Genomic DNA, 62661 nt, shown 5'->3' with positions numbered 1-62661 from the left:
TTTAAATGAGGAACAAAGATACTATTTATTGCTTTGGGAGCATTCACACACTGGACATCGCTTTCTAAAAGAGTAAGATACAGCACAATAGATTGAAACATAATGCAGGGGTTTAAGTTACTATATGACAAAAAGGAGGCATGTTTGTGTTTAAAAGAATGACTTAAAAATGACATAAACCAATGATTGAGGTACATTTGAATTGTATACTGTATGTTTGTTAAGGGTTAACTTTGACAACCTTTAGGACTGCACTAATATAGATATAAGCCAGCCTGATCTCACAGGAATTCTTGACTATTTTACGAAATGGTTAATTTGCATGAATTCGCATTATGTAAATCATACAAAAATGTACAATATTAGAAAAAAGCTAAACTGAAGCCCTTCCCCTTAACCCCACCCATAAACCTATCGTCACTGGCACGAAAGCAAATCGTACAAGCAAATAGTTTCAAATTATCATGACATTGGGCCCTATTTTAACAATCTAAGCACATGGTCTCAAGCGGAAAAGTGTGAATCCCTTTTTACTAGTTTAAGGATGTGAAAAATGGTTGCCACGCCAGGTGCATGGTCTAAAAGGGTTGTCCCTATTCTCTTAATGAGTCATGGGTGAGACATGGGTTTTGTGCAAAACGTGCAATAAACCAATCCGTCTCATCTTACTTTCCCTTCAAGAGCAAGCTCACGCCATGGCGGATTTGCTATTTACACGGCAAGCGCAAAGACTTCTCCAGAGAGAAAATCAGACCATCTAATGACAAGCCGTATTTTTTTATTTTAATAGTAATCTTTTACATTGTAATCCAATTAATTTTTTTTAAATTATTTTGGCATGTGTGTGTGCTGCTGCGTGTACCCTCTGTGTGTAATAAGCAGAATGTACGCACGCTGTGCACCCACCTACTGTATATGCGCATATTACTAACGCGCTCTTTGAATAACAAAAAAATATTGTGCCATTGACTTTAATGCATCAGTGGTGCAGTCTATTTCAGTTGTCTCAAAATAGCAACACGTCAATAATGCGGCTGAACACAAATGGGCGAAAAAGCATTTGCTATTTAAACAATGTGGCGCAGGACGTGAAAATGATAACTGCGTCAGGCTAAAACTAGGCCTGCCACCGCATTGAGCCAAGTGTATGAAATGGCACATAGTGTTGTATAAGACAAGTGAAAAAGAGCCTCTAAAATCCTAATTAACTCATTTAAAAATGCAGAAAAGCAAGTATGCATCCCTTATAGCCCCTTGCAATGAATGTGTCAGTAAATGCAAGTCATGTAGGGCTTGTCACACACTAGCAGCAGAGTGAGATAATAAAGCAAAAGGATTCATTTGTGGGTACCAATGATATTTGAGACATTCTGATATGTAGCAGGAACTCTTCATAGTCAAAGACAGTTCAGGTATGAAATATTCATCCTGTGGAAACTTCCTGTTCTTGCAGAAAGCTTAACCTTATGCTGTTCATGTTAAAAAAGCCATTCATAATGTGTGTCCATGTGTATGAGGCAAATGTGGCATTCTGTGGGCATTAGGTGAACTTGGCATTAGAAAATGAGTTTTTTCGAAGGCAGTGTGTGTCATTGCTCATTAATGTAAGAATAATAAGGCTTTATGATATTTACAATATAAACTGTCCTTTTCAAATATAATATATATATTGAAAAGGCAGAGTAAGCGGTTAACACCTGTGTGTTTTGGCCCATCCTGCATGAATACAAATTATCCACAGAGGAGGGAATTCACTATGAATGAATTGTGCGCTGATAGTATGTGCTGTCTGTCTAGAACACTCTTCTCCATCATGAATTAATGTGGGCAGCAAAATGGTAATTGTGTCAAGCAAAGAGTGCTGACTAAGGTGAATAACGTGCATACTAAAATATATCTAATTTGCAGATGAAGAAGGCACATTTGCACCATTAAGAATCGCATAATTTAAATACAATGATGCATGCACGACACAAAATTCAACTGGATTATTGGCAGATAGTAAATAAAACTTGGCATTAAGAAAATCACACAAAGGAGTGACAACTGTTTAGTCGGGGTGTTGCAATATATTAAGAATAATGGTGATAATAATCTCTATTATTGATATACACAGTAAACATTTTCAGTAAAAATTTTAAATAATTTGACTTAGTTTTATGCAGTAATACGTTAAAGATATACACATGTACACGTAAACAACATGAAAAACATATAAAAAAACATTTAGTACCACACTAAGGGGCGGATACGGTCAAAGGTCAAAGCAAGTGGGCGGTCCCTCGCAACGTGGGTGGTCCGGAAGTAATTCACCCCTCCCCCCCTCTGCAAAGGTCAATGACCCCATCAATCATACCTGTCAATCATTTTGACACTATGACCCCCATATATACTACTAATAATGTTTTTTCACTTTAAAATTATATAAAGTACATACTGCACTTTGAAATACAGAGTCATACAGAGTATATTTAAAGTTTTCATTTGTAGTTTACACTGGTGTTTCTTTTTTGGAGGGGATTTTGTCAATGCACTTTGTCACTGTTATTTGTTTCTTTTCTTTAAACTTTTTTATAAAGGCAACAATAGCACATCCGTAGTAGGTACGTTTCATTTTCATAGCTCTATAATATACAGTAGCCAAGTGCACAGGACTGTATGAAGATATGTTAATAATAGTAGTTTTGCTGAATTACAGCGTATTATAAATGTTCCTCAAGTTCCCACCCTCACTAAACTAAGGATTTTTTATTGACAGACTTTGGGTTACTGTATTGTGAGGCACAATATCCACATATCCATTCAGAGATTCATTTCAAATCAGCCTTTGATGGGTTGTTTACACAGCTGTGATGTCATTAAAAACATATTTACCAACCACCTGTTGACAATCTTTCACTAAAACTTGTCTCAAGAAATGTGTCTTTTCATCAATAATAGCTAATATTCTAACATTCTAACACGTCTTTTTAGGAATATATATCACATCACATCAGATTGTCTTACCACAGTATGTTAAAATGTTTAATGGTTAACACATTCTAAAATTTTAAGCAGTTATAAATCTCCCTCTTCTGCAAATTTGTTTTCACTTACCAAAATGTTTAATAATAGATCATTTTTGAGTAAGTAATGCTACATGTTCTTCACTGCCATTTTTGATAACTAATGTAGTAGGCCAAGGAATTATCCATGTTTTCCCTACTATACAGGTGGTTCTATTACCTGCTTTATGAAACAGCAGCCACTATTAAAAGCAGCAAATATTCTGTTTAGATCGTCTGAATCAGATCTGTGCGATGTCTTTGACAACAAAAACGCAGTTATCTCAGCTTTTTGTTCAAAATGCTTTATTTTTTAAGAAGCCTACGCACATTTGATAGGTGAAGGTAGAATACAATTCTTTAGTTTCAAAGCCGAGGCTCTGATCTTTCGTCCGATATATTGTATGTTCATGTATTTGTAGAAAAAAAGGTTAATATGTATCATTTGAATACAACCTCCAGAGTACACACGTGTTCAACAATGAAACATGAATTCAAATAGTCAAGACAAGAGCAAAACAAATATGAGATCAAATCCAACCCACTTGTTTGCCTGGTTTCTTTTTTCCATATTTTCTCACTTTTGTCTGTCTCTTTCTCTTGTTGATCAGCCTTTTTAGCCTACTGGTGGCTTTCCACTTGTCTTTTTGTCTCTATTTCATTTTCCATTATCTGTTCTTATTTGATTAACATTTTTGTGTTTGTACTTTCCAAAAGGATAGTTAATCCAAAAATGAAAATGATTTCCTTTTTTTCTTCCTCATGTCATTCCAACCTTCCTTTGAACACAAAAGAAGATGTTGTGAAGAATGCTGCAAACCAAACAACATTAATCCCCATTGACTTCCATTGCATATACACAAAAAATATGTATTTCTCAAAATATCTTTTGTATTCCATTGAGGAGTTCCAACATATATAAAACTGAAGGCAAACTACCATTATGTCCCGATAGCTCTTCTCTGTTTTTTTTAATTAGGTTATGTTGTGTCTAGTTCTTCTCTCTGCATCTCTTTGTCATATTTCCTTAATTCCTGGTCTTTTACACCGATATTTTTCTCCTCACTATTTTAGGCAGAACTTCAAAGCGTAACTGTGAATATTATAAACCTGGTCAAATAGCTGTCCAATGGCCATTTGTTTGTTGACAATAGCCCCACCTGCTGGCCACACAGGTAGTCTACTGTTTAATATGCCGTTTGATTGCCTCATAACAAGAAAACATCATTAAGTTTGGAACAATCAACTGATATGTTTTAAATCACTATTCCTTCTTTTGTGTCCAGAAGTTTCATGCAGTGTGTCCTATATATATATTGCATATATTGCTTTGTGTTTGTTCCCTCACCCACCGCATTTCTTGAACGCTAAAAGCAACAGATAGCCTACGGTCTGTTCCCTCTGTGTTCAATAGGAAAGAAAAGTCAAACATGTCGAATTCATACTGGTGACTTTCCCCATAACAGGTAAATCTTGATTTTTAGCATGCTAACCCTAAAATTTGTCTATTATAGAAAGTTGCAGTCAGATACTGTTCCCTCTGTGTTTTAAACAAACGCAGTTACCGAGTTTCGGCGCAGAAAATTACAGATTTATTAACTAAAGAAACAGCATTGCTTTTGTTTTTTATGCATAACATTTTATGTAAAAGCTTGAGTTGTGCTGGAGGTTTACCTTTGCAATATGAGCAACCCCTATTACATTTAAAGTGTTAGATCACCCCCCCAAAAAAATTCTGTCATCATTTATCTACCCTCAGATTGTTCCAAACCTTTGTAAATTTCTTTGTTCTGCTAAACACAGAGGAAGATATTTAGAAGAATGTCAGTAACTGAGCAGATCTCGTCCCCCATTGACTCCTATAGTATTTATTTTCCCTACTATGGCAGGAAATGGGGGGAGAGATCTGCTCGGTTACTGTGTTTAGCATGGGCGTGCTGGTCTAAAAAATAGGTGTGTTCAGGCAAGCGCGTTAGTAAATGCGCCTATAGGCGGGTACATAACATGCGTACATTCTGCTTATTACTCACAGAGGGACGCGCAGCAGCACACAAACATGCCCAAATATTAAAAATAAATGGATTACAATGTAAAAGATTATCATTGCGTACCTAAAAACAAAAAAATTCGGCTTGTCCTGTAGATGGTCTGCTCGCGCGCTTTAACCTCACGCAAGAGTCTTTGCTCTTGCAAATTCCGCCGTGTAAATAGCGAATCCACCCATGACTCATTAAGAGAATAGGGGCAACCCGTTTAGACCATGCGCCTGGCGCACTGACCGTTTTCCCCGTCCTTAAACTAGCAAAAGTGGATTCGGACACGCCCTGAGTGCACGTGCGCCCTGCGCTTTAGACCATGCGCTTAGATCGTTAAAATAGAGCCCCATATGTTTTACAATTCAATATATATCATTTAATGCAAACATACAGGCATATACAGTATATATCTAATACATAGAAACATTGATTTGTTTCCAGTGGATGTAATAATATTTTTTTTCATATATATGCTTTGACTTTTAAAGGGGTCCCTAAACGTTGGGACCATTGAAATGCCACGAAGGCTGAGTATGCAGACACGTTTCTATTTGTTGCATCTCTTCAGATGACTTTTAAATAGGCACTTTTCTCATAAACTCTTTCAACTTTTTTAATTATTAAAAATTATTTGGCTTCATTGAATGAGGCATAAAGATAGTTTCTGTACGAATACATAAATACAACACCTAGACCTCAGGTATGATGTCTCTCACGCCTATGTTCTTTTACAGAGACCAACCTTCTCTTTTCATATAATACAGTAGATAATTTATGTGTAGGTGCGGGTGCGTCATATTTATAAAAGGCGGGTACCATGTCTGACATTATCGACAGCAGTTGCATTTTGTGAAAATAACATATTAGTTACTTTCCATCAGATACTTTTTAGGGGCAGTCGTGGCCTAATGGGGCAGTCCTGGCCTAATGGGGCAGTCCTGGCCTAATGGTTAGAGAGTTGGACTTGTGACCAGAAGGTTGCCGTTTCGATTTCCAGGGCCGGCGGGTAACAACTGAGGTGCCCTTGAGCAAGGCACCTTACCCCTACTTGCTCCCCGGGTGCTGCAGTGATAGCTGCCCACTGCTCCGGGTGTACGTGTGTTCACAACTTGCTGTGTGTGTGCTCACTACTCTCTCGATGGGTTAAATGCAGAGGTCACATTTTGGGTATGGGTCACCATATCTGACTAATAGGTCACTTTCACTTTTTTTCTCAAACAATTACTGGCACCTCTTAAAAATTACTTTTTAGAAATGACGGAATGTTTTCAGTTTTTTACACTTTATGTTACTCTACCCGAAACAAACCAGTCTGTTGTGTTTCTATAGCCTACCATACAGCATTGCATGACTAAAGGTACACAGGATTTTGTTAAATAAAAGGTGGGCATGACCACATTCCATGTGTATGCTCTATGAATATGAATAGAGTCATATTGAGTCAATAATAAAAATATTTTCCTGCCATTCATGTGCATGGGTTATTCCATCATCAATTGAAATAGTCTACTGCACCACACCCAAACTTTAATTAAAAACAATGCACCCGGTTTCCGGCATATAAAGATATATATAAGCTGATTAGTAGTCATCTGGTAGTTTTTCTTTTGGCTCTTACCAGTGAGGATACATCTACAGAATCTCTTGTATTTTAATAACAAGTATGTAAGTTTTATTGATTTTATCATTTTATAGCTCTACATTCATTAAAGTTTATACTGTATGTTTATATCTATATGTTTTACATTAATACAGTTCTATTTGATTTAATTTTATTAGAAATATTACAATAATAATGAGCCTTAGAACATGAACATTTCTTTCTCCTTACAGAATGAGAAGATTGCGTCTTCAGCGCATGCTGAAAAAGGTTATACGCTCCTTTTTAACCCTGATGCTTCTTTTATATATCTTTACAATACTTTTTTCAAGAGTCAATGAAGGCAGTTTCTTTCCTAATACCTTGGGATCAAGAAGACAGCGACTGACAGTAAAATATGACATTAATTGCTCAGGAATATACGACATGGAACCTGTTGAAGTGGGAAAATCTTTAGTTGTTCGAAACAAAAAAGATGCGGCGCCTTCTGACATGAAGATTGTGAAGGCCACCTCTGACTGTGATCGGTTTGTTGTATCACAGGGTTTTGATGCGATACAAGGCTCTGAGTTTGAGCGTGAGTTTCCTCTTGCTTACTCTTTGGTTGTTCACAAGAATGCTGATCTAGTGGAGAGGTTACTGAGGGCCATTTATATGCCACATAATGTTTATTGCATACATTATGACCAGAAGTCTTCAGATGACTTTAAATCAGCGATGCAAGGACTGACCCGCTGCCTCCCTAACGTCTTCATCGCCTCAAAGCTGGAGAGGGTGCAGTATGCAGGCATCTCACGCCTCAAAGCGGATCTCAATTGCCTGTCTGATCTCATGGAGACTGAGGTCAAGTGGAAGTATGTCATCAACCTGTGTGGTCAGGACTTTCCACTGCGGACGAACGCTGAGCTGGTGTCAGATCTAAAGATGCTTAAAGGCAAGAACATGGTGGAGAGCAAGAAACCTGGAGGAAAGGAATGGCGCTGGAGATTTCACCATGTCTTAAAAACCGACTTAACTGAATATTATGAGTCACCTGTCACCACCTTTGAGGAGAAACCTCCTCCACCTCATAACCTAGAAATGTTTGTGGGCAGTGCGTACTTCACAATCTCACGAGAATTTGCACTTTTTGTTCAGCGGAGTTCTCTCGCCAGAGATTTCTTGGCTTGGTCTGAGGACACATACTCACCCGATGAACATTTTTGGGCAACTCTAGTTCGTGTGTCAGGAGTACCAGGAGAGGTGCGGAGATATAAACCTGACATCTCAGAACTAGAGAGTAAAACTCGTCTGGTGAAGTGGTGGTATTTAGAAGAAGAGAATCTTTACCCACCCTGCACTGGTGAGCATGTACGGTCTGTGTGTGTTTATGGTGTTGGTGAGCTCAGATGGCTTCTAAACTATGGTCACTGGTTTGCTAATAAAGTGGACCCGAATGTAGATCCTATTCTTATTGAATGTTTAGAGGAGAAGCTTTTAGAAAAAAGGCTGATATCAAATCGACAGTAAAATCTTTTTTTAGTCACTATAAAAGGGGACTAAAAGGGTTGTCCTCAAACTGTGAAACAAACTACTTCTTGGACTTCATAATATCTCATCCAGGTCTCATCTTAAATGTATCTTTTAACTTATGCATTTTATACAGTCTTAACCTGGGTGGTATTTTGAATTATTTAAATGGTCCATTGGTGTTCATTGTGTACATTTTGTGGTGTTCCCTTTCATTGAACGAAAGTCAAATTAAAATGCATGCAGCAATTTAAATGAGCAACCCTTGTTGCAAAATAAATGGTGGTTTGCAAACATTTATGATATATTATGGTTTACAGGGATTAAATTATAAAAACTGTGACATTATTGTAATAAAATTACTTAGTTAGGCCAAGTAATAAAAACATTTGGGTTCAAGCCACAGAGGCCCAGCTGCCTTATCATCCCCATGCATGGGTGTAAAAATCCATTTATAAATATGTATTTTTATTCATTTTTTGTTATTGCTATATGCACAATATTTGGATCATTTTTATATGTGATTATGCATATTAGCCTTCACTGATGACTTCACTGTTTTATGCAGTGAATCTATGAGAAAAGTTAAACTGCTTTGTAAATTTGGTTCATATGGTCCCTACAAGCACAAAAATATGCTTAACTACTTTTGTTTACATATGTAGTAGCACATATTTATCATGTTGGTTACCAAATTATTTACTTGTCTTTTTTACAGTGTTTTTAGATAACATGATAATAGCACACACAAAAATGTTTTTTTTTAATTCAGCAATTTGTTGGAAACAAAATAAATTGTAAGTAAATTTATAACAACATTTGCACTGTAATGCATTAGTGCTTTAGGGAATGTTTGGTAAAATTAATTGCTAAAAGTCCTGGCAGGATTTTTTTCTTTTTTTACAGTTCTTAAAAACGGTTTTGGTGGTAACTTGTGATACCCCGTTTGAGTGTTGATTTGACATTTTCATTTTGGGGAAACAAAGCAAAAGAAGATAAGTGTTCTAAATAATGTATTATAAGTGACTTACTTGTCACTCTTTTTGAGCTTCTGCATGCATTGTGTGTCATGTTGGCTGTTAAACAAGCTTATTTTGTTTATTCTGCCCTACCTTTAGTTACAAAGAGGCTGGCTTTTGACACTTCTTTGATGGGCGTGGTTACATTCCACGAGTATGAAGCTCCCTGACTGCACTGTGAACAAAGGTGAGCTGGATGTGGGTCAAAGACTTGCGTCAGTCGCTGAGCATTACCTCACATTGACAATCATGCGTGCAGTCACGTGTGTCCTCTATCAAATGTACATTTTCTTGTTTGGGTGTGTGGTGTCAGCACGGCAGGTAGACTAAGAAAGTGTACCGGAATAGTTTTGCAGACTTGCCTTGTAGTGCGGGCTTTCTCGGTCAACTCGTTATGGAGTGATCAAAATCTCTGTGCTCTCTGATGACCGTGATGTAAAACGTAAAGTAAGTTTTATAATTCTAATGTTATGATTTACTTTACTATAATATACTATTTTACTAAGATTAGAGTTTATATATTTGTTAATAGTGAACACCTGTAACTAGTTTCATATCAAGGAATTTTAGGATTACCCACATTGATGCAAATACAGTTTTAAAAGTCTTCCTGAAATGCAGATTTATTTGTTAGTTTTGTTCAGAACTGCAATGTCTTAAAAACTCAGAGGTATTTATCTCAATATGTCTTTTGATAGATTGTTGACAGACCAGTTAGGTTGATAAATTCATGGAGCACACAAAACTGCTCACAACTAGATGTTACGTTAAAAGGTATCTGATCAAGCTACAAAGAAACTATCTTGTTTTCTCTAATCTTCAATAGTCCAACATTCCATAACTTGTCAGGCAGTTCATGCATAAATCATCTTTTGTTTTTTTGCGAACACATTTTGAAAACAAGCAAGTGACATGAATTTTACTAGTTAACATGCGCTTCTATTTCTCCTCACAGAATGAGAAGATTGTGGCTTCGATGCAACCTGCAAAAGGTCATATTTTTCTTTTTTGCACTGATTCTCCTATGTGTTTTTATCTTTGTGCCAGCAGAAGTGTCTGAGAGGCCTCGGTTCATAGTAGAATTTGGCATTAATTGCTCGGCAATATATGACATGGAACCTGTTGAAGTAAACAAGTGTTTGGTCGCCCGGAAAAAACGATACGTGGGGCCAACTGACAAGAATGTTGTGAATGCCACTTTTGATTGCGATCAGTTTGTCGCATCAAAGGGTTATGATGCATTACAAGGCTCTGAGTTTGAGCGCGAGTTTCCTCTTGCTTACTCTTTGGTTGTTCACAAGAATGCTGATCTAGTGGAGAGGTTACTGAGGGCCATTTATATGCCACATAATGTTTATTGCATACATTATGACCAGAAGTCTTCAGATGACTTTAAATCAGCGATGCAAGGACTGACCCGCTGCCTCCCTAACGTCTTCATCGCCTCAAAGCTGGAGAGGGTGCAGTATGCAGCCATCTCACGCCTCAAAGCGGATCTCAATTGCCTGTCTGATCTCATGGAGTCTGAGGTCAAGTGGAAGTATGTCATCAACCTGTGTGGTCAGGACTTTCCACTGCGGACGAACGCTGAGCTGGTGTCAGATCTAAAGATGCTTAAAGGCAGGAACATGGTGGAGAGCAAGAGACCTGGGGGAAAGGAATGGCGCTGGAGATTTCACCATGTCTTAAAAAATGAGATATCTGACAATTATGAGTTGCCTATAACTACTAATGAGAAGAAAATTCCACCACCTCACAACATAGAAATGTTTGTGGGCAGTGCGTACTTTACACTCTCATGGGAATTTGTACTTTTTGCACAGAGTTCCCTAGCCAGAGATTTCTTGTCCTGGTCTGAGGACACATACTCACCCGATGAGCATTTTTGGGCAACTCTAGTTCGTGTGCCGGGAGTACCAGGAGAGGTGTTGAGATCTGACCCCGACATCACAGAACTGACAAGTAAAACTCGTCTGGTGAAGTGGAAGAATTTAGAAAAAAATCTTTACCCACCCTGCACTGGTGAGCATGTACGGTCTGTGTGTGTTTATGGTGTTGGTGAGCTCAGATGGCTTCTTAACTATGGTCACTGGTTTGCTAATAAAGTGGACCCGAACATAGATCCTATTCTTATTGAATGTTTAGAGGAGAAGCTTTTAGAAAAACAGATGGCTTCAAACAAAACAATGAAGTGATCTTGTTTTCTTTACTGTTTGTGGTGGTCATCTTCTGGTTTTCATCAAGAAAACATCTTCCTTCATTATTCTCATAAAAAAAGACTGAGTATGAATTTATTTTATAATAAACAGGGTGCAAAAGACTGATGGAATTTTCTTTTGGTAGACAAAATAATTAAATTCTTGTTCACTTTTTGTCTCATTGCTTTTATTTGCAATGTATTTTTACATTAAAAAGGAAAAGATTTATGATCCACATCCTTTTTTCTCATTCCTCTTTGGCTATAAATGGCTATAAATAACCTCACCTCCTACCATGACTAAACCTGTTTAGCACTCTCTCACCCTCACAGAGTAGTTTAATACCAGTTTAAAGAAGATTTATCTGCTTGCAGTTATGAAATCTGTTAATCTACATAACATTTGAGTGCATGAAAGCCCTTGAACGTACCCGATTTGTATCAAGTCAGTACACATTGTCAGTGTAATTTGTAATCAGTGTAATTTTTAATTTGCAATTCACCCAAATCTGTAATGAACAAAACAGGTAAGCACTAAATACTGAAGTCTGGCTGTACAAGTTATTCTCTGTCGCCCCCTGCTGTGTACAAAACTTTTAATCTGAGTCGATCTTTAAAAAACACTTAAATTACTTCGTGTAATGTCTAAAAGAAATTACAAATGTATGTTGTAATATAGTCCATATTTATATTTTTTTCAACACACATTTTATATATTTGCTTTACAATATATAACACAGAAGAGCTTGACATTGGAATCAGTACCATGTCTATAGCCGACACGACAGTATATACTATAACTACATTTGTTTACCCCACTTGTATAAGCATGTGAGATAGTAAAACTTGATAAGTGTCTAACCATAGGCCTATGTTACATATTTAACCTTTCATTTATATAAAAGCTATATGTTTATCTGCAGTTAGGCTTTCTTTTACATACTGTACATTGATGGTGGGCAAAGATCCTCTCAGTTGTTATAAGGCATTTCTTAATCCCTTTGTTAACACTATCTTATCTTGACTACACAATTATAATAAAATCAACAAACTAAACAAGCAAAATCGGATCCTGTCAGCATCCTAATTTTTATACGATTTTCATCTTTGAATGTTAAACCTATACCTTTAAGGTTTTGACTCCTCGACGGACAAAACATAAACTCTGCTACCCAAACATTACCTAATGCAAACTCTGTGCCTGACAGAAAATGCATGTAATGGCTCCACCAAAAGTTAGCTAAGCACAACCGTCAGACTCCACCCTACATTTGAATAAAGTATTCATTTTAAGAGTACCGAAACGCATTAAAGTTATGAACAACAAATTACAGTGTGTGAGACGTATTGACATTGTGAAGTGTATTTCAAGTTTCCGCTTGTATGCTGAGTTTCGTTTTTGAATTTCTGTCAACACTTTTTGTCAATTATTTGCTGAAGTTGTTGTTCTTTTCATTACATTCTTTGTTTTCTGACGGGAACAATGACACATTAATAATAGGTAAGTTGGATTTTTGTAGCTTTAAAGTAGGCTTGTTACTAGAAAACATAAATAACCCATTTTATTTTAAGATTTACTGAGTTTAAGGGTGAGATGGACCTACTTAAATATGTTTAATGGTTAGCACATCCTTTCAGGAAATGTCATGCAATCATGAATTTGTTTTTTGAACATGTTACCTACGGCCGCAGCTGACTTCCAAGGGGGCCTCAGAATGACTAATAATTTAAAACTATACACAATGAGCATTGAAATACATTTTAAAACAACTAAAAACCAAGATATTTCTTATTATTCGTCCATTTTTCTATTGGATTAACATTTACAGTTACAGTAATAAGAAGCTCTGAAATATTTTATTGGGTAGAAATTTTGATTTTTTGTGAGAAGGAGGGGGCCTTTGCATATCGTTGAATACAGTGGGGGGCCTTGGAGTCAAAAGTGTTAAGAACCTGGTATACATGTAGCACTTGGTTCCTCTAGAATTTATGGGCTCTGGGATCTTCCTCTCTTCTCTTTTTTCTTTAAGTTAACGTTCATTCATTGTCCGCACAAAATAAAACCCATATTTCTTTCGCTTTCCTCTTGAACCCCCGAACCCCAAGCCCCGCCCAGGAGAACATTCAGCCAATCCCTACTTTCAGCGTGAGGTAAGTATATAAATGAGCATTTTCGTTTACTGTATGTAAATAACATTTTACATAGTACAGTACATAATGAGTCATTCTACAATTAGGGGTACATGTCATGTCCATGGACTCTATTATCCATTTTACTTTAATCTGCTGTTTTTGTGCTGTCCGATTTGGTCAATGTGAGGTTTTGCTCTTCAGATCAGCTCTAGAATACATGTTTCTGTATATATTTCTTACAAGGTGTTTTAAAAAGTATTTTGCTCATGCATCTACATTCAATCATCCATTTACTTACTATATGTCCGAGAAATTAATGTCAACCCTGTTACTCCCCATATAACCCCCTATAAATCAGCAATGGTTTGTTACAAAGTCACATGTCAAACATCACATGATGTCATTTCCTTTTTTGGAGAAAATTTTGAAGACCGTGTGGTAAGTCATAACTTCTCCTCTTCAATATTTTATCCATATTATTGTCTGCACATAGAGTAGATTAATTGACCGTCAACTGTGTTATCAACATGTTCTGTTGAACTTGCGTCACATGTTATATTTATAAATATGTAGAGAAAGAATATAAAAACATAAGTTAATCAAGGTCATGTACTAACTAGTCCAAGGTCAGCAGTTTGCATAAGGCCCTAAAGTGGCTGAAATGTCAACTGTGTTACCTGTCAACTGTGTTACCTGTCAACCGTGTTACCATCAACGGTTGACAAAGTTGGCAATTCAGTGTTAATTTATTATAAAAAGATTAGAGCATAAGCTTGCTATATAATTTATTTTGCACATTAAGGGGATATATTATTCAACCACCTAGTTTATTTATAAAAAAAAAAGAATACTGATTTCCTGACTTTTTGGACCTGAAATGTACCCCTAAATATAGAATCACTCAATATATACAGTACGTGAAAAAAACAATACACATGCAAAATAAATGACAAATATAGGCCTATGTACATTTGTATGTAAATTATATTTATGTAAATATAATTACATATATTTTACACAGGGCTACAAACATATGACATGCATTTTTCGGGAATTTTTTTCTACAAAATGAGAAGATTGTGGCTTCATCATAAACCAAAAAACATCATATTTTTCTTTGTAACTCTGATTGCCCTTATATATGTTTTGGGAATCATATTTTCAGGAGTAAGTGAAGATGATGATCACAGAACAAAAGGGCTGTTTAAGAGACCAAGACTGACAGTAAAATATGGCATTAATTGCTCGGCAATATATAACATGGAACCCGTCGAACTGGGAAAATCTTTAATTGTCCGTAAAAACAAAAGCTACGTGGGGCCTTCTGACATGAACATTGCGAACGCCACCTCTGACTGTGATCGGTTTGTTGTATCAGAGGGTTTTGATGCGATACAAGGCTCTGAGTTTGAGCGTGAGTTTCCTCTTGCTTACTCTTTGGTTGTTCACAAGAATGCTGATCTAGTGGAGAGGTTACTGAGGGCCATTTATATGCCACATAATGTTTATTGCATACATTATGACCAGAAGTCTTCAGATGACTTTAAATCAGCGATGCAAGGACTGACCCGCTGCCTCCCTAACGTCTTCATCGCCTCAAAGCTGGAGAGGGTGCAGTATGCAGGCATCTCACGCCTCAAAGCGGATCTCAATTGCCTGTCTGATCTCCTGGAGTCTGAGGTCAAGTGGAAGTATGTCATCAACCTGTGTGGTCAGGACTTTCCACTGCGGACGAACGCTGAGCTGGTGTCAGATCTAAAGATGCTTAAAGGCAGGAACATGGTGGAAACCAAACAGCCTGGCATGAAGATACGGCGCTGGAGTTTTCATCATGCCCTTAAAAATAACATATCTGAATACTATAAGTCGCCTCACAAAACTTTTAAAAAGAAACCTCCTCCACCTCACAACATAGAAATGTTTGTGGGCAGTGCGTACTTTACACTCTCAAGGGAATTTGCACTTTTTGTTCAGCGGAGTCCTCTAGCAAGAGATTTCTTGGTTTGGTCTGAGGACACATACTCACCCGATGAACATTTTTGGGCAACTCTGGTTCGTGTGCCGGGAGTACCAGGAGAGGTGATGAGATCTGTCCCCGACATCACGGAACAGGCAAGTAAAACTCGCCTGGTGAAATGGTTGGCTTTTGAAGATATTCTTTACCCACCCTGCACTGGAAAGCACATACGGGCTTGTGTGTGTTTATGGTGTTGCTGAGCTCAGATGGCTCCTAAACTATGGTCACTGGTTTGCTAATAAAGTGGACTCAAACACAGATCCTATTCTTACTGAATGTTTAGAAGAGAGGCTTTTAGGAAAATGGGGAAGGTCAAAATTACATTAAAATTATATATATTTTTCATTGTGACTTTTGGAAATTCATTTGGACAGTTGTTAATTAAATTGTTAGTTCTGTTAATGTAATATTTAACACACAACAGTGTGGTAATGTGTAAAAATGCTTAACATTGCATGTAAACATTGTATCCCAAACATTACATGTTACATATGTTTCTGTATAGTCAAGCTGATTTTTATTTTTATACGTTTTTTCTGAAGTACAACCATATTAACAACTTTTAGTTCTTTTTTCAGTGAATGTTATGTTGTGTTCAACATTATAAAATGATAACATTTAATATAACACCGAATGTTTTGGGCCACAAAGGTGTAGTTTGGGATTATTTAATAATATGGGGTGCCAACTTCAGGGTGGATATAAACGCCTCTAAAAGAAATATTCTCATATCCCATTGCCCATGGCAGAGGGAAAAGCTAATTCCTATTTTACCCCTCCCCCAGCAAACTTCTCCTCATCTACTTATATGTCACAAGCCACACATGATACGAGGCAAGCCAATGTTTCCCAAAATACAATTATTATTACTTTTGCGCTGCTGCCATACCATATTTATATTTATTATTTTCAAAAGGATTTTTTAGGATAGGATGAGAATAATATAAATAGGCTAATAGTATTTTCCTATCATGGTGGAACAAAAAATAATACTAATTGTAATAGCTTCTATTACAAATACATATGATGAACATACGCTGTTTACCATTAAAGCCCACAATTTAGGTCCTTATTCCAGTATGGTTTTAATGGTGTTTTATTGGTTTCATCCACCCTGATAACATCCCACAAAATGAACTCAACATAGACCAGTTAGAGACCATTATAGCTACTATTTAAACAATCCCATTATTATTAGACTTATTAAACAATAAAATGTCTGTGATGGTTTCGATTCTTTTCTATTCTATTTAACTTGTAAACATATAAACACAGGACTTATAATTTCACAGGAGAATCATTTCTTCAAATCCTTCACGTGGACACGTTTGAGACCTCTCACATTCCGTAGATCCAGCAGCTCCACGGTGCGTGCGTGCGTAGCGCTGAGCGCGTCCTCGAGACCCCGACCTGACGTTATTAACAACAAGCGGGTGTTTCGCTCTAATAGGTGGTTTTGCTTAAACGAACCACGCAAAGGAGATACAAAGCACACAAAATAATTTCGAAAGCAGGGTGAAGGTGAGTCAGCTGTTTTCTTCCAATGACACGCATGCTCGAGGGTTTATTCTCGCTTGTAAGTGTTGTGAAAGCGAACCGGACTGGCACGGCCCAGCGCATTTATATCTGTTTTGATATCAGATATTAAATAACGATAACGATATTACAGCGTTCATCTGCTGTTAGGAACTGAAATATTGCATAATACAGACAATTTGTTAAATCAAGAAGCGGTTGAAATGTGCACAAAGATTGGGTGAGATATGAGCGTGCGCACTCAGTACAGCAGCTTCACGAAACTTTCTCATTTCTGGATCTAACGTTTCTGAAATTGAATTTACAACAACTCGTGCAATAAAGTGACCCGGTGCTCATGTCCGGACTCAAGGATCTTAACGTTACTTATTTAGACTGGTTATACTTTGAATTTGATCCCATAATAGGTGTCTTTAAATACTATGTAATGGCTTTTCTTGGTGACGTTTTCTGACACACCCCCTCGGTCTGAAACTCTCTGCACTCTTTAACGTTAAATCTACTACACAGACAGTACCAAAAACGTATTGTTTGTGACATTGCTCGTTTTCTACTTAGAAACATCTGGTTTTAATAACTTTTCATTAAAAGGAACCCAGTCAGTGTAGTTTGAGTTTAGAGCCTAAGGTGGTCAGAAGTGCTCCCCCATACAAGGAGAACATGTTGTCCCCATGAACAAAATGTGATTGAGAACAAAGAGAGGGAGAGGACGGGAGTCCCATAAAAGTTAGAGACTTTAGAGTTATCAGATTCAGAATTTGGATTTTACATGAAATGGGATGTTAAACTGGAAATGAATAACTTTTGTTGTCAAGTCAACCTTAGGTATACCAGCCATAGCATAGTTTATCAAAGCAGAAACATAATGACGCCATTTTATTTATTAGCTGGTGGTAGTCAGGTATGTTTAGATTCTCTGTATATAAAGATATTGTGATCCATGTGCAATAGTTTAAGATGAATGATTTGTGTGGTCACCACTAATAACAATTATTAAAATACGGGTTAGTTCAAATAAAAACTATGAGCTAAACATTTGAATAAACGTTTGAATGGTCAGATTGTGTCTCGTTGCCCAAACCAGTTCAATCCAGCACTAGAATTAAAAAAACTCCCACCTCCTTTCCAGAACATAATGTTTTTTTAAACACGCATCCTTCAATTTTGTAGTGAATGAACTGCCTGCAATATAGTAGTCCCAAGAACGATAACTTGTACTCTCCTTTGAATTGCAAAATTTCAGCTTACATTTTTAATTGGAATTTAATTGAATTTAAAGATTTGGACGGTTTTATAATACTGTTTTAATGCAGATCTGAGACAGGCATCATATACCTGTGTGAATTCAACCTTGAGAGAAATTCGGCTATACATTTAATGACAAGTTGAAATTGCATGCAAGTACTTGTGAAATATATGTTGCAGTGATGGCCTTTGATTAGTGTTGATTATCCTTGACAGAAGTTCAACTGTCATGTTTCAGGAGGATTGTCTTTGTGTGCTGGACTGCTAATTCTAGTAGACATAACTGGTTGTGTGTGTGAGAGCACAACATTGAATTGACTCACTGGTTATGTAAGGAGAGTTGTGGTACACACACACACACCAACATTACTGTCCACTTGTGTGTCACAATCAAGCTGTTCCCTATTCAGTGCAGATGACTGGGCCAGTGTCCTCATTTAGCCATTTGTTCCAGGATATTAATTGGAATAAAAAGGTACATCATTTACTCACCCTCTTGTCATCCCAAACCTGTATGACTTTCTTCTGTAGAACACAAAAAGGGTTGAATAACATTGGTAACCAAATATTGGTCCCCATTGACTTCCATTGTATGGACACGAAACAACTGAGACATTTCTCAAAATATCTTTTGTGTTCCACAGAAGAAAGAGTCATGTACAGGTTTTGAACGACATGAGGGTGAATAAATGATGACAGAATTTTTATTTTGGGGTGAATTATCTCTTTAAGGGAATAGTAAATAGAGCATAGGAATTGGTTATGTAATATAGATCTGAGATGTACAGCAGAAATAAATCATTTTAACAGAATCTTTTAATAAATCTTTGTTATTTGTTTTGCATATACAATTTATCCGAGACTCGGATCAACCTGACTTCACATTCACGTGCACTTAGAACACCGCCTCCAGATGCATGAGGATAATTGGCTTTCTTATCTGCTTTGCTTGTGTGGTTTTACACCGGTGACAAGAATAGATTCAAATGACCCCCGTGAACCATGACTAGCTGGAGAACCAGGATAGTAGTTAATCTTGGAGGGCTGGTTTTACTCCGAATGGGGGTTACATTTATTTTGGCCATAAGGAGAACACTGGTGTTTTGGAATGCTGGGCTCCATATGTTCATTCTTAGATAAAAAAATGTCCTGCGTGTGCATGTGTTCATGCATTTGTGTCTAACGGACAAAGACCTCTCTGTGTTTGCCTGAGAGTATTTCCTCATCTGCTGAGCATGTTCTATACGCTCTATAATGAGAGTAAAGAGCGTGTTCTCTGTGTCCAGGGCCATTTAGTTTTCCTGTTGACAGATGTTATGCAACATGTGCCACTAAACATCAATGCTTTTCTTGCCTTTAGCTAATTCCAAAGCTTCAGTTCATGTTTAATATTTTGACTCATGCGTTACTTGTTCTCATAGCGTTAAATGCGCTGTATGTAATATTTTGGAGGATCTGTTGACAGAAATGCAATATAATATGCATAACTATGTTTTCAGAGGTGTATAAAGATCTTACATAATGAGGCGTTATGTGTTTATTACCTTAGAATGAGCTATTTCTATCTACATACTAGGGCTGCTCGATTATGACAAAAATCATAATCACGATTATTTTGGCCAATATTGAGATCCTGATTATTTAACATGATTACTCACTAAGTTTTAAAACAACATAGAAAAATAAACTGTGAATTCAACTGAAAGATAAATGTAAAGAAATAGCACAGCTGAAGAACTGTTCAGGAAGGGGGTGCGCTGTGGATTTATACCACAAGAAAAGAGATGATCCTTGCAAAATGGAATGCGGCACAATAATCGTTTTACATCGATTATTTTGTTTTTGTAATTGTTGAAGGCCAAAATTGACGATTACAATTATTTTCTATTAATTGCACAAGCCTACTACATACACTGCGGGTCCCCTTGCATGGAATTCGCCATTTTGTTTCTACAGTAGCCCTAAACGGACAAACTGTTCTATAGAGCGCGTTTAGTAAATACTTTATCTCCTTCGGCAAAGAAGTGAAAACGTGACAACATCTTAGTCCTGTGTCAGCCACTGTAGTCAGTGTTGCCAGATTGGGTGGACAATTTCCAGGCCAAAGGCTCAATAAAACCCGCCCACTCCAACAAAAACCAGCCCAAATTTTAACTCCAAAATAACGCAATAGAAATGTATTGCAATGTCTATTAACGATGATAATGACAATTTTATCTCCTTAAAATGAACTATGACAAGTTGAAAAAATATAATTAAACCAGGAAAACAGGTCAAACGGATCAAACGTAGCATTAAAGAGAGTTAGAAAATATGACTAATATGTCCAGAAACCGCTCACAATCAAGAAATTAATCAATGACTTAACCCTCATAAGCACATTTTGTGCAAAAAGTGCCCACTATAATTAATCGCATTCGGAAAGCTGAGTAGGCATTTTCCACTCGTTCATGAACTTCATGCACACACCACGGCAGCCAAAAATGTGCAATTCATTGATACATACAACAGAACAAAAAAAGAACAGCAGCAACAATAATGCGCTTACCTTTGAGAGTTGCCTTAACATCTGACAGAACTACAGTACGTCTTTCGTGAAGTATATATTGCAGAACATATAATGCTAAATTTAGCAAGTCCAGCAGCTGTCAAGGACGAGTATGATGAACAGAAGTAACGTTATTAGAATCCCATATTCAGTNGCAGCCAAAAATGTGCAATTCATTGATACATACAACAGAACAAAAAAAGAACAGCAGCAACAATAATGCGCTTACCTTTGAGAGTTGCCTTAACATCTGACAGAACTACAGTACGTCTTTCGTGAAGTATATATTGCAGAACATATAATGCTAAATTTAGCAAGTCCAGCAGCTGTCAAGGACGAGTATGATGAACAGAAGTAACGTTATTAGAATCCCATATTCAGTTAGATTTTTATTAAATCATTCAACTGCTGTGAATTCAGTTATAGTTATATTTACAAAGTCTTCGAGTCGTCTGTCACCACATGTGTAATCCACGTTGTGAGATTTGAGTTACTTCCCCTACCGTGCAACATATATTTGGGTCACTTTGGCATTGCGATCGCTTCAATATACAAAATCTGGTCCTTTATCGCACCAAAACCCCATCACTCATAAGCCATCACATGATCTCAACTGTAGATTGATTGAGGTGAGGTCTCCCTATCCCAGACCTGATTGGTTAAACTGAACCAATAAGGGCTGTGTTAAGGAATAATGTGTTTATGACTGCGCTACACATTATTTTCGAACGTTTTGAAATAACTTGACTAATCAAAAGCAAAGAAAAGGCAAGCTGCTTGTGCGGGTTTTTAATTTCATAAGCAGCCCAAATTTTGTCCAGCCGCCCAATGCATTTTTCTCCGGTCTAACCCGTTCAAAAGAAGCCCAATTGGGCAGGAACCCGCCCAATCTGGCTGGAACCCGCCCAATCTGGCAACACTGATTTAGGGCTGGGCGATATATCGATTTTTAAGATATATCGATATATTTTTCAACGCGATGCGGGATTAGACAATATCGTTAATATCGATATGGGGTGTGTTCAACTTGAAGCGGCTCTGTGGCGTCTGACATGCGCAGTACCCATGCGCAGAGTGAGCAGGGCACTCTCGCTCTGCGCGCGAACTGGACGGCCCCCTCAATTTACATGTTTTAAACAAGTGGTGTGCAGCTGTATGCAGGGTTTTTCCTGCATAGAGAAATTGTCGTGTCAAATGTCGTGCCGCCTCAGGCTCTCGCCAAAATTATGTTGTGAGTCTTCACAAGAAATGCTGCGTGCATTTACAGACTGTCATTTGTAACTGCAGTTGCGACATTACGCCACAGTGGAGGCGCTGTTTCGTTATCAGCACACTGAGGCGCTAAAAAGAGATGCAGAACAAGAGCCAGCCTGTGTTTCACGGATGTTTGTTTCGCATCCAAGTACGTTTAATTTCTTGAAATTTCTTAAATCAACATGACGTACATCATTGTAATGTCTTTAGCTGTGCAGTTGGATCGTTGAATCAGCGTATACTGAACACAGAGAGTTCGCCAGTATGAACGCACGTTGTGTTCAGAACGACTCGCACATGAATGACTCATTTGAACCGATTCATTTAAACTATTGAACTTTTCAGTCACTAGCGAATATAAGAGATCATTGAATCATTTAAAGTGAACCACAGAGAATGCAAGATGTGAATGAGCTTTGATCATTTAGTAAGACTGGTTAATTCAGTTGGCTATTGTGGGCTGAAAAGTTAGTTGAAAATGATAAAAATGCGTTATTTGATAAAAAAAACATTTCTGTTTGGTTGAATAAAAGTAATGTTTTATATAACTTAATAATTGTCATTTTCATCTAATTCTATTAGAACTTTTAATAGGTCAAAGTCACTTTGGTTAAGCCACTTAAAGGTACGGTAGGCCTACGTGTGTGTGTGTACAAGATCAGGATGGCACCACCTCCGCCTCATTTTGAGCCAGGAAAAACCTTGTGTATGTTTTCAAATAGGGAAAAAACCCTGTCATTGAATTTCTTTTCACAAGCCATTTTAATATAGGTTATTGTGACATCTCACATGAGGCTTTGACTTGCTAGTAAACATTTATTCCACTTTATAGAAAATATCGATATACATATCGGATATCGCCTTTCATCAAAAAAATACAGAGATATGAATTTTGGTCAATATCGCCCAGCCCTACACTGACTGTAGTACTTCGAAAGGGAGGGGTGGAGTGAGCCGTTGGTTGTATTTCGCTACTTCACTGCTAGATGGCGCTAAAATCTTCACATTTTAATTTAAAGGGTGAAATTGTGTAAGGGGAATTTTGAGTTCATTTGAGAGGTGTTTTTCTCAGTAGATTGTCAATGTCGAGCATTTTAATTCCACTAGATGCCGCTATATTTTATTCAGAGGACCTTTAAATCAAAGTAGTAAAGGCATTTCATAATGTTGGACCTAGTTATAAACCTACACTACTCCCTTCCTGTTAGGAAAACACATAGTGTAACCTTAAAATCAAATCGCTGGTTAAGCAAGAAGTTGACGTGTCATACCCGGTCGGAGTTAAAGAACAATCACGGCAATGTTTGGAAAATCACTACCCCATCAGGCACGGCTGGAAGCCGCTCTGGATACATGCAGTCCACTGAAGGAATCCTGAACGTGATGGGGGATGGTTGGGTTGTGAGGACCAAGACTGTTGTGTGTGACTGTGAATTCAGTTTGTATGGAAAAACGAACAATATATAAAATAATTGTGGCAGTCTAGGTTTAATGGTAATTTTGTACTTTTTTGTTTCTTTAAATGAAATGGTTTTTAATGTTTTTATCTGACTTGTGTACCTTTTAAGACTGAACAGAACAAATAGTTTTTTTAACAGTGAGCAGCATGTATGTGTATGTGCACGTTATTGTTCGGTCTGATTGTCAGCATGACACAGATAGGGGTTGACTGTAGTGGATTCATTGAGGCCAGCTAATGTTGGACAGCAGCCAGATGTCTCTGACAGTCAGAATAGTGTCTGCACTGTTGAACAGTGAATGTGAATTTATATATGTCTTGGTTTTAATAAAATGCATCTGTATATTGTTATATTTCTTTAACTCATTCATTAAAGGTGCTTTGTGTGATATCTATGGACAAAAAAGCAATATATTATACATAACTATTAGGGCTGGGTTTTGCGACCAAATTGGCGATTCGATTCTTATTTATATGGTTTCGATTTGATTCGATTTCGATTCGATTCAATATCGATTAGTTATCAGTGCTTAGATTAAAATGCTAGTTTTGCAGGCATGGAATCCACATTTAAGTATATATGCTGGTAACTGAAACTCTCCTTGCGTGTCACCATTGCGTATCTCGGCTCCAAAACATTGATAAGATTGTGAAAGCCCTCGTTCTCAACTATCGCGTATGGGCGTAAATCCTTGCAAATCAGCATTACTATAGCGTCAGGTATTTTCTTAGCACGAGGAGAATCTGACTGTATTTTGCAGGCAAAAGCAGCGTCTAGCCGTTGCTGTCCAGAATCGCATGAACCAGATATTGCGTCAGGGTGACATCTCGACAGGTGGTTTCGTAGGTTTGTTGTGTTGTTGCAAAATCGTAGCTCTTGCGGGCACAACTTTCAAACGACAGTTGTTTTGTCGACCTCACCTTTGCCGTCATTGCCTTTAAACATAAAGTGCTTCCACACATCAGACTTTAATTTAGTCGGCGCTGGGGTCCATTGGCTACCTTGAGCTTCCGCCATGATCCGTCCCCCTCTCCCACTTTTTATTTGAATTTTTTTTTTTTTAAAGGTATCAGCACGAGTGATTGCGACATCTTCAGGAAGATAGGCGAAATACAGATATCCTTGAACTAAAGCACACACATTAAGAATCGATTTGGGATTTCCCTAATCTATATTGTTTCATTAAATTGAAGATCGATTAAAATCGAAGAATCGATATGTTTTACCCAGCACTAATAACTATATCTTCAGAGGTGTATAAAGACCTTACATAATGAAGCGCTATGTTTTTATTACCTTAGAATAAGCTGTTTATATCTACATACACCACGGGTCCCCTTACATGGAATTCACCATGTTGTTTCTACAGTAGCCCTGAATGGACAAACTGCTCTACAGAGTGCGTTTTGTAAATACGTTATCTCCTTTGGCAAAGAAGCGAAAACTTCACGACATCTTAGTCCTGTGTCAGCCACCGTAGTGCTTCGAAAGTGAGGAGGAGGGGTGGAGTGAGCCGGCAATTCACAACCTCACCACTAGATGCCTCTAATATCTCAACATTGCACAATTAAAGGGTCAAATTTGCATGTGTAAGGGGAATTTTGAGTACATGTGAGAGGTGTTTATTCTCAGAAAATTGTCAGTGTCGAGCGTTTTAATAAAACAAAACCTTGACTTCAAAATAACACTTAGTAGAAACATGAAGCCATGAACACATACAGACCCCACGTAAACAGCTCATAACCTGTTGACTTTTTGTCTTTAACACAGATTTTTCATTTATACTAAACAAAGCCTAATCATAACCTTGAATTCTACCTCTGTGATGTGTTACCACAGTGTGCTGTTTCCTTCTTTTGTTCAATGTTACGGCAGAGCCAGTCTGATCTCACAGGAATTCGTAACTATCTTTCTAGGTGGCTAATTCGTATAAAGATGACATGTTGTGAAGTGTACCAAAAATCGCCAAACTGAGGCCCCTCCCCTAAACCTATCATCACTGGTGCAAAAGCAAATCATGTTTACGAACGAGATCGTATGAATTTATACAAATTCTCCACCTAGTCAAATATTTACGAGATTGTGTTGGCAGAGCATTTGAACCCTGCCGTGTCCCCCCAGCACTGGCTCTGATCAAACACACCCAATACAGGTTTTATAGTTCCTGCTAAAGGTGTTGCGCTGATAGGGCTGCAAGACAGGGCTGAGAAATACAGAGTCAATTCCTTATCTTAAAACCCCTTTTTGTTGTATGACAAATTGTGACATTATACGTTGATTATCTTGAGAAATATTTACATTTATTAATTTAGCAGATGCTTGTCACCAAAGCCATAAGGCAATTTCTTACTTTCGTCTCTTTTACAGTCTTTATGCTTGATGCTTCATTTTTCGAACCTTGAGGGCACTGATATGGCTTGACATTGTAATCGGGCACTATGAAAGGTCGTCTGTGACCGCAATGTTGCAAATCAGCAGTAGCCCTCACAAAAGTATTTATTTTGTAAAACAGCATACTGTAAATACTGATAATGACCAGGGTTTTTCCTGCATAGAGAAATTGGAGGCGGCCGCCTCTGTCAAATGTTGTGCCGCCTCAGGCTCTCGCCAAAATTATGTTGCGAGTCTTCACAAGAAATGCTGTGTGCATTTATCAGACTGTCATTTGTAACTGCAGTTGCGACATTACGCCACAGTGGAGGCGCTGTTTCGTTATCAGCACACTGAGGCACTAAAAAGAGTCGCAGAACAAGAGCCAGCCTGTGTTTCACGGCTGTTTGTTTTGCATCCAAGTACGTTTAATTTCTTGAAATTTATTAAATTAACATTGTAATGTCTTTAGCTGTGCAGTTGGATCGCTGAATCGGCGTATACTGTACACAGCGAGTTCGCCAGTATGAACGCAGAACGACTCGCACACGAATGACTCATTTGAACAGATTCATTTAAACTATTGAACTTTTCAGTCATTAGCGAATATAAGAGATCATTGAATCATTTAAAGTGAACCACAGAGAATGCAAGATGTGAATGAGCTTTGCTCATTTAGAAAGACTGGTTAATTCAGTTGGCTATTGTGGGCTGAAAAGTTAGTTGAAATGATAAAAAAGCTTTATTTGATAAAAAAAACATTTCTGTTTGGTTGAATAAAAGTAATGTTTTATATAACTTAATAATTGTCATTTTCATCTAATTCTATTAGAACTTATGAACCACAGAGAATGCAAGATGTGAATGAGCTTTGCTCATTTAGAAAGACTGGTTAATTCAGTTGGCTATTGTGGGCTGAAAAGTTAGTTGAAAATGATAAGAAAGCTTTATTTGATAAAAAAAACATTTCTGTTTGGTTGAATAAAAGTAATGTTTTATATAACTTAATCATTGTCATTTGTATCTAATTTTATTAGAACTTTTAATATGTCAAACTCAAAGTCACTTTGGTTAAGCCACTAAAAGGTATGGTAGGCCTACGCGTGTGTACAAGATGAGGATGGCACCACCTCCGCCTCATTTTGAGCCAGGAAAAACCCTGATGAAAGTGATATTTTTGTAACCTCTGACCCCTGTAGGGATGGAGTTCCCTGTAGATTTGTTGGTGTCCGGGAGACATGAGGACTTGGAAAGTTCAGCCCAGAGCTACATGAACAAACTGCTTTACAGCCGACCAGATCACACACAATACCTTACCCTGCCCAGCGCAAGAAAGGTAACAACAACAACACTCGCACACAGCACAGAGTTTAGATAACACTGAATATATTGCAGCAAAAAACAACTTTGTCACAAGTAATTCATATTAATAAAGATCATTGACACACACACAACAAGCCTGTTGACTTCCCTGCATGTTGTAAAAAGACAGTTTGCAAAGGACGGCCATTAACTGGTGATGTAACCCTGTAACTCTATAAAAATGTTTTTATTACTGGCTCATGTAGATCCAGATCAGTCCTGCCAATGTTGGCTTTGTTCCTCTCTATGGAGCAAACCTCAAACACAAAGTCCTGGCTCTGTTTGCTCCCGAGGACCAGTTCACAGGTAACTCTTTGTCTATCCTCTCTGTAAAACTATACCTCAAATATCATTTTATTTCACTGTTCTGATTGATTTACTATCCCGTTTCTTTTTGGTCACTATTTCATAGCTGTGGCGTTGTTTTTGGCTGACCAGTGGTACACAGTGGAAGATGCTCTCAGAACTTCGGATCCTGCAAGAGAAGGCCTTATAAAGGTGATTAAAGATTGATATATATCAGAGGTTCACATATTTTTGCGTTTGGCAGGCGGTTTATCTGAAGTGATTCACCGTGCACAAATTTATCAGCTTGCTCTACCGGTTGAGCTAGTCAAATTAATAGAAAAGTCAAATTTTGACATTTTCTTTGAGTCTGTGCAAGCACATTGACAGTAGTCTTTTATTTTGTAATGTAAAAATAAGAATTTGGTTTGTGTGTGTTTGTGTTTGTAAACGCTTAATTGTAGTGAAAGGGTTTTATGAGGAGCTTTGGCTATAGAAAGGAGCAGAAGTTTTGTGTTTTATCAGTGCGTCTTTGACTCGAGCTCCCTGATTTGAACACATACTGCTTTCATAATACACCAGAACAAGGTCATGAAATTTTCATAGCAAATCAAACATGTCTGTTTTTCCTCTCCTTTTCATGCTTAAGAACTCAATGCTCTCGTGTTTTTTGATCATGCTGAAAACTGCAAAGGCAGATCTGGTGTATTCTGCTGCAGGCTGCATGTGTTGTAATATCCTGTGGAACAGACTGGTTTTCCTCTACGGGAATGTTATTTTTCTAGCTTTTCTATAATGCTGGATTGCACTGTACATTGGGCCACTCCTAGAAATGAATGAAGACCACTATAATTCAGTTTATAAGTGCGATTTGAGCTACACACAGATGACAAAACATTGCCAAGACAGCCGGCCAAAATAGATTTGACTACATAGATTTTCTTTTGTGCACCATTTTATACATGTGCTGTTGTTTGGGCAGGTGAGATCTGTGGGCGAGAGGATTGCGTTATATGTCCTGAACCGCATCATTTACCGGACAGGGGAGATGGCTTTGAACGAGGTGCCGTTCCTGTGCCATGCAGAAGATGACTACGCCAAAATCCTCTGGAAGAATGGAGAGGCGGTGGGCTTCCACTCGGTCAAATCTAAAGGTATGTCATCCCTTAAAGAGAGTCTGGAAAATGGACAGTTTTCTCAGGTTATGAGACCGTTACGCAGAATGTTTATTTCTGCTGTGTTTGTCCTCATCTGCAGGTAGTTTGTGCAACAGCTTTGTGAGCCAGTGCTACCTACTTCCTGTCATGGATTCAATATTTGTGCGGAAGGATCACCGTGGTAACGGTCATGGATTGCAGATGTTGGAAGACTTTGTGGACTCTTTTAAAGATGATGAACTGGGCTTGAAATACCCCCTGACACAGGCCATGCAAAGAAGTGAGAAACCTGCTTCACTTTATATTTACTTTAATTTTAACTTGTTGTGTGTGTAGCCTCATGCATTATAGTGAATTTTTTTTTTTTAAGTGGTAACACAAGCCTATTTCGTACTTGCTGCGATATGCTGAAGCATATATTGTTACGTAGGAAGTTCAGTTTCCCCTGGAGTGTTTTGGCTCTGTCTAAAAATTTGTTCTAATGAATACAGAGGAAGAATGATTGTGATAAAACAGTTCTTGGACCCCATTGACTACAATAGTAGGAAAAATTATTTTATAATTTTTGAAGATATTTTGAAGAATGTAGGACAGCAAACAGTTCTGGGGCACTTTTGACTACCATTGTCATTTGTCCTACTATGGTAGTCAGTCAATGGGGTTCCAGAACTGTTTGGTTACAAGAATTCGTCCAAATATCTTTCTCTGTGTTCAACCAAACCAAGAAATTTATACAGGTTTGGTACAACTAGAGAGTGAGTAATTCATGACATTGGGTGAACTATCACTTTAATGCAGAGACATTCGTCTATCCAAATAATGTTCAGGCTCACTTTATGTGCATCATGTATGTAACACTTCTGTCCTCAGTATGCAGTCGGTATCTGAGCACATACCCTGCCGACGTGGATCTGCTGTGGGAGGTGGAAGGAGTCGGAGGGCCCTACCAGAAAGCCAAAGTGGCGAACAGACTTGCCTCTCTTGCACTAAGATGTAAGCATTTGCACCTCTGCCGACAAACAATGACGCTCTTGTGTTCATGTAAAACCTTCGGTTATAGCATCTCTCTGCTGGGAAGTAAAACACTGTACTATTTATTGTTTGTGTCTCCATAAAGGCAACCACAGCTCATGGGTGGCAGATGACAACAAAAATGGAGAAGTTGTCGTGAATGAGGTGGAGATGAATGAGGTGGAGATGAACGAGGAGAGCTGCCTGGACATCACGGTAAATTTAAAGATGATGGTGGTTTGAAGGAATGCAACTTGGAAAGGGTTTTAGTATCTTTGTCAAATCTATACCATCTTCATTGTTGCACGTATAAAACTTATTGAACTTAGCCAGTTAAAATGAATCGTTTTCTTTTTTTTCAGGAAGAGGTGGTCGCAGTCAACAAACATCTTAAAGTAGCAGAAGGTTTGAATTTTGTGTTCTAAAAACATACGTTTAGAAATTGTAAAATTGGCCATTCAAGTCTATTTTCTGTCTCTCTCCCTGTAGAAATAGTCGAATTGCCCGTATCCACGTGCACCCGTAGCAGCGGTCACAAACAGAAGAAACGACTGAGGGAGGAACCGGACGAGAGCGCCGGAGAGAACCCACCTGAAAAAATCAACAGGTCTTTAAAACTGCTTATATGTGTACAGCGATCAAACAAGTTCTTTTTCACTTTTGTGCATCAATATAAAAATTAACTTGTCGTTTGAGCTCAAACCTGTATTTTGGCATTAGATCAGCCAAAGAAGAAACTGAGGTGCAACCAGATGCTGTGGAACCTGATGCTGTTGTACCTGAAGCTAAAGACGCTGCAGATGGAGAAACTGAAGGAGAACGAGAGGAAGAAACAAGCTCTGTTCAAGCTGATGAGATTATGGCAGAACCTGAAAATCCGGTTAGAGATGGGGACCTGTTTGACCCCTACTAGACACAACACTGTCCTTTGTTTTTGGTTCATTAGACAGTTGCGGCACTGTGAGCAAAAGGGCCCATAAGCAAATTTTGTTTTGTTGACACATGCAAATACATACTGTATGCACTCACAGATGCAGATATTTATAGCTTTTTCCCTGTGAATGTGTCAAAGGTAAATGGAAAACTGAGTGACAGCATGGCAGAGAAGGAGGAGGGTTCAACAGACACACCGGAGGATGTCCAGAGTGGTCAGGAGTGCTCTCTAGAGGCCGAACCTGTCAACCAGAATGGACCTGCTGAGGAAGAGATGATGGAACAAGAGGGAGAGAGTGAATCACAGGAGGCTCCTGTTGAAAAGGTTTACTGTTTTGTTACAAATTTTTATGCATTTTTAGATTGACATGTCAGCTAAATGTTGTGTATTATACAATTAGTATTAGTAAGTGTCAAGTTAAGGTTGTGCAGTTACGTGTTTGCTTGTTTCATCCATGCTTTCAATGAGAGATCTCATTTATTTGTGATGCAGAACCTTTCAACAAAATTAGTGAACATAGATGGTCTAGCCTAGTTCACCCCCATGTTGACTTTCGTTTTTATGCGGAACACAAAAGAAGATATTTTGAAGAACGTTGGTAACCAAACAATACCGACCCTTATTAAATTTCATTGTATGGACAAAATACCAGATTTATTATAGTTTTGATTTTAGTTTTATTCATATTTTAAATTAGCTTTTATTTTTAAAGTTTTAGCAATTTTGGTACATGCTTTTGTCATTTTATAAAGTATTTGTTTATTTTTTATGTTGCTATATAATATTAATTCATTTGTGTTTATTGTTATAATTTTAGTGCTTTAAATTTATTTCAAAGTAAATTTTTAGGCAACATTCAATTTTTCCTTTAGTTAAGTTTTTCCAATAATGTTATTTGATTTCAATGAACAGAAATGTTTTGAAAGATTTAATTTTAGTAAACTAAAATAAAAGAAGATATTTTGAAACATGTTTTAGTGGTATTTTGCAAGGTTGTGTTCCACAGAAAAAAAAGAATAAATGATAACAGCATTTTTTACTTTGTGGATGAATGATCCCTTTTATCTGTCTTTTGCAGGAGGATGTTATCGATAATCCAGAGCAATCTGAGGAGCCGACTGCAGAGGTGGAGCTTGTTTCTGAGGGAAAACAGGAAGCAGTTGAGGAGGAACATGAAGAAGAGGAAGCTTCTTCTGCAGTTGAGGAGAAATCAGAGGAGGAAGTAGCTCCCGCAGTTGAAGAAGAACAGCAAAAAGATGTGCCTTCTGCAGTTGAAGAGGAACCAGAGGCAGTACCTCGCGCACTTGAAGAAGAACAGGAAGAAGATGTACCTTCTGCAGTTGAGGAGGAACCAGAAGAGGAGGTAGCTCCTGTGGTTGAAGAAGCACAGGAAAAAGAAGTAGCCAAGGATGTAGATCAGCCCCAGGCAGTTTTTGAGGCGTCCTCTGAGGCCCCAGTCCTCCTAGCTGACATGGAGGAAGGTGAATGTGTGCAGCAAGACAGTGAGACATTAGAGGATCCATCATCCTCTCCACTAGACAATTCAGTGGAAGAGGCTTCTGGTGTTCCTATTGAAGGAGAGCAGGAAGAGAAAGCCATCATGGAGACAGAGGAGCCAACTGTGAGCCAAAACGAGATGGCCAACTGTGAACTACTTGTGGAAAGCCAGTCTGAGGACACCAAAAAAGAAGAGACGAACGACAAAGATGAACAGAACGAAGAGGAGAACACTACCGCCACCACCACGGAAGATGAGAAGGAAGAAGAAAAAAGCTCAGAAGAAACTTCCGATTCTCCTGATGTTCGAGTTCTCAGAGGAGGCAGGAGCAAGCCTGTACCTCCAACTCCAAAACGCACATCCAGCAGACTGAGCAAAGCTGCGGTCATAGAGGAGGTAGAAGAAGAGCTGGAGGAGGAAGAGGAGGAGAAGCTCACAAGCGCAGAAGAGGAGAAGGGCAGCACAGAGGAAGACGAGGCTCCCGAACACAACTCTGAAGAAGAGGAGGAGCCACCGGTGATTGACATGAGGGTGTTGAGGAGGAAAACCAAAGTGATACAGTCCGTGCCCAGACCAAAGGCAAAGAGACGCAGCAAAAACTGAGTATACACGCATTCTGTTACTCTTCGTGGCACTCCATTACACTTCTCTAACTCTCTTTAAGAGTCTCTATACATAACACACCTGTGTTAAGCACTACACAGTTGGGGATCCAGAGAGGTTTTTATATTTGGGTTAAGGTTTAAAACAGGCTGGGTGAGGATAATGTTGGTTGTCATTTCATTTAGATTTTGTGAGGATAATTTTACTAGTAAAAGTCAGAAAATAAAAAAGTGCAGTATTTTGTATTAATGTGTTGTAAGCACCGAGTTTAACTTGCAGTAGGGCGATGCTGGCAGATTTGTAACTGTGAACTTTATCATTCTTTTTGATTCTCTTCTGCATTTGATACTTATTGACCGGCTGCTTGACCTTGAAATGACAATTCACATAACAGTGAATGTTCTGTCACACTTTATGTTCTGTCATGTTTTCTGTTGCACAAAAAAGGTATTTTAAATATTTATTAATCAATAATATATGTTCATAGGGATCACATCTCCAAAAGTTTAAGAAACTACTTTTTTATTCACAAGTTATAATTGGTTATTGGAAGCTTTGGGGCACTTTGTTTTTGTCAGTTTTATTGGCTAACATGCTCGATTAGTATGAACAATTGTTTTTGTTCCACAGAATAAAGTCGAAAGGGCTAAGAATTGCATAAAAGAAAGAAAACAATGACTTAATTTTAATTTTGTTGGTGAATTACTCTTTTAACACTGCTGTTTAAAAGCTGCTTAACTTACAATTTTTACAGCCTGAGTTACAATGTGAAGCTATTATATTAGATGTGATGTGGATTGAGTTTGACTTTATTTTGGGATATTGTCAGTGTGGGACACATTAGAAGTTATTTCCTTTAAGGACTTTTGTTCCGTTTCGCCTCGCACAACATTCCACAAATGAAGTGGACTTGACAAAAAAGTTGACCTGACAGATCACAAAACTACCTTTCATCTTTGATTTGAATCACGTGGTGTTGCATCTGAGGAATTATTTTGTTGTGTTAGACCTGTTCTTAAAAGTAATTTATTTTCCAGTTTCTGAACTTTTTTCAAAATAATGTGAATACATATGTATGCAAAACACACACATATACTTATTTTGTATGCAGTTATAGTTAGTCCTGAAAATGCAGATTTAAAAATAGCTTTATTACTTCATATATATGTGATTACACTTAAATGACCAATTATACTGACATGCATTTTTCATAGAAATGTCTACTCTAATTCTTAAATGCTGGAGGTTATTTGATGCTAGAAATTATGGCTTTAATTAGCTGGTTGCGGTTTCTCATCATGTGTTTTTGCAGTTTATCAACAATCCCGTGAGCGTTGTACTTTTACAAATAACCTCAACCTACAATGACACTTGTTTTAGGCTATACTTTTCCTTTTGCTAAAACCTTGTACCCATACGGGCTATAATATTACTCATAACATTGCATTCATATTTTGTATTTGTGAAAACTGTGCAGGAAAAGCGTACACACAATTTAAGTGTTTGCGTTTTACAGTTTTGCAATAAAAGTCGTCTTAGTTGGCTGCAAGATTCTGAATGACCACATGAGGGCGCCGTAGGATTTTACAAAGGCCATCGCAGATTTTTAAAAGGCGCTGTTTGTTCCTGTGTTTCTCTTATCGTTTCACGCTTTTTTGGTTTGGGAAGAACAATGAACGCTTAAAAGTCCTGTGCTTTAAACGTTGTTTAGGCAATGGTTTTTGAAATAGTTTTCGCTAACTGATTTTTTTGTGTAGTTAATAAATATCTTTCCTGTATATTTCTTGTATTGCGTTTAATTTATTTTACAAAGACTTTGCAAACAGAATTATTAAGCATGAAGGTAAAACAAAATATTAAATAAATATTAAAACCACAGTAATTTAGCCTATAGAGAGTTCTTTATCTTACAAACCTTTTATTCTAATTACAATTTGTACTACCTGTTTTTAGCTACCTGTAATTATATTTAAGTTTAAACTATGGTTTATATAGGCTAATGAGAAAATGGTAAATTTGTGGTTGTGGTTTTAATACAAAATACCATAAAAAAGGTTCCAAAAGGGTTCTTCGTAATGCCGTGAAGTCAAAGATTTGTAAAAGAGCCATTTGTTATGTTTGTAGAAGCTTTGGTTCCACTAAAGAGAACCTGTAGGTTCTGCACGGATATTAAGCCATACAGCATACAAAAATATTTTTCTATACTGTTTAGCAGTATAGGTCAAATGTTTGTTATTAGTAAAATGGTTTATTTTCATAAGGGCTCTGCATGACAGAAGTTGATCTATCTTGAATATTTCTCTTGACAGACCTGTATAAACTTTGAAACTATATTTGAGCTGTGAGAACATACATCACAGAAGTGATTTTGTAGGGTGGTGGAGGGTTGAAAGATTTTTATGGCGCTAATCATTTGATAAGCAAGGTGTGTGAGAGTGTATGTGCCTCTATTCTTTTGTGCTTCCAACAAAAGCCGCCCAGCTGGCTTCCTTCTCTGCCTTCGTCCATATGCTTTTATCTATTTTAGCAAATTTCATCCACATCTTTTGAATTTTGCTATTTCATTAACCTTCACACTCTTATTGAATTGGTTAGGGGATATTTTAGACTAACACCGCACCACAGATTTCTGAGAAGTAGCATAAATTGTGAAAAAATGAATATAATAGCAAACAAAAAGAAATCCACATCTGTATTTGTATTTCTAAATCCCCATGATTCTAGTTCTCAGCAAGGGAGTGCATTTATGTGTTAGTGTGCATACCCACCTTCTCTGTGTGTGGTGTGTGTGTGTTTTATGGTCCTGGCTGATTAAGCTTGGCACTGTCAGGAGTGGGTTTGTGTGTGTAATTAATGATGTGTCTCCTGCTCTCTCCCATGGTAAAGGCTAATAGGATTTCCCAGCCCCAGGCTACAGCGAGGAGAGGCTGGGTGTGAGGAAGTGTGCAGGAGAGGAGAGGGGAGGCAGATTGCAGGTGATAGGAGAGGTGACAACGCAGGAGGTTTGAGCAGGTGGAGGTGAGAGGTTATAGAGGATTCTGGATGGTCTGGCTGGGCTTGAGAGAAGAATGTAATCTACAGCGGGGAAAACGGGATATTATTCTTCAAAGTATCCTCCTTTGTGTTTTTCAGAAAGAAAGAAATTAATTTAGTTAATATCCACTTTCTTTGACGTAACAGATATTATTGAAGTGTTCACTTGACACCAAGTTGATGTGCACCTTTCAGAGATGTGTCTCATAACATTGTGCATGTCTGAAGTTATAAAAAATCTTTTCAATGAATTTTCATTAGACTTACATAAATTCAGTCCTTAAAAACCTATTGGCATTTTAAACCATTTTGTAAAACAGTAGCACTTACTGTATACCACATATTAATACAAAACCATTTCAACCAAATGGAAATCACATAGTAAGCGGAATTAAAAACCCAAGTTTATGATGCCTCCAGGAAAAACATACAACACATCAATCAATAAAGCAATCCTAGATTGATTGACATTCATTCCAAAAACCGAAAAAAGCTAAATTCTTGATTGTTCAATTTCGCACGCTGTGCTCAAGTTTCCACAAACGTTTGAATAAAACCAGACACCATTATGCCTGAACATGTTTGAACATGACCTTTGACTAATCAGCCATCACAAAAATGGAAATATTGCTGTAATCTCTGCTGTAGAGAATTTATGTTGAGAAGCAGACAAAGATAATGAAAGACTGATGGAGAAAAGTAAAGTAGAGTGTTGGAGAGAGGGACGTGCTGGGGGGCTTCTGTGCTGCGGGGTTGATTGTGTGCTGGGTGGAGAGGGGCATTGTGGGATAGCATGGGACAGAGAATGAGGTGCGAGAACGAGCAGGTGATTTATAACAACAACAGAAGGCATCTCTCCCCTCCTCCTTCTCTTCTCCACTCTCACTGAAGCAAAACAAGGAAATCCATTACAGAAAAGGCCTGTATGATAATGGACTTTGCTGTGTGTGTGTGTGTGTGTGTGTGTGTGTGTGTGTGTGTGTGTGTGTGTGTGTGTGTGTGTGTGTGTGTGTGTGTGTGTGTGTGTGTGTGCGTGTGTGTGTGTGTGTGTGTGTGTGTGTGTGTGTGTGTGTGTGTGTGTGTGTGTGTGTGTGTGTGTGTGTGTGTGTGTGTGTGTGTGCAGAAGCAAGACAACGGATATATTTGGGTAATAAAACCGTAAAGATTTTTCGAGATATACAAGTGTGCCCGTGAAGGTCTGGTGAAAACGTAAGCGTATGTGTATATAGACACATTTTTAGTCCCAGAGTGCCTCGCCGCTGTGCCGTTAATGTGGTCTCCTTTCCTTCCTCACCTCCCTGAGATAAAGACCTCAGATCCACCTCGGAGAAAGAATGATGGTGCTGGTTGGCTCCTGGGAGCAAACAGATACAAGAAAGAGAAGTAAATAATAGAGGGATATGGCAGGCAGTAATGGTATGGTGGTGGTGAGGACCACGTTCTACACCACAGGAGGGGCTGCACACAACATCCAGCCCAGCTCAGAGTCTCCCTCTGGGGGAGGAGATGGGCTGGAGGTACCCGTCCCTGCTCCTCTCACATTACCCTTTATGTTAAAACCAGTCAGGGGGAAAATTGGAGCCTGCATGGTCCTCCACAGGCCCACCTGAGCCCACTGAGACAAGGAGTGGGAGTGGGGCGGTCTAAATGCATGGGTAATATGAGCCATAACCTTGAGAACATGTTAAAGCATATGTATGTAAAATTTTGTTGTGTGACAATGCATCTGCGCGGGAGTGAAGTGTTGACGGTGTGGATAATTTTATCAGTTCATTCAAACTTTGTGATACTATTTTCTGAGAGATATTTAGAATGTTGTGTCTTTAGATTATTCACAAAGGATGCTCAGAATTGTCTTTGAATATGTTGTTAACAATTACAATGTAGATAACAACTTTAAAAAGTTGTGTGCCTTTTAATGTGTAAACTGAAGCTTTACAGAGGCTTGGCAAAAGGAATACATCACATTCAAACTTCCTGCAGAGTCAAGGCCCAGGAGAAGTACTGCTATAGTAAAAAACAACAAGGTGCTACAAAAAGCCTTTCACACCATAACAACCATTTTGGGTTTCTTAACGAACCATTCACTCAAAGGTTCTTGAATTTCTTTTTTATAATCTAAAGAACTGTTTCCCACTAAAAACATTTTGTGCAATAGAAAGATTTTTCGGATTTAAAGGTTTATTGCGCCAAAAAATGGTTGTCTGTCATCGTGAAGCACTTTTTTTAAAGGGTGAATGAACAAAATATTGCATTATAAAACCCATTTTACATTTTTGACAAATATTAATAAGTGTAGTGGGTTTTTCCTCTCTATTTTGTACATCTATTTTGAAAGTAAATTAAAAGCAAAATATTGTAAAACACGCCATTTAAAAATCATATTTGGCCACTTCTGTACTATGAGCCCTCCCTGGGACTTTTATTTTGTTTTAGTTGGCGTTTTGTTTTGCAACGTTGCTCCAAACACGAAATCTTTTTTCATAGCTAAATGAAAAGACATCATTTTCTTGCTTAAAAATCTAACATTCGTACTCTTTGTTGTTTGTATGCAATAAAAAAGTGCTTAACGTTCAAAATATTTTTTCTCTCTCTACACAAAAACTGACTGACATGAATAATTTCTACCTCAACGCCAGTGTGTTTTTTAACATCTACTTCTGTCAAAATTCTACTTCTACAAAATTTTTATTCCTACGTCAGATTTGCCCATGCAATTGTCTTTCTTCTTTAGCCCATCAGATGGCGCCTGCTTTCATTCTGGGAGCTGTTTGGGGTGTAGCTGTAAATCACAGATGTTGCCTGTCCGTTCTTTTGTTTCACCCCATTGAGAAGAGAGACCTCAGCTGTTAAAGGAGAGTCTTCATTATGGCTTCAATGTTCTTTTGAAAATAATTTCCATTAACATTTTTTTCAAAGGAAGGTACTAAAGCGAAGGTTAAATGAAGTTGAACAACGCACAGGCTCGTCTGTGAAGTTCTCAATTGACAGATCAAAAGCGCAGGCCTTTAACCAGAAGACTGCAGCGGGCTCGAGCTGTGACGGGGGATGTGCTTTGAGGAGGGCAGATGTCTCAGTGCGTTGAAGGTGTGTTTGTTTGTTCGAAGAAAATATTAAAGAAATACCATTTTAAATTAGGAAAATATCTACAGTTGCCGTCGATTTTTTGCCTCCGGTATAGAGCGTTTCAGTGGCAACAACATAAACGCTATGTGGCCCAAACTTAACTTCCGGCAGACCTCAGCAAATAATCAATAATTTAAACTGTTGAGTAGTTCTAAATTAATTTAATACAATTTATATACAATAATAAGTCATATCAATATTAATTAAATATAAAATAAATTGTTATATTATACCAAACAGTTCAGTTCGGGCCAGCGCTGTTGCGTGATGTCATAACACATATTGAACTGGGCTGCGTTCAGCCCCGACCAAAGGTTGCAAAACGTTTTTTTAAACGGAAACGGTGGTACGGTTGAACACCCAGTTGTGATGACGCAAGAGTTTAACTATGGCAGCTGAGAAGGCCATTCTTTGTGAAGAATTTTCGGAGCCTGATGAATCGGTATGAATACGTGCTGAATTCTGCAAAATTCATGTCTTCTAATATCTTCAATACACATTTGTAAACGACTTAACTTGGACCTAATGTGCGAGCTGTCTCTTTAATACCGCGTGGGTTATAAACATGTTGCTGCTGATTGGGCTAACATTCTTGACACACCCACCAAACAAGAGAAAACTTACTCAAACCCCGTTGCACACCGTTTCCAGGAAACGTGTCGTTGCGCATCGGTTTGAGCTTGAAAGGTGGCCTACAATCTAGCTTCACCAATTTTACGGTTTTATCCTTGGTGCCATATAATAACAAATAATGTACTCTAGCGAATAATGTAGCTACATGTAAAAATGATAATAAAAATCATTTCGATTTTTGCCATGGCAAGTCATTGCATTAATTAGTGTTTTATGTTTGGCAAACATTTTGCCATAATGTACAATCAAATAATATTCTTAAAAAATGAACCTTATTTTAACCTGATTAGTCCTGTCAACTAACAAGTGACTGAAAGTGTTTATTCATAATTCAGTGAACCGATTGTCACATTTGTGGACGAATCAGTATATGTGAACAGTGCAATGGGTTTCTAAAAGACAAAGATTTATCCGAACACAGGTATAATTAGTGTTCTTCGAAATGTTTAATGAACCACTTCATCAATTAATGAATTAACCAAATATGTTACAAACGGACCAGTTGTAAGACAGAAAGAAACTAAAACAATAAATCTGAACAAACTGAGCCTCAGCATATTGGAAAAGGAAGTAACAAAAGCCAACAATGAAGATGCAGTTACTGTACCTTTAAGTATTTGTTCACTTGTGAAAGTAAACTTAACCATCAAACGCATTTAGAATCAAATGCATCAAGAGCATTTATCAACAGTGCAACCATCCAGCGTACTTCTATTTGGAAGCGGTTCGACAACTTTACTATTCAGTAAGTCAACAGCAGTAGAAAACCCTTGGACGAACATTTGAGCTATTGTTGGTTATGGCACAATCATAATATCGAACTTGGAAACCATAGCAATGGAATCAAACCATTGTGATTGGTCAGGGGACGATACATATCCTTTGACGGTAGAAACTAATTTGAGATAGTGGGTGGCCACTTGTACTTAATGTCTCTTCTCTGTAAAGTCCAAATATTGGGTGAACATGTTTTGTTCTGGTCAGAGAGCCATGACCAGCCGAGAAGCCCTCCCTCAGTATAATTAAGGTGATGGGAAGAGAGGTTTGGATAAGCTGGAAGGGTGTCCATAGTTCAAAGCCTTATCCCAAACCTTCTCTCTGTCCATAATTCCCAACCCTACCAAACTGTATTCTCCCCCATCTCTTGACCAGGATGAGACATGGGGCCGTTGTAACTCGTGTTGTTGGTGAGGGGGAAGGGTGGACTTGGACCTCCTGCGAAGCCGCCTTCACCCTGTTGATTGGGATGGAGAGGGCCAGTCATGCCTGGCTCTGGGCTGGGGGTGTCTGCGTGGGAGATCATGTCCGTGAACCTTTGGTCGTCTGAGGGGTGATGAGCAGAGAGCGGACCGCCATCCAGGGCTCCAGAACCTGTGCTTAAGAGGTAAGGGGACTCGGCTGGAGACTGTGCTTGTGAGGACGGGGGTCCATGTGGGAAGAAATCATAGTTGACCACTGGACCGTAGTAATCACCCTGGTATTCTGCTGAGAAGAGATGACAAAAATAAAGCCCAGTTAGTAAACGCTTCTTTGGATATTTTGTTAAACTTTTGTTTATCAGACACTGCTCTATTATAGTTGATCAGTGAACCATGACTCATAAGGAATGTTACATTTATTTGACAGACAGTTTCAGTGTTTTTTTAAAGGATGTGTTTGGCTGAGATGTAACGAAGATAAAATAGAAAAAGATTGATTTTCAGCTCATTTAATAGCAGCTTAACACATAGTTCTAATGAAAGGGAAGTGAGGACCTAAACAGAAATTGTTGGAAAGCATTTGCACACACTTTTACTCTCATGTCTGGCTTCTCTCGCATACCTATATGATTTGGCCTATATAATTAGTGCAACAGAAAGTCATTAACAGTCCCCCCCAATTCCATTATTTTTATCCTGCAATTGTGATACTTTAATGTGCTAATCAATCATCAAACGACATTTTACTATATAGAAATGCCACTCGCCCACTGAGTGATAGATCGTCAAATCATCAATGCCAGGGATCAGTATGTCCAACTTTGTGCGCCTGAATCTTTTTTATAAGGCACTGCAAATGTCAAATCTTTAATTAATTTATTAATTTCAAGAATGGTTGGTGTCCTTATGATTGTATTGTATTGTCTATTCATTGCAGAAATGAAACGATAGCACATTTCTCTACCAAACACCTGTCAGCCCAAGCGAAGAGACCAAGCTGAAATGTAGCACAACAGACAATTGCAAAGTTTGTGTTTAACCAATTTCAGCACATTTACGAAAGCGACCCAAGGCACAATTCACAGCTGATCTCAGTGGGATCTTGTGTTGTACTGTGATATATTTATATTTTTACATCTTGTTTTGGTTTAACGCAACAGCGCACAAAAATTACAGCTTTTGGTATTCTTCTGTAAACCTCTGAGGTGGTTGATAAACCGTCTTGATACCGAGTGCGAGAATCTTTGTGTGTTCAAGGTAAAAAAATCCCTGAGGTTCGAGTGTAGGGACCGAAGATATTATTGTGTTTAAATATGTGTTTTGCGAGAAAGAACATTCTTTGTGTTTGCGTGTGTGGGGGGAGATAGAGAACGAGGAAGAATGTGTTTCCATACCTCCATAGTAACTATATCCTCCAGGGCCTAGGATGTCAGGGTCCTCTAGTCTTCCTCCTAGTGGCCTCATTCTGCGTGGTCCCCTGAAGAAGGCGTGCCGCCGGGCTCCGAGAGCGCTGAGCTGCTTCATTCTGCGTTCTTTGGACCGTCGGTTTTGAAACCACACCTGAGAGGCAAAGCCACAATTATAAACCGTGCAATTATTTCACATATATTTGTCAACATCACATTTACAAATATTGTATAAACAATTTTCCATTGTCGTTGAGATGACCTGATGGAAATTAGCTGATGTAGGCATTTCATATAGTAATTACACCAAGTACAAGACTAAACAAGAGTTTCATCATGGTCCTCTGTTGGTTTATATCACACAACACTGCATACAAAGATTGTAAGAAGACAGACAAGGGCAAATTTTATTATCAACACAAACTGTTAATTTAATGATATTTGCATCTTCTGAAATTAAATAAAAGAATCACACAAACAACTTAATGAGGTAAATAAACACAGCAAATGTTACTGGTCAGTGCTCGTCTAAACATCCTTACTATATGTTCTTTAAGGTTTGTAATGTAGTTAACAAATAATCGTGTCCAAATTAACAATTGCAACAGACTAACGCACTAGACCATGATGAATTTTCATTAAAACGACAAACTGTTCAAAACATCTAAACAACGGGCTATACACAGACGACAGCTTTAGGATAAACATGACAACAACAGAATAACTATTAAAAAAGAGAAGCAGCACACAATAATCAGTCTCGCATATAAATGTGTACAAAACCAAGTCCAGTGCTCAAAAGCCACTCAACTATAACACAGTGTATTCCTGAGATTTATATTCCTGCAGAAATAAATATGCTGTTATGAATTCAGATTGCACGCATGCACGCACATAATATCTGACATGCTGCAGGGATGACAAGTATCGCTCGATTATGACACAGCCAACTCATTACAACCAGTCTATAGTAGTGTGACTGATGCAATATCAGACTCATTGTCAAACATGGTTTAAGACCAAAGCAATCTGAAATACCGCTGTGCCAGCCAAACTCAAATACAACCTTTTAGTTAAAAGAATAACACCTGTGTGCTTTAACAAACAGCATGGCGCTCTAGTCATAAACTGCTTACACAGGAACAAAGAGCACTTTTTTTTGGAAATGTCTAACATAAGGTGACATTGTTATGCATGATGCTACAATGTAACACATTCATGCCTGAATCTACATTGCCACTGCATAATATATGTTAAAAACAGTCAGTCTGCTCTGGAGGCAGAATCCTAGCAAGAGAGAGACTATACTGAGTGAGTGTTAGTGAGACAAAACATGTTCTCTACCTAAAACCACTTAAGCATTCCTCTCCATGCACGGCAAAGGCGACACCTGCTTATTGAGAACAATCGGCTAACTGTTTGGTACATTTTTATGGAAATCTTTTGCCTCCTCCTGAGTGAGCGTTGCTTAGGGATTACACACACATGCTGCTGAACCGGCATGGCTCCGGAGGGCTCCCCGCGCAGAGCACAATCCGCATTTAACACATAACAAATGAATGGGGATGCATGGCAAAGGCCGTCTCCATTTTGGCTCAGAAACAAAGCAGCAAGCCTTGCTGGCTTCGAGAGAGAGTTTTGATTTCTTGATGATGATTGTGACACATGAAAATGACAAGTGTTGATGTGTGTTTACAGACATACACCTAAGGTACTGTTGGTAATAAGTCATAGAATCAAGTTCTATTTTAGATCTGTTTGATGTCAGTAAGCTGGTATAGAAGGGCCAAGTGTGCCTATTTATGTGGATAATGGACTACAATGATTTGCCAATGTGGAAATGACAATTTGAATTTGCTGAATCTGATCATTTCTCCAGTCACATTGTCCACCAAGATTTTCATAAAAAATGTAAATAAATAAACATAAAATATTTGTCTCAACTAAATACTTTTTGTTACGGTTAAACTTTTACTCTCACATATTGTGTTGATCTGAAATCTTGACATAGATTTTACACCATGCCTGTGTTTATATCAGCCAACACCTGTTAGTTGAATTCTGGCTCTTGAATTTATTGAGTAATTTATAAACAAAAAGTTATTTTATTCTGTTTTATTTTACTTCTGTTGGTTATAATTGCTGTCCGAACACATTGCTTTTTTCTCAGTACGAACTGACAACCCCCGTCAGTGAATCCATAACTGAAGGTTTTTTGGTACCTTTTGCTTTTAAGATTAAAGCCTGATGAAAATGCAGCAAGACTTTATTTTCAGTTTTCACGCAATCTGTTATAGTTAAAACCAACTGCCAAACCATATAGTTGACAATTTGCAAATTGTTTTATAAATTTAAAAAATGCGTAAATACATAATCTCATGTATGTAGGCCACCTTGGCAAAATAATATGTCAAAATCAAAGGTACAAATGGGGTTTAAATAAAAATTAAATGGGTATTCTTACCTGTATAACTCGCATATTGAGGCCTGTCTCCTGCGCGAGCTGTTCGCGGATGTGTCGCGTTGGCTTCGGGGTGGCCACGAACGCGGCTTTCAACGTCTCCAGCTGTTTGGCTTTGATGGTTGTGCGCGGTCCCCTTCGTTTCGTGGACGAGTTTTGCTCCTCATTTTCGTTGTTGTTATTGTCCTTATCTGAGGATGTGGAATTGTCCGTCTCCTTCGTGTCGTCCTGTATCGGGTCCGGGAGATCAGGCGATAAACTTCGGTCCGTACATGACGACACTGAAAGAATAAATGAGCGTTTCATCAGGCCAGAAAAAAACGAAGGATTTCAATAACCATTTTCTGCATTAAATTTGTTCTGTAATTAACTGCAATACTGCAATTTTTTTTTATCACATACTACATATGCCTCCGAACTATGCACATGCTAATACATTCCTTATCTATGGTAAAGTCAAGGCCATCGACGCACAAATGCTTGGGCCTTGTGGGGCTCCACCAGGACTGACTTAAACTGGTTCGAATACGAAACAAAAGAGAAAACATGCTGAGATCTAAACGTGAATCATACCCTCACTTCGGCAAAATATCGGAGGAATTAGGTCTGGTTGTCTCTTGGGACAGGCTGCTGTGCTTGATAACAGCTTGTCATTGTGTGAGGAACGGGGATATACGACTAGAGACGTTTATCTGACAAGAACGCATGGTCTGAGCAAAATGAGTTATGGAGACTTTTTCATAGGTGGACACAAGATTTCTTAGCTGCAATGCAAGAAAAAATGAACTAAACCAACGTAGTGTAACATAAAATAATTTTGAGGCCTATTCAGTTTAATTTTAAATTAAAACAATCAAAAATATATTTTTCCCCCGCATTTTTATTGATTATCAGCCATATGTTTTATAGTAAATTATAATGCTATAATTCATATAATTATAACAATATATATTTGCATTTATTTATTTTATTTAATCGATGTAAAAACACGTATAGTCAAATAAATGTAAAATCTTTTAAATAATAAACACATTGGACTTTTGAAATGGACCTCTTTTAAAAAGTTCTATAAAGGTAGTGTAAAAGAATCTCGCCACCTATTTCAAAAGGGCCGTTTGTTGCATTAATGAATCTAAGTGTTGTCTGTCCCTTTTGAACAGACTGGACGATGCAGTCTATTTAAATTCGTTAATTGAACTAGTACTGACCCACAAACAGAGGCGATAATGATGTCATCGGTGTGTTGGGAAACAAACGCGCTAAACACTAATAAATGGTGAACCAACACACCTCAAAAATAATCTACTCCCCTATAGGCCTTTCTGTTAAGCTTGCCTTTTACACGGAATATGTTGCTATTTAGACAAACAGTTTACATGATCCAGTTTATACAATGAAGATGACCAACAAACTCAAGAATTAAACATGTTAATAATGTTGCATAAATTGTGCATTATTTTAGTGAATGAAAAAATGCTTTTCTAATTCGAAGGTTATTTTATTTCATTTTTAAACTTAAGGTAATGTCAGCAAAAGACTTTGCATAAATAAAAGTAATCGTTATTATTATATAATAATAATAATAATAATTTTAAAAACATTTATATATTATATTTATTTATATTTACATTTCTTATTTTTTCCCGTCACACACAAACACGCCTCTCCTGAAACCACACAATGCATTCATGGATTCGGCTCTTACCTGAGTTTAAATTGACCTCTTTGATAGCGCTTGCGTTCAGGTAGTCCTCTTTGCACACAAATTTGTTTTCGTCGATGACGTAGAGCTCCTCGCCCGTGGACAGCTGTTTGTTGCACACCATGCACGTGAAGCACTTTAAGTGAAACACCTTGCTGCGCGCTCTTCGCACGAGGTCGTTGGGCGAAATGCCCTGTAAGCAGCCCGCACATTTCGTACCAAATCGCCTGCAGGAGACATTTAGGTAACATAAATAAATAAATACAACCATAAAATAATAAGCACAAGAAGCATTGGATTATCTAAATGTAGAAAACACATAGGCTAATTAAAACAATGAAGCAACGATTATGTCAGCAAAATAAAAAAAAGCTTTCATACATTCATATGCTTTCTACATAATTCTGAAGGAATTTGACAATATGCTCATGATAAAGTCGACACGCTTTCATTTGAGTGACATTATAGGATTACGCAGGACACCAATGTTAATGCGTTCAATGCCTAATTCGAGGTGTTAAAAAAGATTATCACAATTGACACCCGAATACACAAGTCAGCTCACGTAAATAATAATGTTATTTACTTAAAACGACATTATAAGCTGTCGTTCGTTTTTTTGTTCGCAAAACGCGAATGCGTTCATACGTTTTCCAACATTTCTAATTTTACCCTGATTTTAGTGTGTTATGCTTATTTATTCTGTCTATAAAACAAGAGGTAATCCGCCCATTATGATTTGTTAGTCCGTTTATCTTAATTGTTAAAAAATAAAGCAGAAGTGACAATAATAAACAGAGGCCACACAGTTCGCTAAATTCATATTTCAATGGCAATGAGACGAAAAAGACAAGGTACACAGGCCGGTCGTGACTTTCAGCTCGAAATGTGAGTGAGGCACGTCAACCGCACTCCCTTGTGTTTCTCCCCTCCGGTTTATTTTAACACTAATGTACTAAATCTTCCCCCATTTGTTATGGTATCGAGTCGCTCTCGCGCCTTTCAAATGCATCTCTCCCAGTGAAAGGCCATAACACTACTTACACAACAAATGGACGCATTACGGGTGATTACTGTTTCGCCCCACTAATGGCTCCACATTCAAGCACAGAGCTGCATGGGCCCTATAGAACGTGATGGTCAAGGCCGTTTGGGATAACAATGGCACAAACGAAAGCTTAAACACTGTATGACGTTAAATCGCTCAGTAAAATGTAAACTAAAAGAAAACCCGAAAGAACATTTACCTATACTAACGATTAAATAAAGTAAAGCAGATGGTTTGGGCCATTGGTTAATGCTAAAATATCATTACAGGTATGCAATTTAAGTGTTTTGTTGTTTATTTTTGCAGATATAAAATACCAAATAAAGAAATAAAAAACTTTAACCTTTAAACAATATTAACTATTTTAAAAGGTATGTTGGGCGATTTAACTAGTCTTGTAGATAAATACCTGACTGTGCAGTGGTGTATTAAATATTTTAAGAGAGTAATGATAGTTTCTTTTTTTTTTACATTTCTACAATCTTAACATTCTAGCTTTTACCAATTTTCGTGTGTTTTAAACGTACACACACACACACACACACATATAACGTTATAGTATATTAATAGGCCTACAACTAAATAAATATAAAAACGCAAACAGCAGCTTGTGTCCCGCATGGGTAATCCAATAACATTTCACGGTTCACATAACACCTAATAACAATAACTTTAAATACGACAAATAATTGTCTGTTTTAAATTATAATAAAAATTTAAATGTTAATGTTTCACAGTTAAGAAACAGACACCTTTTCCCATCTCAACTGCTTCAAGAGGAATTCTCAAGCCGAAATGTGTGAATACAGTAAACGATGAATGGTCATCAATCAAAAGCTATTAATGAATGACGCGATGTTAGGGAGGATCAAAGGTTTTAAAGCACATTACACATTTTAGGCAGGTTAATCCACAAATTGAGACTTATCCACATCGAGGAAAACAAGGTCCTACATGACATTCTTCATGAGGATTAGTCCAGAAGTTTGACGAGGTGAGGCAGCCCAAATGCGAGCCGCTTCAGATCTTACCTGAAAAAGTCAATTTTGCAATAGAGCTTTCCGTCCCTGGAGAAGCATTTTTCAGTCAGGTTGCAGTTACACTCGCAGCATTGGACACACTTCGCGTGCCATGCACGGTCGAGAACATTTAAGAGGAACCGATCCAGAATGGGCCTCTCGCACCCCGCGCAGTGCACCATCATTCCGCCCTGGAGGGGACCGAGAGCCGACCTTCCCGAACGGGCACCGCGCCTCGGATTGGGGCCACGCGATTCTGTGCGGAGCAACGTCTTGGCTTCTTGGAGAGGGGGGCAACAGCAGAACAAATGCTCCGTCTTGAGGATGAGTTTCCACCACGCCTAGAGGTAAACACTCCGGACGTGATTGTTATGCATTATACCTGTCGGAATCCAGAAATCCAGTTTGCTAAAAAAAACGCCAGTCTGGATAAATCTTTTCGTTGCAGAGGTTTTCTAAAGCTTTTCCAGGACTGTTTTAACGTGAATAAATTCCACCTTTGCTCTTATTTTCTACTGTGTGTACGGTTTGAGATTTCTGTCCACCTGCTTGTGTCCACTCACCTCACACCGACACTTTTTACATCACTGTGTTTCAGTTCGCGGGAGCCTCGAGCATCCGTATTCAGATTTGGTGACGTTTTTTCTTATACTTGCGCTGAGGTGGCCAATCACTGACACGTTGCCATGGTAACGTGATTAAATATTGGTGCTCTCGGATTCCCTTCAAGGTTTCACAGTGGATTTGGTAAAACGTCTATAAATGTTGATGGAAGTAAAGCCATATTACTACAGTACTATTTTCGGCCAAATTTGCGACATCGATTCGATAGAAATACACAAAATGTATTTAGTTGTCTGTTAAGGATAACGGTCTTGGCCTCAATAGACCCGGATCATCGGTAAAAACATCTCGGACAAGAAGATGCTGTTTCAATTTTTGTAAGACTTTTGAGAATGGTTTTCTTAAACGATGACAACAATCCATCGGTCTATTTTTGTGCATTTATTGCAGCAAAAATTGCAGCAGGTAAAACTTGTAGTTGTTGTTAGAACAAAATGCAAAAATAAAAAAACGCGATCTATAGATAAACACTAAAAGTGCACTGTAGAAAATCCAAACAGCCACGAGTGTATCTTAATTCTGGAGTGATTTGTGTATGCGCGGTGGGGGGACTCCGTTCTTTTCTCATGCATAAAGCTATTTACAGGGAAATGCACTGGATTAAGATACTGGCTCGCATCAATAGCTGGTACCGGATCGCCCAGTGGTGTGACAAAGTAGCCACAAATCGAAGGGATTTTAAATATTTACCCAGGTAATCATTTTGTTAGCTGTGGAAATGCAAACAATATATACCTCTAATCTTTTATGCACTAAAATTGTTTTTATGGAGAAAAAATTATACAATGCTTTAAATGCTTTTCTTTTTTAAATTATTTTATACAGTTTTTCCTGATATGTTGTTGCTTAGTCAATATGTAGTACACAAGCGGTCAAATTTGAAAATAAATAAGCTAATTGTGGATTATTTATGTTTATCCGAATTTCTGCGTTATCATAATGTGTTTTGTCGTTTGACATTTTGTCGAAGTGCTGTATTTTCACGGTTTCTGAAAGCCAGAGGCATGTCTGATCACTAGAATAAATCCGGATCAGGCCACCCGTGGACTGCCTACCTACTTCTCTTTCTCTCATTGTAAACAATAGCACATAGTTTACAGTTGTGTTAGTGTATCGGATTAGAAAAATGCAAACACAGTAACCATGTTCTGCCTATCTATCTATCTATCTATCTATCTATCTATCTATCTATCTATCTATCTATCTATCTATCTATCTATCTATCTATCTATCTATCTATCTATCTATCTATCTATCTATCTATCTATCTATCTATCTATCTATCTATCTATCTATCTATCTATCTATCTATCATCCTTTTACAACAGGGTTTAGTGACTATATAATAGCGTTTAGTAATATTTGGAGTGCCGGTGGGCTGCGTGCTTGAGAAAAGGAGAGCCGATGGCGAGTTTGGGGACCCCCGCTGTTCTTGGCAGGCAACAACGGCGGCGAGCTTGGCTTCACTTACATTTCTAATCCCTTCGCGATCCACGCTATTTATTTTCTCACTAAGTATTGTTTTCTTGACTTCCCATTTAAGAACAACTCAGTTTTCCCCCTGACGTTACCCTCAGCGAATAAGCAAATATGAGTGAAATGCACGCCTGGGCTACTTCCAGTCATTTGCATATTTTTAAATAGCTAAATGCTAAAATTAAAGGTGCCATCTGTTTACAATCGCCCTGACAGAAGAGCCATTAACAGGCTGGCCTTAACCTTGTCGAGTCTTTTTGGTTAAATAGCGAATCAGCCCACAGCTTGCGCATATGCGCCACGCTCTGTATACACCTTCACCGAGAATGTGTAAGTATAAAGCAACAACTCATTAAAGGCTGGTTTTATTTGACACGTGCATTGAACCTCCCCATTCTCATTTCTCTTTCTTCATAGGATAACCAATGCGTTATCATTTCAGGCATGGGAAAGGTAACATTTGGGATACGAAACTTTCAAGCAGGGCTTGTTTGAGAGTCTTTTATTCTGTTTCGCGCAATCAATAGGCTACAGTTCTATGAAGTACTATAAAAAGAGGCTGCGGTCTGCAATACAAACAAACGGTATAGCCGAACACCAAGAGCCACCTGTACAGACTCAGGGAACTGTCCAAGGTGCTGAAGACAGCGGGAGGGATTTGTGGTCCGAGTACATTTACCTTTACATTTATACATTTGACATAAGCTTTTCTCCAGAGCGACTAACAGTGCATTTAAGGATTACATTAATTATCATTATGTGTGTTCCATTGGATTCGAACCCACAACCTTTGAGCTAACGCAAAACTACCAAATAAGCTACATGAACAAGTTTTAGTCATTTGTATTGAATTTAACAAAGAAAATATAATTAATTTGTAATAACATACATAATTGTATTATATTACACAAGTAATCCATAATATCGATTAAATTTAATAAATAATCGTATTCAAAAAAGCGCATTTGCTCTCCATTAACCAGCTCTCTCTATGGAATCTGAATCCCGAGTGTTTTCTGTGTTTAAATATACCTCGCTTGTTATTTGTAGGAAAGAATATGTAGCCTAATGGACTACTTATTGGATAATTCACTGATTGGATGGTGACTCCTATACGTGCTTCTACCTCTCTTTCTTTCCATTTTCAACTATGTTTTCGCCAAATTGCAGTGCAAATTAAAATGACAGTTTCAGATCATTTTTGCATGTCTTTGCAAATGCATTTCGTTTGACATGCAATTTTGAAAAGCAATTTCATTACAATGTACAATAAAAACACAATTACACTGAATAACGCGGTTACATATGCATTTCGCTGGTGGACACGCACGCACATGAAAAACACCGCAGGGCATTATTATGTCAATACATTTAAATATTTCCATTTCTATACACTCCTATACAGTTCACACACTGATTAATTCTGAAACCTTTTATACCTTGAGATGAATTGTAATTGTAACAGCATGAAGCATTATGGCAAATGTCCCTACAATAGGCCTGAAAGGCTAGCTTGTCTATCAAAGATATCATGCAAATGCGATCTAGTTTTGCCATGTTTGCATAAATAACACATGAATACATACATAAAAGATAAAACAGCTCAGTTCTCCGTGCGTAATTTACTGACAAACTACTGTTTAGAAGTGTGGCCTCATTTGTGTGTGCTTTATTTTGTTGGTTATATTCACATATACACACAAACCATTAGCAATTAAAAACATACAAACACATACAGATGAAAAAAAGAGGGGGAGAGATACAAACACAAACACACTTATGCATTCTAGGCGTGTTTTCTGTAAATTCACATAGAATAAAAAGTTTCAAATCCAACCAAAGCAAGACATTGCAACAGAAGAAAATGTGTAATGCAAATGGACACAAGAAACATGAACATAAACACTTTGAAATGAGCTCCACTCAAAACATGTTTCCCTGGAGACAATACAGTGAGTGGCACACCTCCACTTCTCCTCCACAGACCTCCATTCTCACTGCCAGAATCACCCTGGAGGGGCCAAGCCATCTCAGCATGTTTTCTACCCCATACAATCCACCAAGTCTGCCACACACACACATATGCACTCACTCCTATAGCCAACAGTGCCATTAGTCTTGAAAGGTAGGAGTGAAAGAGGTGAACAGGCATCTCAAGCATTCCGATTTCTGACCCCCCTCCCTCTAACCACCTTCCATCTCCATCCACCAAAGGGGTACATGACTCCCCAGGGCTGAGGCAGCAGGCTGGGGTAGGCCTGGAGGGGGCCACGAGCCGGGATGCTGTTGTGGGGGTCGGTCAGTGTGATGGATGGTTGATTGGTTGCTGTCCCAGGGGCCTCCCTCTCTCTCACCTCTGGCGCTGGGAATTAAAAGGCAGTTTGTCTCCAGCGAGTCCTCAGCTGCTGAAAGCAGCCCGGCAATTTCACAGAGATCAGAGAGGGCATTACTGCTGCCCGTCAGGGGAGCCGTCACACAGCCGGACACCACGGGGTGGGGTGGTGATGGGGGGGGCTGCTGTACTTACATGCATGCGCCTGCGTGTTAATTCTTGCACGTACAAAAACACGCAAACAACTAAGAATAAAGGAAAGCTTGTGTTTATGTGAGTGTAATGTGAGAGACGTCGCTGAAGAGTTGCTCTGGGGTAGGTGCACACACACACACACACATTCTCACAGGACCTTTTATCGACAGCCCTGTCCATCTCACTTATCTGTTCTAATCAAAGCTCTCTCCATTAACACCCAAGCTACCCTCAGAGCACCAATGTGTGACCCCGTCTCTGTGTAAAAACACACACACACACACACACACACACACACACACACACACACACACACACTTAACACTCACCAAAACACCAAGAAACTTAATAGCAGCCAAACAGTTAGACAGGTTGACACCATCTGGTCAAAAATCTCAACCTTAGTTGTCATTACAGCAGAAATCATTAATTCTCAAATAAAGAATAGCTCAGAAATATATTTCATTTTATTGAAAAGATTGCCTGAGATATCATCTTTGGAATATACATGATGGCAGAATTTTACATTTTGAGTGAACTATCCCTTTAAATCAATTGTCCACAAAATACAATTCCTACTCAAAAACATATTTTAAAGCATGGCATAACTAAAAATATGTATATTCATTACATAACCAAACTAAGAAATATCTTGATTGTTTTTTAAAGCTTATTTTAATGCTCGTTTTGTCTTATTTTAAATAATTTCATCATTTTGAGGCCCCCTTGGAAGTTTGATGTGCCTTCTAATGGGTCCTGGTTTCCCAGTTGAAAAATCATATTACATAGATAGATAGTATATAGGAATTATGCCATAATGTTACCTTCAGATATCTAAATGCCACAGTTTCATGCTAACCACTGAATATGAGCATGCGTAAAGCAAAATGAATGCAAATTTTATTACTAAAAATTGTTAGTCAATTGATGTACACAAAGCACACACAACGTATGTCTAAATCCACAGTTTTTCAGGAAATGGAAAAACCACTGTACTTTTTAAATGATTACATACTGTGTTGCCAAAGTTGACAAGCACGTTTTAATACTTTTTATTGGTAAGATATTTGTGACAAAGATAAAGGGTGACTTATAAAAATCACAAAATATGTAGATACAAGGTTTCAGAAGGACAGCAGTGATATACATATTGTGCATCACCCAACTGTAAAGTGTTCAGGGTGGATACAGTGTGTGTTAACTGCATGCCTGCAGGATGTGTTTGTATGCGTGTGCAGGGTACAGGCCCTGTCACTAAAGCATGATGAGAGAGATTACCTGAAACCCTTGGTCCATCTTAATGAGATAATGAGTGGAGGGGGGGGGCACTGCCTCTGCCCTCATATACTCCATTAATCAGAGCAGGCTGGGGGGGTCAGAAACCACGGCCAGGGTCCCAACCTTCCCCACCCCCCATAACACACTAATGGACTGGCTGTAGGTGCATTTAGTTAAATGGCGCTGACTGCTTAGCATGATGGAGAGAAACACTGTTGGAAAGAGGAAGATGACAGATGATGAGTGAGGTGATGGGAAAATGAACAACTAAAAGTTATTAAAAAAAACAAGAGAGTTTACCTTATGATCATCATAGCCTGAAAATATTCTAGAGAGAGAGAAGATAAACAAAGTGAAAATAAAGCAGTAGGAATTGAAAAGTAAGCCAGTATTTTTTTATTTATTAAAACACTACACAAAAATCACAAAAAAGTAGAACATCTGAATAGATGGCTGGAATACACTACAAGACTTTTAAAATCGGAACAGATTTTTTTAAAACTAGACATCATACACTTGCAGACTTTTTGATGGTTTCAGATAGAAACACACAAACTGATCAAATCTGCAGACTGGCACAGACTTTCTGCAAAAAGTCCAGACTGAAAATCTGTGCAAAATCTGAGCAAACATCTTGTAGTGTATTTCAGCCGTTTGTACACTTCACCCACATCAGTAGTCTAAAAGCTTTTTAATTGACATGAAGCGCATCTTCTTGTGGACGTGAGATCACGATTAGCCAACTAACCACTTTCTCTTGGTTTCCTTTTTTAACTTTCCGTCATTAAAGAGTACATATTACGAGATCATGTAAGTTACATTTCATGCAGTCTATAATGTTGCCGCGTTTGAAAGTAAGCAGTCTGCCAAGTTGTAAAGCCGAAGGTGAAGGAATAACAAAGTTATTGGCTTGGAAAAAATGGAGTCGACTCAGAATCACGCAAACGAGTCGTGCCCTAGTCCGATTCGCGAACCGCCGCGAATTTACATCACTACACATAGTCCCCGCCAACGTTTTGCTAGGACTGCCCGCGAAAACTTCACTCTTCTCCCCCAAACACTGTGGCTGTGTCTGTGTCTGAATTCGCCCCCTATCTCCTATTTAGTGCACTATATCGGGTGTCCACCATTTTGTAATGTTGTCCGAATTCTGAGTAAACAACTCATTCCATTAACATATGTTAAAGATATCATGCATTCTGACTTCTTAAAACTGTTAAACGTGCTGGCTTCTCATGCTTAACATGGTCAACTTGTTAAAAAACTAGTTGAACGTATGATGTAGTATTTCTGTACTTGATACACTCCCCCAGCACTCCAACTTGTTTCGGAAAGTTATTTTATAATTCTGGATCCATGTTTTGTCAAAGGGATCCTATTCCTTTTAATGGCCATTCTCCCGGAAAAGCACGGCAAGGCGAAAGAAAGATCCCCCCACGAGCCAACCGATGAGTGAGACCCCCTTATCATCAAGATTATCTGCGCTGCATCAAGATGGGTGCGCTGCAGCTCGTAAAACTCTTGCAGTAGTGAAGTTTAGGTGTGCCGGTTTGTTCATGGCATTTCAATGATGGATGTTATATAAACGGTGGATATAACGCTGGATTTTGAGATCGTTTGAAACTGATAGATGGCGCGGTCACAGTGCTAAAAGATGTCGGACATGAACTGCACGCGGTAAGTCGAACTAAGTCATACGTCTGTGTTTTGTTGGCAATCTGCGTGTATGTGAACGTACAAAACATGAAGGGATTAACGTGATGATGTGTTGCTTGCTCGTGCTGTAGTTCCATCCCACTCTCCCCACTAGTCCCACCTCTAGCAGCTCAAGTTTTTCCGGAAATAATCGTACAGCTGTATCTCTGTTTTATAAATTTGATCAAACTAAATACTCTTCGAAGATACGACGTATGCAGTACTACTTTATAGGCAATAAAGATTAATATGAGATTGGCAGAAACTGCCTGTGACACGCGATCTTTAAGTAATTTTATTAAACGTAATAAATGTAATAGTAAATAAACATGGCAAACATTTGTTTTGTTCTATTTATTGAAAACTAATACAATAAATGTGAAAAATAATGTAAAAATGAACTGTACCATTTTAAAAAACAATCCATAAAGCCACACAGGTTTAATATAAGCGTTATGACAAATGTCCGTGACAGTACTGTCAGAAGCCGAAATTGTTCACTAATTTTCATTCACTTCTTCCCAATATAGTTGACTATTTAGCATTCGTTATATAAGGAATAGTGAATGAGTGAACAAGTGAGCAAAAAGAAAGTCAAGGAATATTAACTCTTTAAATAAAATAAGTCGATGGTATAAATTAAACATTTGCTATTGTGTGATTGCCATATGACTGTGTCAAAAAAACAAGGAAACAGCAGGCAACAGTTTGCATGGCTTTTCTGAACTTGACTGAACTTAAAATGTTAAAACTGCTGTAACAAATGTTTCTATTCTAAGATTCTAAGTTTAATCAATTTTAAAAGAGATATATGCAAATAGTTATTTTTCTTGAAATAGTTTTAAATGGTTCAACATTATGCGTCTCCGCTCCTTTTTCAATTGAACTGGAAATGCCACTGAGAGCAAATTACAATTACACAACAAAACAACAAATAAAACATTTCATGATATTTAAGTGTGAAAAGGATTCTCTGAGTGTCAGAGAAAGAGCGAGATAGAGAATGAAAGCTTGTGAGGGAAGGAATAATCTGAGCACTGTATGTGTGGTTGTGCCCTGTTTTCCCCTGGCTAGTCGCCCCGGCAGCCACTTGAATTAGCAGCCGAGGATTATGGGGAGAGGCTCATTAATGGGGCAGACAAACAGCAGCCAGTGTGAATATTTGCACCCAGAAATTGAAAAGATTAAGTCCTATTTGACAATGACTGGCAGGCTCGGCGCTCGGAGAGAAGCTACTGTTAAATATTCATATGCTGGCCGCGAGCATAAGTGTATGTCCTTCTCAATACATTCATCGATGTGTGTGTGTATATATATATACCCCCCCACTGTACTTTTTTTTCGTGAATGTACATCCTTGAAAATTCTGGCATCAGGAAGGTCAGGGAAATACTCAAGTTCAGCCATTTTCTAGCCTGTGTTATTATGAACCATCATATAAAAACAAGCACCTGTTATTTTCTTTCATATGCCCTGGGGTTAGTTAACAAGGACAACATTAAACAACACTAACAGGATTCATTCACCATCTTTGGGCACATTAAACATTTTGTGTATTGAACAAAAAAAAGTGGGCTTCATGTACTGAATGTCCTTAGTTCATCTCTTCTTTCAAAACTTTTTAATTCACCTCTGACATGCTTGCTGAAAACAAATTCTTGCCACTGTTGTGCCAAGCTCTGTATTGTTTGCAAAAATGTTGCAAAAATGTGATGCAGTGTAAAAAAGGTTTCTCATACAAAGCGCATTATTCATAATGAACCTACGACAGGACAAAAGTGTCACCAGTGAGACTGGACTATTCTTACGCTTAAAGAATGGGAAATATTTCACCGGAATTAATAAAAATGGTTAGTTTTTAACCAACAACTGGTAGTGGAGACTGCATCAACACTATTAACCCATCCTGGGGTAGTTTCAGGTCTATATTCAGACTTTAATTCAAAGAATTCATGCAGACCTTTGAAGGCTTTTGGATTTAGATTTAAAAATAACAGGAGCACAGAGTCGCTATAACAGTCCCACCAGTTTTGATTATTCCTTTGATATGCTATATTTGCAAATATTCTATGTTACATGTGGATTCAGTGACCAGTCCGTGTGCCCACCTACATAGGATGGTGATTAATGGCATGCCCTTTAGATTTCTGGTTAATGCCAACCCCCCAATGGCACTTCCCTTTAAATGGCTAACTCCTGACATAAAGAGAGAGCCGATCTGACAATTTAAATTAATCTACTGACTTTTTTAAGCCACATTTGACCAAAAAATATGCAGTAAATTAAAAGTCCAGTGTATGCAATTTAGCGTCATCTAGTGGTAGAGCAGCTTGTTCATTTAGGGCTACTGTAGAAACAACATGGCGAATTCCATGCAAGGGGACCCGCGGTGTATGTAGATAGAAATAGGTCATTCTAAGGTAATAAAAACATAACGCTTCATTATGTAAGGTCTTTATACACCTCTGAAGACATAGGTATGTATATAATATTGCTTTTGTCAATAGATCCTCCAAAAAATTGGGAAGAACAAGCCACTGGTTCACGCGCATTCGAGGGATGACGGAAACTAGACATCAACGTTAATAGTGCTGTCAATATGGATATTTCTCTTAAACAAACGCATCGATTCGCTTCAGATAACCTTTTTTAAGACCACGGAGCCATGTTGAGCAGTTCTTTGATCGATGGATGCACTTTTTGGAGCTTCAAAAAATCAACAACCGTTCACTCCCATTCTAACGCTTGGAAGCAAAATGATACGTGGTATTATAACTCTGACTGGATTATTCTTCCAGAAGAAAACCATATTCAGTTAGGATGCCTTGAGGGTAAAACATGGGGAAATTTTTATTTGGTAGTGAAATATCCCTTTAAGACAGCAATATTTAGACTCCTTATGTGAACACTTAAAGAGCACACCAACTACAAAAAAACAGACTGAAAATGCTATGAGAAACATCAATAACAAAGTTAATTTGTAAATAAAACTGAGAAAGAAAACCTTATGGTTTGATAGATGTTGGTTTGCCAGGTTTTGGCTTGATACTGTCCTGGTGCTAATGCTAAAGATGATCTGCAAACAAACGGCCAAAACAAATACTTTCAAAGCATTTAAGAAAGATGCACAAACCACGTTCCTAAATATATATGTTCAAGCACCCACACAGTAGACACACAGAGTTCTGCAATGGACTACAATCTAAGCATTGTGTCAATGCTGTGAGCACACCCGAGCACAGCGTGAGCTCCACTGACACACCCCGTCGATCAGCCTGCTGTGAGACTGCTGAGCTGGAGATCACCTCCAGCAAACGTTCGGCAAATACAGCGGCAATTCATTTCCTTGACGGGACCGGATTCTTCAGACCTGACAAAGCTATTTACCTAGCGCGCCCCGGTGCTAGCCCGTGCTAGTGCTAATGTTTTCCCTTCCACAGAGGATCAATATCTTTGGAAGTGTACAAACAGCAGTCCCTCGGTGAAACGGACACTGATGTGAGCATCTAACAGACTGGAGGAGATGTCTGACAGAAGCCCAGCACTGAAGAACCAACAGCAGAGTGAAATCAAATCAACAGCACGTGCTAATAAGGCCTCAGACTGAATCAACATCAGCGGGCTGTCAGAAACGCTCGGTTCCGCACGTTAATCAAGGCCAAATTAGACAAAATCAGCACCGTCCAAGATAACACCAGACTATATCAACATGTTGTGTAAATCCACATGTATGGAGATACTGAGTCAAATGGGCACCCCATTTAAAGGCGACTGAATTTACATAAAAAAACAGACTGTAGTGAAATTGTGAAAGAACACCAACAATGGCAAGTAAAATTCATATGAACACAACATTTGCAAAGAAAACATAGTCAAAAGACAATTTTTTTATCTAAAATCTATGCTTCAACTGCTCAGAGGTTGCTCAAGAGATTTGATGGAGTTCTCAGTTGTGTTTCATTTAAGTATGAACTTAAATCTCAGATGTTTGTCTAGAAATTGCTCGGAGAAATAAAGGAGAAATTAGGAGAAATAAACATAGAAACAAATGAAAGTATAGAGCTATAAAATGAATGTAGGTAGGTATAGGCAAAATAATCTGGATCTGGGTACATTTAATGAGAAATCATGAAGTTCATATTGAAATCTTAAACATTTTATTGTAGACTCTGCAAATCTGAGCTCAATCAGTTACATTGTTAAGATGTTTTTGGAAAATCTAATGGAGACATTTAAGAATTTTTGGTATTCTTCCCGGAAGAAATATCTGAGACATATAAAGTATATACTGTAAGTATATAAGTCTATAGACTTAAGCCGAAGTTTCCAATTGCTCTCCAATTGCTTGCATTGTTGTCCAGAAGTGGAGTGCACTCCACTGAGACAACAATCTTGTATTTGACAGATGTATTTGACAGATTACATTAGGAAAGAACTGGATAAAGTCAAATTAAGTGGGATGGTGTTGTTAAGATCTGAAAAAGGCTTTTGACACAGTTGACCATAATATTTTTCTTTTAAAAGCTAAAGCTATTGGTTTCGATATTAAGGCATGTAAATGAATTAAGTCCTACCTTTCAAATAGGTGTCAAATGGTGGATTTAAATGGGGTGTTTTTAGATTGTTTGCCCATCTCATGTGGAGTACCACAAAGAAGTGTATTAGGACCCTTACTTTTTGAATGTACATTAATGATTTAAACATGGCCTGTTCTAAACAGCATATGTTATATGCTGATGATGCTGCAATGAAATTGTTTCTAATGAGATGAAAGAGAAAGTTGAAAGTGAGTTTAGTAGAGAGATGGAGGAAGTCTCCAAATGGTTTATTCATAAAAAGCTGTTTTTACATTTGGGAAAAACTGAAGCTATTTTATTTGGTTCTGTGGCTAAATTGAGAAAATGTTCTAAATTAGAAGTAGAGGTTGGAGATTTAATTATTACTTCTACACAAGAAGTGAAGTATTTGGGATGTATTTTGGATTGTAAATTGACAGGAAAAACATGGCTGTTGTAGTTCATTCAAAGAAATTTTAGCAAGACAGGCAGCTTTTGTTTAGATAAACAAACCTTAATGTTAGAGGGTGCTTTAGTGCAAGCACATTATGATTATGCTGCAACATTTTGGTATGGTAGTTCTACAAAACGAGTTAAAAGCAAACTACAGTCTGCTCAAAATAAATTGTGTAGGATTATTCTGAATTTACATCCACAAATTCATTTGAGTAATGAACATTTTTGGGAACTTGGGTTTTTAAAAGTGGATAAAATGGTAACTTTTCTTAAGTTGATGGTGTTTAAAATATTACAGAAAAATGTTCTAAAGTATTTGTTTGACTTATGTTTTTGTGAGAGATGTTCATGGTCATTCTACAAGTGCAAGGAACAATAATATATATTTGTGTAGGTTCAAGAGTTTATTTGGCAGGAATTATTTTCTGTATACTAGCTCTTGTCGCTTGAAATGAATTAAATGAACAGTTTCAAATAAAAAGTACTTTTAGAAGAGAAGTTAAAAAATTGCTTTTTTAATTATGGTTTTAGAAGTTACTATGCGAGTTGCTGATCTTTGTTGATTTCACTCCCTTTACGATTTGTGTGTCCATTTTTAAATACCGAGGACCACAATGGAAATAAGCCTCTGGCTTTTTTGTGTATGTTATGCTTGACCGTTTTAAAATGTGTATGAATTGGTCTATTTGGCTTGTTTGTATTATGTTTTAAATTTTATGTCAAAAATCAATGTAATTAAGAATAGTAAAGAGATTTTATCTGCAAATTACTTTCTTATTGGTGAAAATAATAAAAAGTGCTGCTTTTAATTTGAGCAAACAAGTTGAGACAAAAAAAGTCCAGCGTGCCATCTGCTGTTTAGAAGGTGTCATGCCAAATAAGCCAACCCGTTCTCACTCCCGAGTCCCGACTCGGTCAGCGCCCCTTGGCGTCAATTCTGAACGTGCAGGGAGGGTAGCCTACTCCTTTGGCATAGTTTTTCCGCTGTTCGCTAATAGCTTCAGACCGAGACACGTGCAATTCTTAGCATTTCGTTATTATTTGTGGTTTTAATATTTTGGCGCACATAACCCCACCCTAACGCTCTGATCACACGGGGCGTTAGTGTTAACGCTTGACGGAGGGCGTGTCTGAAGCATGGCCAACGCGATCGTCATAGTGACAACAGCCAGTTAAATTGTTCTCCGGTCTTGCATGAACGCAATTGGCTAGTGCCTGCACTAGGTTATTTGCATAAGGAGATCTGATTGGCTGCCGCCAGCATAGGCGCTTGAAAAGTTTTTCTTGAAAAGAACTTCTTGCCACAAGCAATGCCAGTGAAGCGACGCTGAAGGACCCACAATTCAGTTCGGCAACGCATGACGTCACCCATTCAAAGTAAATGAGAAGCGTTGACGCTGACGCGCCGTGTGAATCCAGCGTTAACCTAACCACTTCTCAGCCATATGTGACGAACCAGTGGGAGATGGAATAAAGCAAATTTCTGATGAAAAGGATCGACTACGCCACCCTGGGGTTCACCCCCAGGGAACAATACACACCCTTGCTATTACTTGAAGGGCGCAGGTTCGGTTCTACCAAGATAAAAGAGCAAGAGACGTGGG

General features: G+C 38.1%; 3 protein-coding genes and 1 pseudogene across 6 annotated transcripts; 3 read left to right on the top strand and 1 right to left on the bottom strand.

The window, feature by feature from the left end:
• Positions 1-6914: 6914 nt before the first annotated feature.
• Positions 6915-12596, top strand: LOC130570115 (beta-1,3-galactosyl-O-glycosyl-glycoprotein beta-1,6-N-acetylglucosaminyltransferase 4-like). Of its 2 annotated transcripts, XM_057360260.1 has the most exons (3): positions 6915-8022; positions 9308-9655; positions 10259-10371. In XM_057360260.1, exons 1-2 carry the CDS (start codon positions 6915-6917, stop codon positions 9376-9378), a joined length of 1179 nt encoding a protein of 392 aa, XP_057216243.1. In that variant the 3' UTR covers positions 9379-9655; positions 10259-10371. The 2 variants fall into 2 exon arrangements, with proteins under 2 accessions (XP_057216243.1, XP_057216242.1); XM_057360259.1 differs by lacking the exon at positions 6915-8022 and having other exon boundaries at positions 9410-9655; positions 10164-12596.
• Positions 12597-12787: 191 nt separating this feature from the next.
• Positions 12788-34598, top strand: fam169ab (family with sequence similarity 169 member Ab). 2 transcript variants are annotated; one of them, XM_057360808.1, is made up of 14 exons: positions 12788-12906; positions 13512-13556; positions 27168-27304; positions 27537-27636; positions 27743-27828; positions 28598-28769; positions 28873-29052; positions 29643-29765; positions 29890-29999; positions 30146-30188; positions 30273-30390; positions 30504-30663; positions 30856-31041; positions 31796-34598. In XM_057360808.1, the coding sequence occupies exons 3-14, from the start codon at positions 27170-27172 to the stop codon at positions 32816-32818; spliced, it is 2436 nt and encodes an 811-aa protein (XP_057216791.1). In that variant the 5' UTR covers positions 12788-12906; positions 13512-13556; positions 27168-27169; the 3' UTR covers positions 32819-34598. The 2 variants fall into 2 exon arrangements, with proteins under 2 accessions (XP_057216791.1, XP_057216790.1); XM_057360807.1 differs by lacking the exons at positions 12788-12906; positions 13512-13556 and adding an exon at positions 16915-17076.
• On the top strand, positions 14607-16097 carry LOC130570483 (beta-1,3-galactosyl-O-glycosyl-glycoprotein beta-1,6-N-acetylglucosaminyltransferase 4-like; annotated as a pseudogene).
• Positions 34599-40048: 5450 nt separating the features above from the next.
• lhx5 (LIM homeobox 5) lies at positions 40049-49250 on the bottom strand. Of its 2 annotated transcripts, none has more exons than XM_057360434.1 (5): positions 48458-49250; positions 46382-46605; positions 44680-44957; positions 42204-42369; positions 40049-41095 (listed from the first exon to the last, which is right to left on the bottom strand). In XM_057360434.1, exons 1-5 carry the CDS (start codon positions 48628-48630, stop codon positions 40728-40730), a joined length of 1209 nt encoding a protein of 402 aa, XP_057216417.1. In that variant the 5' UTR covers positions 48631-49250; the 3' UTR covers positions 40049-40727. The 2 variants fall into 2 exon arrangements, with proteins under 2 accessions (XP_057216417.1, XP_057216418.1); XM_057360435.1 differs by having other exon boundaries at positions 40049-41092.
• Between the last annotated feature and the right edge of the window lie 13411 nt (positions 49251-62661).

Source organism: Triplophysa rosa, linkage group LG19, assembly GCF_024868665.1.
Source record: "Triplophysa rosa linkage group LG19, Trosa_1v2, whole genome shotgun sequence".
Classification (NCBI taxonomy): domain Eukaryota; kingdom Metazoa; phylum Chordata; class Actinopteri; order Cypriniformes; family Nemacheilidae; genus Triplophysa; species Triplophysa rosa.
The sequence above is the reverse complement of the archived record's forward strand: the minus strand, read 5'-3'. Positions and strand labels throughout refer to the sequence as shown.

Coding starts and splice junctions, on each gene's coding strand:
- LOC130570115 (XM_057360259.1), top strand. CDS start 10,165: ATGAGAAGATTGTGGCTTCGATGCAACCTGCAAAAGGTCATATTTTTC.
- fam169ab (XM_057360808.1), top strand. CDS start 27,170: ATGGAGTTCCCTGTAGATTTGTTGGTGTCCGGGAGACATGAGGACTTG. Junction 30,189..30,272: donor ACATCTTAAAGTAGCAGAAG/GTTTGAATTTTG, acceptor CTCTCCCTGTAG/AAATAGTCGAATTGCCCGTA. Junction 30,391..30,503: donor CCACCTGAAAAAATCAACAG/GTCTTTAAAACT, acceptor TTTTGGCATTAG/ATCAGCCAAAGAAGAAACTG.
- lhx5 (XM_057360434.1), bottom strand. CDS start 48,630: ATGATGGTGCACTGCGCGGGGTGCGAGAGGCCCATTCTGGATCGGTTC. Junction 44,958..46,381: donor AGAGGTCAATTTAAACTCAG/GTAAGAGCCGAA, acceptor TTATTCTTTCAG/TGTCGTCATGTACGGACCGA. Junction 42,370..44,679: donor TCAATATGCGAGTTATACAG/GTAAGAATACCC, acceptor TTTGCCTCTCAG/GTGTGGTTTCAAAACCGACG.